The sequence below is a fragment of the Oryctolagus cuniculus genome, chromosome 2, assembly GCF_964237555.1.
Source record: "Oryctolagus cuniculus chromosome 2, mOryCun1.1, whole genome shotgun sequence".
Taxonomy (NCBI): domain Eukaryota; kingdom Metazoa; phylum Chordata; class Mammalia; order Lagomorpha; family Leporidae; genus Oryctolagus; species Oryctolagus cuniculus.
The window spans coordinates 197,136,372-197,208,460 of NC_091433.1; the positions used below are offsets into that span (position 1 = coordinate 197,136,372).

The 72,089-nt window shown below is 41.9% G+C and overlaps 2 pseudogenes; one reads left to right on the plus strand and one right to left on the minus strand.

Moving 5' to 3' along the window:
* Positions 1 to 41,195: 41,195 nt before the first annotated feature.
* On the minus strand, positions 41,196 to 52,862 carry LOC138848745 (dynactin subunit 5-like; annotated as a pseudogene).
* A 249-nt stretch (positions 52,863 to 53,111) lies between these two features.
* On the plus strand, positions 53,112 to 56,600 carry LOC100347781 (protein lin-28 homolog A pseudogene; annotated as a pseudogene).
* Positions 56,601 to 72,089: the final 15,489 nt, after the last annotated feature.

Consider the following 72,089-nt stretch of genomic DNA (forward strand, 5'->3'; position numbering starts at 1 on the left):
TCAAGTAAAAGCAAAATCATTTAAAATAGTTATTTTATTGAAAAAGGGTATAACACTAAAAATCCTCTGAAGATTATTGTCTTTAAAATTTTTTATTTTAAAAGAATGTAACATATATATAAAAATTCTATGTATTTATTGGGTTCTTTATGATGTCTTGTTACATGCATACATTGTGTAATATTCAGTTAGGGTAAATATATTTATGTTTTCAATCATTTAAAATTTTTATAGTGAACACGTAGAAAAATCCTATCTTGTAGGTTTTTATAGAATACTAATACATAAATTAATCTTATCAATGTTTACCCTACCATGTGATGGAATGCCAAAACTTCTTGCTACTATCTAGCTATAATCTAGTGCCCTTCAATCCATCTTTCCCAATCTCTCTCTCTGCACATTCTTCTTCAACCTCTGGTAAGCACACTTGTATTCTTAACTTCTGTGAGTTCACCTATATTTTTTACTCCATATATGCATGAGGGTAAGTGATATTTGCCTCTCCTTGTTTGGCTTATTTTACTTAGCATAGTGACATCCAGTTCCCATCTGTGTTGTTCCAATGACAAGTGTTTATCCTTTTTAAGGGCTGAGTTATATTCCATTGTCTATCAGAGGCAGCCAATGTTCTGCCCACAGACCATATGAGGCTCATGAAATTATTTGTTCTGGCCCCACCAAGGCAACCTCAGATAGGGCTCTAAATTCAGTAAATCTATAGCAGGCTAATTTTAAGTCGATAATTTCATATGGCCTGTGAGTGATGTGAGAAATACCCGGATGGCCTTCAACAGAAGGGGTTTCCCACCCGGAATGTCTCTCTTTCTATGCACTCATCAGGTGATAGACACTTGGGTTATTTACGTTTCTTGACAACTGAGACTGACAGATTTCATTTCTCTTGGATAAATATCCAGAAGTAAGCTCTCTGGGTCCTAGGGTGGTTCTATTTTTAGTTCTTGAGGAACTTCCATCCTGTTTTTCACAATGCCTCCTAATTTACATTCCCACCAGCAGTGTGTCGGGGCTCCCTTCTCTCCACATCTGCCATCTTTGTTATCTTTCATGTTCTTGAGGACAGCCAATCTTACTGGGTGACATGATGCCTCATGGTGGTTCTGATGTGGATTTCTCTGATAAATATTGACATAGAGCGTTTTTTCAACTACCTGTTGGCCATTTGTGTCTTCACCTGAGAAATATCTGTTTGGCCATACTGCACATTTTTTCCAGGGCTGAAGATTTTATTTTATTTTATTTTTAATTTAATTTAAGGTATACAAACTTTCTGCATTTCATATATGCAAAGTTGGAACAAAGTGATTCTTCCCCCCCTGTCCTCCCTCCCACTCTCACTCGCCCTTCTCCTTCCTCCTCCCTCTCCTATTCCCAGTCTTGTTTTTACAAAGATCTGTTTCATTTAACTTTCTTTTATTTATTTATGTATTATTTATTTGTTTGGTGTGCCCATGTCTGTTACATTATCAAGGTAACTTTGGCTTAATAGAATGAATTTGTGTAAATTCACTCCTCTTCTATTGATTAAAATAATTTAGAAAGATTGGTGTTGCTAATTTAAACGTTTAGTAGAATTCAACACTGAAGGCATCTGATCCTGGGCTTTTATAGGACATTTTAAACTAAGGACTCAATTCTGCTACTCCTCATCAATCTGTTTAGATAATTTATTTACTCGTGATTCTATCTGGATGAAATGTGTTTATTGAATAACTTTCCATTTCTTATAGATCATTGAACTACTGCCACATAATTGTTCATAGTAATCTATAATGATCTTTTGTATTTCTTTTTAAATACATTTTATTGAAATAATATGCATACCAAGAAATACACATGAGTATACAAGTTAATGTGTTTTTGTCCTGGTCACACTCATAACCAACACTCAAATTAAGAACAGAACATTGCTAATATCGTAGGAGACTTCGCTACTCCCCTCCCACCATCATTTTTAACATGAAGAAGAGTTCATTGTGTTTTACATGGTATGTGTCACTGAAACAATATTTGTAAGTACACAAGAAATGATATATCCATACAATTCTTATACCTGACATATTAACTAACACAAATCAGAGAAAACATATTTGTTTTTATGGGTCTGATTTATTTCACTTAGCGTAGTGATATCCAGTTGCTTCCATTTGTTTCAAATGTCAGGATTTCATTCTTTTTCATGATGAAGTAATATTCCATCATGCATATATACATTTTCTTTGCCCAGTCGTCAGTTGATGGACATGAACGTTGATTCCATGTCTTAGCTATTGTGGATTGAGTGCTATAAATACAGGAGTGCAGATAACCATTTCATAAGCTGAATTTCTCATCCATGTCATACACTGATTTCCTTCTGTCATTCACTTATTTCTGTGTATTTTTCAGTAACCATACAACTATTCTTTAGAATTCCTTTTCTTTTTTTCAACTTTTATTTAATAAATATAAATTTCGAAAGTACAACTTTTGAATTATAGCGGCTTTTCCCCCATAACCTCTCTCCCACCCGCAACCATCCCATCTCCCACTCCCTCTCCCATCCCATTCTTCATCAGGATTAATTTTCAATTATCTTTATATACAGAAGATCAACTTAGCATATACTAAGTAACACCCACAAAGACACACAAAGTATAGAGTACTGTTTGAGTAGTAGCTTTACCGTTAATTAGCATAGCACAACACATTAAGGACAGAGATCATCAATCTCTCCTTTTTCAGTCTGATATTAATGTATTATTGCGTTCCTTTTGGAGGGTCAAGTTCCCTTCCATGTTCATGTTTTTTATGTATCTATGTTGAATTTTGTATATCTGAGGAATTTCTTGTTAGTGTCTCCTCTGAGGGTTGGGCTTTTTAAATTCAAGGCTTTATTCCTGGAAATGTGTTTCTGTGGCTCTGTAGAGTGCCTAATGCTGACATTTGAGTTCCAGTGATGTGCTCTGGGTAGGGCCAGGGAGCTCTGGCCAGCACTGGTGGGTGGGAAAAGGGCCCAGAGTGCTGTGGGGTTGTGGTGGAGCACCTCTGACACAGTCAATAGTGGGAAGGAATGTGTTATGGCCAGACAGTGCGTTCTCAGTCCCTGCACTTTCTGTGCCAGGGTGAACCAGCCAACACGGCACACCTGAGCCACCCATGCAACTGCACCACACAGAGCACCAACCCGCTCTGCAGTGTGTCCCATGACCTTCCATGACGTTGACCTCCAACATACAGTGAGTTCCAAATTTCTGACAGCAACCAAGGCAGGTGTGTAGGAACCCAGCTGCAAGGCAGCCACAGCCCATCACCCTCCCAGCTCTGTGGCCTAATCCCAAGTTCCCACCATCACCAGGCACAAGGAGTTCGCTCTCCTCCTTGCAAGCTGCCCACCACGCACAGCCTCTGACAGCATGATTGCTCACCATTCCCTGAGAAGGAGCAGACTTCCTTTGTCGCCACTGCAGCAAATTGAGTCTGGCACTTTGGTGGGAGGGATGAGAGGCGGGCAACGTGGCCTCCCTTCATGGAGCAATGTAGTTACCTGACCCTGTCAGCTTTCCAGGCTGTACCTGGAGTCAGTGTGGATAGTGAAACGCTCCCTCAGTCAAAACTGCCAGTGGCAAGGGCTGCATCAGCCTCCTTCCCACTTACTCTGGTAAGATGGCACTTCCTGGCTGATTGCAGCAATGTCTGGCAGTGTGCACCAGCGATGGGTGTCTGTCCTCTCTCCTTACTGATGCACCGAATCTTTGCTCTTTCCGTTCCATTCTCTACTGAAAATTTTTCTCAGTCAGTCTCCTGGGGAAATGGTTCTTCCTTTGTTTTTCTGGTATCTCTCTGTGGCTGAAGTCAGAATGGCTTCTCACTATTCAGCCATATTGAATCCACCTGAGATCTTTTGTATTTCAGTGATATTATTGGTATGTCCATGTTCATCTCCAAATCTATGTAGCTGAAACTTTTCTGTCAAGCTAAGGGTTTGTCTATTTTGTTGTCATCTCAAAGAACCAGTTCTTCATTTCATTAATTTTAAGTTGATTTTCAGTCCGTGTCATCAATTGTGCTCTCAGTTTTGTTATTTATTTCATCCTATCACTTCTGGATTTGATTTGTTCTTGTCCTTCTAGTTCTTTGAAGCACATTGGTAAGTTGCTTTTTTTTAATTTGGGGGGCTATTTTTAAATTTAGGGATTGATTGCTATAAATTTCCTTCTTAATAGTGCTTTTGTTTATCCTATAGGTTTCATTATGTTGGATTTCCATTTTCATTTATTTCAAGAGATTTTTTAACTTTTTTCTTCACTTTTTCCTTGATCCACTGGTTTTTCTGAAGTAACTTAAAATTTTCATACATTTGTGTAGGTCACAAAATTTTTCTAGTTGTTAATTTCTACTTTTACATTACAGTCATAAAAGATTCTTGATGCGATTTTTATTCTTCCAAATGTGTTGACACTTGTTTTGTGAAATGCTATATGATCTATCCTGGAAAATGTTTCCTGTGTTGTTCAGAAAAAATGTGCATTCTGCATCTGTTGGATGGAAAGCTCTGGAGATGTCTGTTTGCTCCAATTGATCTGGATTACAATTAAACTCTGGTTTCTTTGTTGACTTTCTGTCTAGAAGATCCTTCTATTTCTGAAAGTGAGGTGTTAAATACTAATACTGCTGCTAATACTGTACTGGTTTTTATCTCTGCCTTTAGATCTATTAATATTTGTATGAATTTGGTTACTCCAATATTGGTTTCACATATTTTTACTAGTGTTATTTCCTGTTGCTGGATTCAAAATTTTATCATTATGTAATAAATTTCCTGGTCTCTCTTTATTGCCTTTGATATAAGATGTATTATAGCTCATCCAAGTATGGATACTCCTGCTTTCTTTATGATTTCTTTTGAATGCCATAACTTGTTTCATACTTTCACTTTCAATTTATTTGTGTCCTTTTTAAGTGAAGCAAATTTCCAATAGGCAGGAGAACATTGAGTCCTGTCTTTTCATCCGTTTGCTCATTTTATCTCTTTTAATTGGTGCACTTAGTGTATTGACATATGGACAAACTATAGATAGGTAAGTTCTTACTACTGCCATTTGATTCTTTTTTTTGTATTTTTATTTTAATTTCTTTCTTTGTACTCAAACCTCCATTTGCAGTTATGTGATATTCTCTAGTACTTGGATTTGATCTATAATAGATTCTTTTTTGGGCTCAACTTGAGGCTTACAAAAGCTTCCTTTGGTCCTTACAAGCCATCTTCAAATGATAACTCTTAAAATTGATTATAAAAATAGGAAAAGAGACAAACAAAAACAAAGTGAAAAGGAATCCCAATAAAGCAGTCTGTATTTGTGCTCCATTCCTCCCCACATTCTGACTTTTTGATGTCACAGTTCACCTTTTTCTATACTGCATGTCTGTTAGCATTTTAGTGTAGTTATGATAACTGCTTCTTAGGTTTCACACTAGAGACAAGAATGATTTACATTCCATGTATAATATGCAGTATTAGAACATTCAGAAGCTCTTGATAGAGCTACCCTTACCAGTGAGTTTTCTATCTACTGATATTTTCTTTCTTTCTTTCTTTCTTTCTTTTTTTTTTTTTTTGACAGGCAGAGTGGACAGTGAGAGAGAGACAGAGAGAAAGGTCGTCCTTTTCCATTGGTTCACCCCGCAATGGCCTCTACGGTAAGGCACTGCGGCCGGCGCACCACACTGATCCGATGGCAGGAACCAGTTGCTTATCCTGGTCTCCCATGCGGGTGCAGGGCCCAAGCACTTGGGCCATCCTCCACTGCACTCCCTGGCCACAGCAGAGAGCTGGCCTGGAAGAGGGGGCAACCGGGACAGAATCCAGCACCCCGACCGGGAATAGAACCTGGTGTGCCAGTGCCGCAGGTGGAGGATTAGCCTATTGAGCCACGTCGCCAGCCTGATATTTTCTTTTTACTTGTTAGTGTCTCTTTTTTGTGTGTGCAGAGCTAACATCTCTTGCAACACCTGTCCAGCGGTAGTAAATTCTCTGCTTAGTTTGTCCGGGAATGTCTTTCTCCTCCCTCGTATCTGCAGCACAGCTTCACTAGATACAGAGCTCCTGGTCACAACTTCCTTCTCAGGGCTGTAAACTCTCATTCCACGCTCCACTGCTCTGCGGTTCTGTGTTGAGAAGTCTTCCATCAAGCAAACAGAACACTCTTTGTGTTGTGTGTGTCTTTTCTCTTTCAGCTGTGAGGACTGCCTCTTTATCTTCAGCCCTGGAGAGCTTGATGATAATGTCTTGGGGTAGACGTGGTTCAGTTGAATATGACCGTTGACCTTCCTTGGATGGTTGTATCTTTCTCTAGATTTGGGAAGTTTTCTGCCATTGTCTCTTTGAAAATACTTTCGACCACTTGGGCATTCTCTGTTCCCTCTTAAATCTCAATAACCAAAATGTTTGCTTTTGCCTTTTTCGTGCCGTGCAGCACTGGGTTTTAGTAATCTGACTTCTGTGGCCATCCTTCTGGAAATTCTAAGCAGTTAGTTCGCTTGGAAGGGGGCTACGTTCTGTCTGCTGCTGAGGTGGCTCACAGCCCACTGCTGCACCTATCAGCAAATCGTGATTCTGGCTCGTCTGTAAGACTGTTCATGGACGACAACAGAACCCACTGGTCACCGGAGCAGGTCCAGAGGCTCTGCAGGCTTTGGCTGGGGGACGGAGACTACAAGTGTCTGCTGGGAGTTATCAGCCTGTCGCTGATTTCCAAACAGCCCTATGGCTCCTTGCTGGAGGTGAAAGGAGAGCTGCTCAGCCCTCAGGGTGGCCCCAGACTGAGGTCACAGGAACTTTGGAAATAATTCCAGTAGCATAAGGAAATATTCCCCATAGAAAAATAGGTTTTAAGGTTGTGTTCAGACATTTTTAAACCTGAATTTATGTCATGTTAAATATATGTTCTCTCAGTCTAGGGAAATTCAACAATATTATTAATGCTGAAGAGTTTCCAGTCATTTTTATTCTCTTCCCTATGATTTTTTGTATTTTCCATGAGTATTGTTTGATAATTAAAAATACTACAAAACAAAGAAACATGGTTCCATTTGTTTTACCCAATTTTGATTAAAAGGAGTTTATAAAATATTTTGTATACATACATGTTTTTCCAAATATTTTTGTGGTCTCTAAGGATACAGTAATATAAACTACTACTAATTGGTAGGAAATCAATAAACTCTGAGCAGCATATCCCTAGAAAGCAGAATCTCAACTATTTTTTAGTTTTTCACACCATACCATAATAATTACTTTACATTTTTCACACACTAATTAAGGCCCAGGGGCAGGGCATTGCTCACCAGCTGATAATTATCAGGGTTAACTGCTGAACACAGGCTTTCCTTTTATGTTTCATTATATGAAATCAATTTATTTTTCATTTTTGCAAGGCGGAGTGTCTTTTGGTAAGGCCAATTTAGCACATTTCTAAAAATTTTCTTACAAAATAAATGGATGTATACTTCATTGTTTCATATTAGCATCTATAAAATCAGAGATGCATATATATCAAAAGATTGGATTGTAAAAAAAGCAGCAAATATTTCAAGAATTTAAAAATAATTCATATTTACTGGTATATTAGTTAATAGGATAAAATGTCACCACATACTATTCACTGATTTAATATTCGTTGATGGGAGAAAAATGCTACCATTTGAAACAACTAAAAGGGAAAAAATATCCACCATGAAGCTGCCTGAAGCGGACAGTGGAAAAGGAGCGCAGAGGACTTGGCTGCAGGGCACAGGTATCCTGGTCTGGCACAGGAGCTTCAGGGTAGGAGGGGAGGGAAGAGGACACTGTCGTTTCTCTTTGTCTTACTCCGTTTTCAACTAAATAGCCAACGATAAGAAAGTCTACTATGGGATTCTGTTTCATCCTGTCTTTCCTACTCACCTGCAGTGGGCCCACACAAAAGCTGTGAGGAACTTAATCCAGGACACCAGAAAAATCTTATCTTAGGTGCCAACCTTTGCCCACCCTGAGGGCACAGGATTGAAAAGGACCCGAAGGCTGGATCTTGGCTTCCATGGGGCAGACCTAGTGCTCCCTGGTGCAGAGGCAGGGTGGCAACATTCCAGTGCCACGAGGCCCTTTCTAAGCCTTATAAGGCATTATAACCTTTCAATTATTTCTGTAACAAAATATGCAATGAAGTCCAAAAACCTTAAAAATCAAATTTGATGATATTTTAACAATTTTTACAGCTGGCAACCATTCAGGTTAAAACACAGCTATTATTGATCAAATCTCTCAAACAGAACTCCTCTTGTAAGTTGGGGCTCTTCTGAATTTTATCACCACCAATACATTTTCCTTGTTTCTGAAGTTCATGTGAATCTGGGTTCTCATCATTAACTCATTAACATGAATTTTATGCACAGCGTCACATATGGTAGACGTTTGTTCTTTTTCATTTCATGAATATACACCATTATTTATTCATGCACTCTATAGATAGTGGATGCTTTGGTTGCCCTCAGTTCGGTTTCTTGTGCATAAAGCTGCTGTGAACAATCCTACACACTGCTTCTCTGCATGTATAAAGGCACTGTGCTTCCCTAACAATCTAACCAAGTTGGCATCACTACATTGAAGAAGCACAGATTCACCTTAATAAATACAGGGCCGGCGCTGTGGCATAGCAGGTAAAGCTGCCACCTGCAGTGCCAGCATCCCATCTGGGCACCGGTTCGAATTCCGGCTGCTCCACTTCCATTCCAGCTCTCTGCTAAGGCCTGGGAAAGCAGTGGAAGATGGCCCAAGTCCTCGGGCCCCTGTACCCACGTGGAAGACCCAGAAGAAGCTCCTGGCTCCTGGCTCCTGGCTCCTGGCTTCAGATCAGTGCAGCTCTGACTATTGCATCCAGAGGGGAGTGAACCAGTCAATGGAAGACCTCTCTCTCTCTCTCTCTCTCTGCCTCTCCTTCTATGTAACTCTGACTTTCAAATAAATAATAAATATCTTAAAAACTAAATAAATACCAACGTTTTCCGAAGCAGTCACAGCAATATACTTTACCAAAAACCATGTATAAATTTTTAAATTATTAGTTCCAGATCCTCACCAGTGATGGAATTTGACACATTTCATTTTTCTTTGTGTTTTCTTAGCTTACTTATTTTATATGCCTACTTTATTAATCTAGCAAGTGAGTACCTTAATATCGCAAGGTACTATTTTGTTTGCCCCTGATTTTTAATGATATGAAACTAATGTCCATAGGTACTTTTTCCATTCAAATACAATTTCACATGTTCACGTCTTTTGATTGGCTCTCATTTCCTGATTTATATTAGATGTCATTACAAAAGTTGGATAAATATTTTTGAGTAATTAAACTTCATATAACTTCTCTTATTTTTGGCTTGTAATTTTTTTCTTCTCATTTAGTCTTCTGATACAAAGCTTTAACTATAGTGGTCTTTCTACTTTTAATTTGTCGATCTATTTAGTGGGACATTAAGCCTATGATTATAAAGTAAATTAAAAATATGTTATTGCAAAAGTTATAAAAAGAAATGAGGAAGAACAGAGAGATAGACGCATCATTATATTTTTATAATTGTTTCTGTGAATGAGATGTAAACTTTTTATAGTAATAACAAATTTTAAAGATTTTTTATTTATTTATTTATTTATTTGAAAGAGTTACACAGAGAGAGAAGGAGAGGCAGAGAGAGAGAGGTCTTCCATCCGCTGGTTCACTCCCCAATTGTCTGCAATGGCCAGAGCTACACCAATCCCAAGCCAGGAGCTGGGAGCCTCTTCCAGGTCTCCCACGCTGGTGCAAGGGCCCAAGGACCTGGGCCATCTTCTCCTGCTTTCCCAGGCCATAGCAGAGAGCTGGATTCGAAGAGGAGCTGCTGGGACTAGAACCAGTGCCCATATGGGATGCCAGCACTGCAGGTGGCAGCTTTGCCCCCTGTGCCACAGTGCCAGCCCCAAAAAATTTTAAAAAGAGAAACTGTAAATGTTAATGAAATCCAGAATGTCAAAAAATATTTTGGGGCTAGCACTGTGGCATACCGGGTAAAGTTGCTGCCTGCAGTGCCGCATCCCATATGGGTACCCGTTTGAGCCCCAGCTGCTCCACTTCCAATCCTGCTCCCTGCTTTAGCTTGGGAAAGCAGCACAAGATGGCCCAAGTCCTTGGGACCCTGCACCCATGTGGCAAACCCGAAGAAGCTCCTTGCTTCTGGCTTTGGATAGGCACAGCTCCAGCTGTTGCAGCCATCAGGGAATTGAACCAGCAGATAGAAGACCGCTCTCACTCTCTCTGCAAATCTGCCTTTCAGATAAATTAATAAATCTTTAAAAAAATATTTTGATGTTTAGGACTTTTGTGATCTGTTTAGGAAATAGTTGCCTACCCCAATGCCATGAAAAGGTTTTTGAGTTCTAAAATCTTATTTTTATATTTTAAATGAAATTTATTCTGATTTTGCTTCATATCTTCTCAGATAAATTTTTTTTTAATTTCAGCCTAGGAAAATTGTCATCAATATTTCTTCAATGTCATTTATTCCTCATTAATCTCTCTTATTACTCGTCAAACCTGAATTATGTATGTTATGTTTCCAGTTTCCACTGTGCCTCATCAGTCTACTATGTTTTTTTTTTCCCATTTCACATCTTTTATTCCCTTTGTATGCTTCATTGTGGCCATTTTTTTTCTGGTTTCTGCTTATGTTCCTGAGGATCTTTTATGACATGCCTAAAATGTTCTTAAAACTATAATGAATTCTTAATCTTGGTTGTGCAATTTTCAGTTCTAGGATTTCCATTGGACCCTGCCAGATGCTAGCCCCTAGTGATATATATTACTTGTTTTCTGTTCTGAGTACGTCAGTCTTACCCCTTTTGAATCTCTTTCCAGAGCAGTCTTGGATTTGTTCCTGTGGTTCTGTTTGTTTCGTTTTTCTTTCCCCTTGTTGACAGGAATGTGGCCTTGTTTTTGGAGGTCTGCTACTCAATATTCTGAGTTTCAGATATTGCATATCAGAGAATGTGTAGGCACTGGATGATGCTATTTTTTTTTTTTTGACAGGCAGAGTGGACAGTGAGAGAGAGAGACAGAGAGAAAGGTCTTCCTTTGCCGTTGGCTCACCCTCCAATGGCCGCCGCGGACGACACAGTGCAGCCGGCGCACCGCGCTGATCTGAAGCCAGGAGCCAGGTGCTTCCTCCTGGTCTCCCATGGGGTGCAGGGCCCAAGCACTTGGGCCATCCTCCACTGCACTCCCGGGCCACAGCAGAGAGCTGGCCTGGAAGAGGAGCAACCAGGACAGAATCCGGCACCCCGACCGGGACTAGAACCCGGTGTGCCGGCGCCGCAAAGCAGAGGATTAGCCTAGTGAGCCGCGGCGCCGGCGATGATGCTATTTTTAATAGCATCATTTTTTTCCTTTACCAGCAGCGATTCCTTTGATCTAGTTGAGGTAGAGTTTTAGGCTTTGCCATCACTGGTTTGGTTTTTCTGCAAAGTACTTTCTCCTGTTCTCCAGCCTCAACCCCTCCACGTGGTCCCTCTAGACTGCAGGAGTTATCTTGGTCCCTTCAGTATGATGCCTCTTGGTCTTCAAATTATATCTCTTTGCACTAAATGTCCATAAAATGTTGTTCAATTCTTTGGGCCCCAGATACATCTTTTGTTGTTGTTCTTATTTCTTAAGGGAGTTTTACTCTGTGAGCACCGATGTTGATGCAGTCCACCACTTCAAGATCAAACTGGGCTTCACACAACTGTGTTTATTTTTCACTTAACTCCATCTCTTAGACCCAAAATAGAAGATTTTAACCCCAAGCTGGATGAGACTGCCGTCAGTTCCTGGATGACCGTTTTAGTTTGGCTCCTTCCATTCCATGAGAGGCAAGTTGTCAAAGGCCTGGGGCGGGGAGCAATAAAAAGAGTGGGAGCATTTGACAAGATTTTTTTCCCTCCTGGTCCCTTACTTCCAGTCTTGCTTCTTTGCCCTCCATTGTGTGGAAGCAGCCGTGTGTTTTATCTAACCTGAGTAGGCTGGTTCTATGGACATATGCTACCATGTCATGTTCAGAAGAAAAAGCCTACTTCTTCAATAATTTTATTTAGCGCTAAGGGAAAAGCAAGATGTCTTCTTATAAATTGCTTCTTAATTTTCAAGAAAATATGAAGATTAATGAAATTTCCACATTAAAATTTCTCTAAAATAATGTATTTATACGTTATATCTTGTATGAATTAATGTATAAAATGTTATACTTACTAAACAGGTTTTTATGAGTGTCTTTTTTTGAAGATTTATTTATGTTTGAAAATCAGAGTTACACAGAGAGAAGGAGAGGCAGAGAGAGAGATAGAGAGAGAGAGAGGTCTTCCATCCACTGGTTCACTGCCCAGTTGGCTACAATGGCTGGAGCTACATTGATCTGAAGCCAGGAGCCAGGAGCTTTTACTGGGTCCCCCACGTGTGTGTAGGGCCCAAGGACTTGATTTGTCTTCCATTTCTTTCCCAGATATATTAGCAGGGAGCTGAATCAGAAGTGGAGCAGCTGGGACTTGAACTGGTGCCCATATGGGATGCTGGCACTGCAGGAGGTGGCTTTACCACTACGCCACAGCACCGGCCCCATGAGTGTCTATTATGCTCAAACTTCTGCCTTCTCCAGATATTAAAGGATACTTAGGAAATCAATCAGGCATTAAGGATGTTACAATTTATTGAAAGGAGGACATTGATGTAAATGGGTGAATAACTTGCTGTAAAAATCAAGAGAAGTGAGATCCACTCACCAAGGAAGTTTTCTTAGAAGTATGAAGTGAATCCTGAGTCTGAGTTAGTATTTAGTCAAGTAAGATGTAGGGATTTCAGCCTAGAGGGCTGAAGAACAGGAAATTCCTGGAATGAGAATAGCATTTGAAAAACACTGAACATGAGAGAAGGAGCAACATATCAGGGCATGTGCAGGTTGTACGAAACCCCAAAAAACAAGAAAGGAGTGTCAAAGAATTAACCATGGTAGAAGATACAAGTCAATGTGTGCACAACTGTTTATGCCAAGGAAATTATTTGAATGCTATGACTCAAAGATTTTAGACAGGGAATAATTTGTGATATTGGCCTGGAGGTATTGAGGAATGAATGGCTTGTGAAAAGCCAGTTCAGAGCCAGTTGTTTTAATCTAAGCATTGACTAATTGGGTCCTGAACCAAGGTAGTGAATGTACAATTGGAAATAAATGATAAGTCAGTCTATAAATATTTCTCAGCTCTCTATCATCACGTTTGACAAGATAGAATTAATTATGTATCCATAGAGTTCAGTCAGTGCACATCCCCTGGATCACAGAAACCAGGTTAATTAAAGTGTGGAGAGCACATGGAAAGCCTTATGCTCTTCTCAAACTCCTTGTCACTTCAACAACGGCACCCTTGAGCAGTGTCCAGAATAGTGGTTCAGTCACTCTAAGGAATGGTATTCTGTTACTCCTGTAAGCCAGTCTAAATAGATAGATTGATGTGATGTTAGAAAAAACTATCTAAACATGTCAGTAAGCAAAGGGAAAATAATGCTCTTAAAGTAACTGAAATCAACACCAGTTTCTGTGAGAAAAATCTCCACATGCAAAAAAAGCAAAGTCCAGTTTCCAACAGGCTAAGTGTCGTACAATTCCCTGTATGTCACAGGGTCACGTGGTGAAGGGAAGGGAGCCTTTTCAAACTCCCTAGAGCTTTCAGTGAGGCTCTGCTCTGCACTCAGCACCCACCGCGTGGACAGCAGGGCAGACTTCCTGTGCCTGGAAACCTTTGTCTAGTCACTTTCCACTGCTATGGCAGAACCCTGCAGACTGAGGAATCCATAAACAAGAGTGTATGTGGCTCACTGTTCTAGAGGCTTGGAAGGCCACTACTAAGGTGCTGTATCTGCAACATCCCATGGCAGAATGGCTCTAATAATTTTGTTTAGGATTTGCACATTGAAATATCAGTGCTCTTGGAATCCAGTGGGGACTGTAATGCCACAAGTTTAGTTATAATGAGCCTGCCTGATTTTATTCTACAATATCAGCCTGGACTGTATTTTGTGAGTGATGCTTTAGTGCAATGAGAATAGCACTCAGTGCATTTCCTTCATCTAATGTCATAATCTCGGAGCTGCATCAAACCCAGCATGTAATGAAGCTGACATTCACCTTTAGAAAGCAAGTCTCCATGTATGATAGGGGAAGTCCAGACATGTTTGAGGCATCTGTCTCCTATTGATGCATCAGGAAAGAATCTTGTTGGCGAACTCTCAGTGACATGCTGAGCAAGAAGCGACATGCCAAGCAATCCACACTGTCCAATGGACAATTTGCTTTAGGGAACACATAAACACTTGTATTATTATTGCACCATTCGCTCTAGACTGATGTCATATAATAAAGGCAGCTTACATGTGCACTTCTTGAAGAACTTAAATTTGAATGAAATAAGTAAAAGATTGATGTCAGAAATGATAATATCTGGTAATATAAGTGGTAAACCCCTGGGGTTGAGATCTGATTTTGAGATGAACCTCTAGTATTTCATTTTATTTGGATTAATCTATGAAAACTATAACCTATAACCCAAGATTATTCTCACAAAAGCAATCTCTGTAAATCCCTCGCCAAAGCTTCTAAGTTCCTTTTTCCCCTAGAAAAGCGAAGTATTGAATCTATTACATTTATCACCTGGCACATTCTAAGATGCCGGGTGCACCGCGCTGATCCGAAGGCAGGAGCCAGGTGCTTCTCCTGGTCTCCCATGGGGTGCAGGGCCCAAGCACTTGGGCCATCCTCCACTGCACTCCCGGGCCACAGCAGAGAGCTGGCCTGGAAGAGGGGCAACCGGGATAGAATCCGGTGCCCCAATCAGGACTAGAACCCGGTGTGCCGGCGCCACAGGTGGAGGATTAGACTATTGAGCCGTGGCGCCTGCCTTACAGTTCATTTTTAAGTAATAAATATTTTCCTGAGAGAATCTCCAGAAAAGGAAGGGCATTATTTGATCACAGCTTTGAAACTTTTAAAAACCTGTACAGGGAAATAACCTCCAAACAACAAACCTTAAATTTCCTACACTTCAGGGACTAGGTCAGTTCACACACCTGAATTTTCAAGCCCATAGGAAACTAATCAACCAATGTGGACCTCCTATGATGAGAGCAGACTGAAGATGCTGCTACCTGAGCCAGACACACTGGGGCTTCCCCTCCACCCCATCACTGTGGGGCCTGGAGCCATGAGCACTAGTGGAGTACTCAGAAGCCACTCTTCGTCAAGAGTCAGTAAGCTGAGGCTCCCCATAGAGAGGCTTCTGAGGCATAAATATAGATGACTGGGTTAGCCTCAGGCTGGTCTGAAGCTAAAAGGAGCTCCAAAAATGTTTTGTCTAAAAGAGGCATGAAGAAGTTCCAGAATGAGGGCTCCCCATCCTGGGTTTGGGTGTGATTGTGTGTCAAGAAAGCTGATGGGCTGCTGGAGATAGCCACTGGACAGGCAGCATCATGGAGCCATTGGAGAGAAGTGTTCTGTTCAGGGGAGTGGCCTGACCTTTAGACCAAATGAATGGTCAACCAGCCTATGGTGGGCACTTAAAGAAGGGAGCTGAGGTAAATCACTGATAAAATGAGAGCAGAAAAGAGGCTCAAACATTGAGCCCTAAGTCATTCGTGAGAAGAAACGAGAAAAAGACTGAGCTAGAGAAAGACGGTAAAACACACCATGTGAGCAACTGTGAGAAAATTGAGAGCTGAGTCCATGGAGCCCTGGAAGGAAATGAAACGCTACGGACCCCATGGTTGTCAACTGTGCCAAATGCTGCAGAGAGGCCAAGCTCAAGGACATTTAACCACTCCCAGTGGATTTCGCTGGAAAGGAGAACAGAGAAATGGTAATTACTGGAAAGGAATGTTTGGTTGTGGTTGTTTCAGTCTACTTTGGGAGTAATTACAGTTATGTTTATGATAATGGAGGCCACCCAGGAAATAAGGAAGGGACAAGAAGGAGGAGAGGTGAGAAGAATCAGGTGTGGCTGGAGGAATTTCCCGGACTAGAGCAAGTCAGGGTTGTGTTAGGAGGAAGGAGGGTTCAAGGACAGGAGGGAAGGCAGAAGCTAAGAAAACAGCTGTTGGGTGCCTGCATAGCAGGGAAAATGTGGACACATTCTCTCTTCAGGGCCTCTGTTTCTTCATGCCTTAGGGGACAAGTCATTTGCTGATGTTGACGTTGGAAAGGGAGGTGTAGGAGGATGGGAAGAAAGAAAAAGGTTTTAGTCATCTAAAAGGACTGATTGAGTAGACCAGGGATTCAGCAGTTACTGCGTGACATTAAAGACCAACTAGAAGATAGTGGTCATTAGTTTAAAAGAAAATCAGTCACCATTGCTTTAGACTGTCTTCAAGAGGGCATGAAAGTAACTCGGGTTTTTCCTTGCACCTCCATCTGCCTTTTTCCTGAAGGCAATGTCACTGTTGTCCTGCAGTAATAGCCTTCATGATTGTGAGAAGATTGTTTATTTTGCTCGTAGAGGTTGGATAGATTTCTAAGATACAGAGCCTAAGGTGCATTTCCGCCCTCGAGATAGGCTTGTAAAGAGTTAGAATGATATGTGGAAACTCTAGGATCCTTTTGACAACTTCATACAAGGCACAAAGACTATACCATGTTGCTCTTTGTTTCTTGAGAGTGCGTTGAGTTAACTGTGTCTTAAATATTACTCTGTGTGTGCTCATGCAAGCAAATTTAAATGGACTAAAAGCACTGGATTTGAGGACTAAAGCACCCCAAACATTTAATTCCTTTGTGTCTAGAACATAAATGGAGAATGGAAGCAATGGATATCATTACACCATTGCTTTCACATTGTTGTCTACACTAATGTGCTTACAGCTGAATCAGCTTCCCTTCCCAAATTCTCTTCACTTTTCTCAGATATTATGGTAGTAACTATCTTATAGAGTTGTTTTGATTATAAAATGTATGTAAGGAACCTGAATATGTACCTAAAACATGTAAGGTGCTCAAGTTATGTCCATGGTCATTGTTGTAATAGGTAGACTTAAAGTGGGTTAAAGAAAGCAAGCATATGTAGTGATTCTTCAAACCAAGGGCCCGTGTTTTATATGACCTCACAGTGTCAGGCCTAGACATGTCCAGAAAAGTTAGTAAAACAACCAGAGAGAAGATTCCTACATGATTCCCATAGTAGCTTTACAATTTCTGTCCTTTTTGGTTTAGTTTTTGAAGAATGAAGAATAAAACTTTTCCATTTGCAAAAAGGTGATAGGAAGTGTTAGGCTCGGCATGAGAGAGGAAAGTAGAGACAAGTGTATAAAGGAATCAATGAGGCACCAAGTTCCCCCCTTCCAAGAATACAGAAGCTGAAAGGAGGAAGCAGGCACATGAAAACACACATTTCAAGCAAATTAACAAATGCATAGTCTAGAAGCTACAATTCAGACAAATACAGACAAAATCTTCAACCAAATGAAGAAACAAATCAGATTGTTCAGCCGGTATGAGATACAGGATGTTCCCAACCACCAGAGACTAGGTACCATTTTGGTGCCAATTTAAGTCTGAATTTTCACACTGCCTTTTAGTCTGGAAAAAAAATGCATTATCTGCATGGTTTATGGTGCTTTTGTTCTTACCCCTTCCTTCAGTGAGATGAAGTGGACAGCAACTTTCAACAGAGACAAGTCAGAGACCCAAGAGACTTCTGGGGTTGGTGTCATCAACTCAAGGCTCAATTCCTCTTCTATTTTGCAGCACCTTTTAGTATTTTTTTTAACTTTTATTTAATGAATATAAATTTCCAAAGTACGGCTTATGGATTACAATGGCTTCCCCCCCATATCGTCTCTCCCACCCGCATCCCTCCCCTTTCCCACTCCCTCTCCCCTTCCATTCACATGAGGATTCATTTTCGATTCTCTTTATATACAGAAGATCAGTTTAGCATATATTAAGTAAAGATTTCAACAGTTTGCTCCCACACAAACATAAAGTGAAAAATAATAGATGATTTTTTTAAATGATGATGAAATCAGATCAGACCTATTGTCATGTTTAATCCCAGCGAGAGTCAAGTTGGGAATTGATAATTTCTTTTTTTTTTTTTTTTACAGAAGATCAGTTTAGTATACATTAAGTAAAGATTTCAACAGTTTGCACCCCCATAGAAACACAAAGTGAAATATACTGTTTGAGTACTCGTTATAGCATTAAGTCTCAATGTACAGCACATTAAGGACAGAGATCCTACATGAGGAGTAAGTGCACAGTGACTCCTGTTGTTGACTTTACCAATTGACACTCCTGTCTATGGCATCAGTAATCTCCCTATGCACCAGTCATGAGTTTCCAAGGCTATGGAAGCCTTTTGAGTTCACCGACTCTTATCTTGTTTAGACAAGGTCATATTCAAAGTGGAGGTTCTCTCCTCCCTTCAGAGAAAGGTACCTTCTTCTTTGATGACCTGTTCTTTCCACTGGGATCTCACTCACAGAGATCTTTCATTTAGGGTTTTTTTTTTTTTTTCCAGAGTGTCTTGGCTTTCCATGCCTGAAATACTCTCATGGGCTTTTCAGCCAGATCAGAATGCCTTTAGGGCTGATTCTGAGGCCAGAAGCACCTTTTAGTATTAAAGCCAATGAACTCTTGTACATGTACAGATAAAAATGTAAAATTTTATAAGTCCACTGGACTCAGATTTAAAAAAAGACATAAAATAATATGGTATTACTTCAATCTAATTTGTAAGTCCTAAAGCACTGTAAATATAAATTTAATGAGTATTTACAAAGCATAGTATGCAAATATTATAAAATGAATTGTTTTAAATGAAATAAAAATTTTATGCACAATTTCTAGCCCTGAATGAAATTATGGTAGCATGTACATCTTATTATTGTTATTATAGCTTATGTTAATGTACAATTTGAAGTTAACATTATATGCTCTTGTGCATTACCATCTATTGTAATCAGAAAATCTGATGATAAATAAGACCAAAGGAAGAATTTGGAGGCTAAAGAATTAGAAGGCAGAAAAATCAAGTCTTGAATTTCAGGTTTTTTTCTTAATTTGTACATTTGTTTTATAAGCCATAGAGACAGAGAGAGACAGAGACAGAGAGACAGAGAGAAGTATCTTCCATTCACTGGGTCATTACCCAAATGTCTACAACAGCCAGGGTGAACAAGTGTGAAGCCAGGAGCTGGGAAACCAACCTGGATCTCTCGTGGTGGCAGCAGAGACCCAAGAATTTGAACCATCATCATCTGCTGCCTCCCAGGGTGTGCATAAGCAGCAAGCTGCAATAGGGATGGAGAAAAGACTCAAACCCAGGCATTCCAATATGGGAGGCAGACATCCCAAGCAGTATCTTACCTGTTTTGCTAAACAAACAATTGTCCCAAATCTGTTTTTCTACTTGCCTTCTACCCCATGACCGCTCTCTCATTGAGTCCTAAATGTATGTCCAAATGTATGAAGTGTCATATGGAAGGCTGTCATAGTAAGTGTTTGCACATACAAAATTTACTTTACTTGTTGTGACTCCTCATTCTTGCACTCCCTGGGGTGTTATTCAGGAGAAATACAAACTAACACTTGTTCTTTTGGGTTCCCAAACTTAAAGTGGAGATTTACTTCTCATTGATTCATTCATTCAACAGGCATGTGTCAAACCAACTCAACACATTCTAGGTGGTGCTAGTTGATATGGAAGAAATGAAGAAAAATTCATAAAACTTTGTGCTCTCCAGGATCGTAAAAACAAAGCTACCAGAAGAAAGTGCACTGGGAAATAGTCATTTCAAAATTAGAAAACTTGGCCTGTACTTCGTTGTGTGATATCAGCAAAGTGTACCACTGTGCCTCAGTTTGCATATTTTAAAAAGACTAACTCTAATGTGGAGACTATTTTTTTAACAGTTTGAGGAGATGAGTAAAGACAACAACTTTTGGTGAAAGCAGTACTGCACCAATGAGGTCCTCTGTATTGGGGCTGATTTCGAAAGATAGGAGCACTCATTGCCCACTTCCAATTTATAATTTCAGTATCCATGCAACAGAAGGATCATTGCACTCTGGTTCCATATAAAAATCTTGGCTTTGATCTTCTTGATTTATTTTAGTGATAATTATATCTATTTTTCACTTAAAGTTTAACTACTGCCACCAGCCAAAAGTATTTTATCTTGTACTACTTGCATTAACAATGATCTTGGAAGGACAATTCTGTAAATCTGTGTAAGACTTTTTTTTTACAGGCAGAGTTACACAGTGAGAGAGAGAGACAGAGAGAAAGAGAGAGAGAGACAGAGAGAAAGTTCTTCCTTCCATTAGTTCACCCACAAAATGGCCGCTATGGCCGGCACTGTGCCAATCCGAAGCCAGAAGCCAGGTGCTTCCTCCCGGTCTCCCATGCAAGGGCAGGGGCCAAGCACTTGGGCCATCCCCCACTGCCTTTCCAGGCCACAGCAGAGAGCTGGACTGGAAGAGGAGCAACCGGGACAGCACCGGTGCCCCAACTGGGTCTAGAACCAAGAGTATTGGCACCGCAGGCAGAGGATTAGCCTAATGAGCCACAGCACCTGCCAGTAAGACTCTTTTATGTTGACAGAAGGAGTCTAAGCACCCTTCCTGGCCACCCCAGTTTCCTCCCCCTTCCTTCATGTGAGACAATATTTTCTCTTTGGAGCTGTCTAACCCCTTATGGTTCAATGGCCATTGTAGGCTCCAGAGGTAGCAGACCACAGAGTGCACCCTATGGTATCACTGTTTGGGGTCCGTAGGAAGCAATTGTGAGACAGAGATTAATTTGCAGAGATATTATTAGGAAGATTTTGAAGTCAAACTCCTTGGAAAAGAAGAAAAGGAAATATGGTTGGGTGCAGAAAGGAAGTTGAGGTATGATGTAGGCCCCAAAGACCCAGCAGACACCATGGAAATCTTAGAAGCTGCATGGCCCTTCAGATACTCCAAGCTGGGGTGAGTGAGTCAAGACCCTAGATCTCCAATTAGACCTGCAATTGCAAGCAGGTGGCCCTAGAAAGGGTGCCAAGAACGAGGCATCCCTCTCCAGTCAGGGAAATCCCCAGAGAATTCTGAGTGGTCTATCAGCAGCATTCCTGGGGGTGGGGCTGCACTTTTGAAAAGAGACCCAAGTGTCACAGTACAGAAGCCACCACTGCTTAGATCCACTGGAGCAGGGAGGAATCCCAGAGAGAAGGGACAGTGAGATGAGCGACAGCTCCTGGCACTGCAACTGGCTGGGGGGCTGTGCATGACATTTGTCACCCCCTACGTCCATGTCTCAGTCCAGGGTCCCAGCACCCTCCAGAAGCATCACCTGTAGCATGAGAGACAACTGCTCCGACCTCTGTGGTGCAGCTGTTATGATTGTCCACGCTCTGTCAACACTGAGCAACAAAGGAGGGTCCACGGCTGCCAAAGACTGTACTCTCTGGTTCCAGCCATGATCTTCCTTCCACCGCCTAAACCTGTTAGGATGGCAACTTCTCTTCCTCACATGTATTATCTGGGCAGCAGTAACCTAAAAGTGACACTTGGGTTATTCCTGCTGGAAGTTTTACCTTTTGAGGACCAAGCCATAAAAATGCAAAGACACCAGACTTGCAGGGACTGGAAGCACAAATTACCAAAGCAGGCTACAAGCAATGTTGGGAAGCAGGGATGTCCCTCTTGTTGGCTCTTGTTTCCCAGATCAAGCTATGTTACCCCTTGGAATTCCAATACTATACCAAGTTGGTGGATTTAGTGGGTGTGGCCCAGGTATATCAAAGTGAGGCTTCTGCAATGGTCCAGACTTAGAAAAGTCCTGTGTGTGGTTTAGTGCTAATCCATCTCCATCTTGAAATGCTTCATAGTCTTGAGCAATGGACCCCAGATTTTCCCTTTGCTCTGGGATCCACAAATAGCCAGTTCTGGGAACCTGTGTAATGCCACTGTGGAACTGATGCCCCTGCTGGGCCCTCACTCTTTCAGCGAAGTAGTGCCTGCTTATCTTCTAGGCTCTGCTTCGTTCTTGGAGAATTAAGGGCAGACCTGATGGAGTCTAAGACCCACGTCCTGCAGACCTTTAAGCCTAGGATTATTTTCTGCCATTTCCACCACAGTGGAGTGACTTTAACTTACTCTCTTGGCTGCTATGGAGCGTGAGTGCTGGGGCAGACTTCAGTACCTACCATTTCACGTTCTTTACTGTGGTAATGCACTGTGGCAAGGAACCTGTGGAGCGTGTTCCAGCTATCAGAATCCCCCTGGCATCTATACACCCAGCACAGGGGACAAGTTAAACTGCGAGCTGCACTGTGAGTTATACTGAGAAGGACTCCACTCATCCACTTAGACTCCCAGGTGCCCACTTCAAGTCTCTGAGTCCACTCAAAGTCCACTCTGGGCACCAGATTCCAAATATCAGGTAGTGTTGTCTCCACAGTGGATGGCACTCTAAGTCCATGGCTGTGGATCCTTTAGGGGAGTTCCAAGAAACCCTTCCATCTACTTGCCATTAAGATGAAACGGGGAGCAGGATCCTGTCTGCTGAAGACCTGGTCTCTCCTTCAGCCCAAAATAAGTCAGGCAAAGAGTTAGTAATTTTTCATGGATGCCTGTAAGTCCTTAATTTCCTATCCCTGATTTTTTTTCATTAGATAACTGAAGTGGGTCTCTTCAAGACTGGCCAATGGTTTTGTTCCTAGCCGTGTCATGCTCTGTTAACCCTTTTCATAGCTTGTTGCCGTTGCTAATCAGGGTTTCCAACCTTCCACTCTGGCCTTCACAATAATTATGGTAGCTACATTTAAGTTGTCTAATGATTAGAGGATACAAACTGACATCTACTGTTCCAAATTCCTGCTGACCCCCAGTGCTATCACTGAACCCAACCCACTGTTCAAAGGAGGACAGTGGGTGCCCCATTCACTAACACAAAGCTCATCACTGAGGTAAATGGTCTATCATCCATCATCCCCTGTGAAATACAGTCATTTGGTGAGCTTCCCAACCTTGCAAGGACGAGCATGAGTATATCCAAGATGTATCCATTTGTCACTTAAGAGAGAAAATCTGTTTGCTTAGCACAAAGAAACTGTGTAATTCAAATTTGAGTATTATTCTAAGTGCATTTTTAATATTATTATATACAGGATATAAAGATTAGGATATTTGCAACACTAAGAAAAGTCAGGGCAAGTATTTGATGGACGCTATTTTGGAAGCCCATGTGCCATATGGGAGTGCCTAGGTTTGAGCCCTGGCTTTACCTCCAATTCCAGTTTCCAGTCAGTGCACACACTTGGAGGCAGCAGGTGTTGGCTGAAGAAGCTGAGTCCCGCCACACACATGAGATACCTGTTGAATTCCTGGATCCTGGCTTCAGCCTGACCCCACCCCAGCTGCTGAGTACTGAACCAGAAGATACGAGATCTCTCCTTTCTTCTCTCTCTCTCTCCCGTTTCTCTCTCTCTCTATGTCAAAAAAATAAAATAACTACCTAAATAAAATATTAAAAATACATCAAGAAAATGTATCATTTCTTTCTAGCATAAATGCTTTTCCCATTGTCAGACAGCTATGAAGACAGGACATTTTATGTCCCCTGGCTCCCTGTCTGATTTTATTATATATTTTTTTGTTTAGTCACACTCTGCTAACGTCTTACAAATCTCAGCAAATTCATTTTAAAGAGACAGTGCCCCTTTCTATTGCAGAAATATTTTACAAAGTACACTTGATAACTGTGAAGCTGTTTACAAACTTTCTTTTCATATTACGTATCTATTACATCTTAATCACACAAAAACAAAAACAAAAACCATACCAAATAAAACACAAACATACCCACACAGATGTCATGGTTTTTTGAATGCACACATGTATTCCTGCAAATATGCATTTTATAATTAAAAACAGAATTCTACATATTATTTTAGACATAGTTTTAATTTCTGTGATGAATTCAATCTAGCAACAGCACCATAACCTACTGGCTGGAACAACTGTCATTCAGTGTCCAGGGAGGGTCCACTTCCTGGCTCACAGATGACAACTTCTCACTGTGTCCTCATGTGGTACCAGGGGCAAAATCGCTGCCTGGGGCTAAGGAAACAGCTCATTTAGGGTGCCTCTGCTGTCATGACTTACCTCCCAAAGCCTCACCTCCTTGGAGCACCACTTTGGAAGTCAGGGTTACAGCCCTGAGTCTGTGGGGACACACAGTCAGTCTAAAGGAGGGACGGATCCATGGCGGTTTTTAAGTTGTGAAGGTCATTCTTTCACAAAAAGCTAGTATGTTTTATAAGATGAATTCGATTCAGAGGTGAGTGTAAAATGTACAGAATTCAGAGGTGAGTGTAAAATGTTACAATACAAGCACTCTGCTCTTTGATGGATGCTGCACCATACTTTGCACCTCTGGGTCTTAACCTGGGAGTGTCCCAACAGGGATATTTCAGTCCAGGAGGAAATGTCACTCGTCTAGAGTGTGCATGCTTGTTCTCATAGGCATCTGCCAAGGCATTGCTGTGCAGAGGAGGTCTCAGCCTGTGGTGCTGTAACAAAATACCAAGACGGACAATTTGCAAGGAATAGAAATGTATTTCCTATCATTTTGGAGGCCAAGAAGTCCAAGAGAGCACATTGAAGGTGCCCAATGGCATCAGATGAGGGCTTTCTCACATGGCAGAGGACGGCATGTGACAAGACAGGGCAAGTGGGCTACCTGGGACCTCTCTTCCTCTTCTTAGAGCCACCAAAGCCATTGTAGGCACCCTGCCCTTCCTATAATCTCATCTCACCCCAGGCACCTCCCGAGGGGCTCACCTCCAAGTACCATCAACAAATGACTGGGGCCCATGTTTCCAACATGTGAACTTCTGAGGGTCACGTCAAAAAACAGCAAGTGAGATATTTAAAATTTAGGAATTTTACACAAAAATGTAACCGCATAATCTACCAAAGCACCAGTATTAAAAAAAAATCACTTAATTCTGTAATTATAATGAGTGTGTGGGTGGATATATGAGAATAAAAGGGACATTTTAAGCCATGGAATACTGCTCCAGGCAGAGGAATATGCAGGTGTAACTTCACAGGAAATACTGAAATATCCAAGGAGAAAGAGAGTGTGTGATCGGTGCAAAGAGAGTAGTCCATCTAGAAATAGATACTTATGTATGCAACTTTAATATTTCTCTCTTGCTATGACCACTTCAGCCAACTAGGTTTACCATACAATTAAGGTGGTCAACAAAATTCTGGTCCTAAGAGATATAGGAGAAAAAGTAAAAACATAAAAAATATAATAGATGATCAGGTTATTTAAAATATAAAAATAATGGCAAACTTTCAATTTCAAACAAGAATAGATTGTGGTTTCACATCATGTGCCAAGAAAAACTACATAATTAATGGTTTGGTGTAAATGTAAAAAAATAAAATTATGAAGGTTTTAGCTAAAATATGGCTGCATATTTAATAATATAGTTAAAAATTTTTTAAATTCATAACATCAAAGCCCAAAATCATGAAGGAAAAGAGCAGAAAATTCACAAAAACTTTAACAACTCATGAATTGAAAGACACTTAAAATGAAAGGGGGAAAATAATTTGAAACATGACAGATGAGTGTCATTAATACATAGTGGACTCTTACAGATTAGAAAAAAGATTCATATTTCAGTAGTGAAAGGGTCTTAGGACATGAGCAAGTAATTCACACACACAAAAAAAAACAAAGTTTAGTTCCTTTTATGAATGAAATGCAGATGAAATCAATGCTGTAGCTCTTATCTATCAAATTGATAACTGAATCAAGAACTATTCGTACGAGCCTTTTCTCTGGATCTTGGCCACAGTTCAAAGTGTTTCACGTTTAGCAGTTACCACCACTCACACAAATGTAAAAATCCATCAAGTTTAGCATTTGTGCACTCTACCTTCAGTGAAAATCCTCCTGGTTTGTAAGCAGGTGTCCCTACAGTTTGGGAAGTGAATCATGACTATGGCTTCCATGGTCTTCCCCTGGCTTCCATGGTCTTCCCTGGCTCACTCAGACTGATGCTTAGGGATGAGATGATGGCAGCATTCGGAACCCTGTTCCCGTTTGACACATGGGCACCATTTTCCTATGGCTACTGACTGCTACAGATAGGAAAATTGGTTGTCACAGTCTTCAAAGCAAAAATTTCCTTCTGAATTAATCTCCATCTACCTCCATAATATTTTCATTGCTGATCAAATATGGTACTTATTTAAAAACTGCCTTGCAGAATATTTGTGTTATTGTGCCTATATCTACTGCAGTGGTAGGGAAGGCAAGAGAAGAGGCTGAGTCTAACTGTCATTTGTATTTCCCTCAGTGCCTATTATAGCATCATTCATGAATGGTCATGAAATTGAATAAAATCACTTGATTCTTGAAGTGTGTACATAATTTGGGAAGATTACTAAGAGACAGTAATTGCCAATCTGCTCTGGAATCTTTTGTCTGTCTAGACACAACCTTTTCCAACAAAAATTATGGGCCAATAATGAGACTTGAGGTTATTCCCATATTAACTTTCTCCATGCCATTTATCCCTCAGGCTTCATACAAGGTAGGTTCAAGTCATCCTGACCCCCTCTGCTCGCCCTCCAGGGAGTGGAAGCTGCATTCTTGTGAGATCAGAGCCAAGCTCACAGACACAAAATTAAGGTCAGAGGATCAATAAACTGAAACCTTTATACAATCTGTGCCTCCTTTGTTTATCACAGATGGAGAGATGGAGATGCTGATAAAGCAATCAATACACAAGTTTTCAAGCATTGTTCTGTGTACTGAGTGTTACCTTGAGTGCGCAGATCATGCAGAACTCAGAAAAACAACCGAGAGGTCCTGGCAGCCTGGGATGTGTGCTCAGTGTGGAAGGTCGCGATGACATCATGAGGACAAGAGTGGCGAGCAGGTGCTCTCGAGTGGCTCTGCTGGGGAGTGGATTTGCATTAGAATTTCTCAAACCTTTTATGTCATCCATGGAGTAGAGCAGTCAAATATTTTATGGAATGCTTGATATCACCTGATATCCAGCTGATGGGTTATTTGACTGAAATGAGGCATAAAGGAGACTCTTTGTGGCACAGAGACAGACCCTACAATTACTCACTAGTTTCCAAATTAAAAAATGCACAAAGAGGCAAAAAGCTCATGTATTTGCTTCTGTCCCATTTGTGTAGGTCATGGAAAATTAATTCTACTTTGTAAATTGGAGTCCCATAGACAAATTCTTTGTCAGTTGTTAAAAAATTATAATGAGGATAGTCTTTAGAATCAATATTTTATTTCAAAAATATGTGTTTCCATTATTTATACACACCCTTTTCAAAATATGTCACATGCATTATTTCCTCTATTTAAATTTGTCCATGAAGTGACAGAACCACATTTTCACTTCTCTTTAAGGAATGGGAGATTGCAATATGGAGAAGTTGGTACCACCAGTAGGTTTGAGATTTTGTAGCCTGGTGTTTCACTGCACTGGTAATTTCACAGCTGCCTGACGAAGGGCTAGAGCTAAAAGTAAACACAAATCCTTCAAAGGAATGGTGTTCATTAAAATTTAAGTGTAAAAAGGTTGCCAAAAGAGGAATGCTACCGTTTTAACAAAAGAAATAATTTCATTAAAAGTGATGCGCCAGCCTTGATTCTTTAAGGGGGAAGCATGGCCTTAGCCTTGAGGAATGGGAATGAAAGCGAGGGTGGATATCAATGTGTTCCCACGAAGGCTAGGGGATAGAACCTGACGGTGCCTTAGAGGAGGCACCGGCTGTGCTACCAAATGGAGGACCAATGAGTTTTGTCCACAATAACCAGTTTTCTTATCCTCTATCAAAATTTAGCATAAAAAATCCTCCCACCTATAATAGACAGAACACTAGGGTCCTCAACGTTGGAAGTAAAAACTTTATGTATGTAATGAGTAAATTGGGGCCAGTGCTGTGGCATAGTGGGTAAAGCTGCCGCCTGCAGTGCCAGCATCCCAATCAGGGGCCAGTTCATGTCCCATATGCTCCACTTCCAATCCAGCTAAATTTATGGCCTGGGAAAGCAGTGGAACCTATACATTCTGACGAGGGACACTAATGCTTCTCTATCATAGCCTGGGGGAAAAATGGAAGTTCTCAGGCCTCTGCACCCCCATGGGAGACTTGGAGGAAGCCCTAGACTCCTGGCTTTGGATTGGCACAGCTCTGGACATTGTGGCCATTTAGAGAGTGAACCACCGATGAAAGACACTCTCTCTCCCTCTCTCCCTCTCCCTCTCTCCCTCTCTCCCTCTCCCTCTCTCCCTCTCCCTCTCTCCCTCCCCCTCTCTCCCTCTCCCTCTCTTCCTCTCCCTCTCCCTCTCCCTCTGCCTCTCTATAACTCTGCCTTTCAAATAAATAAATAAATATTTTATAAAATGAGTAAATTGCATGGTGGCATTCAATAAACCAAAGACTGTTGAAGAAATATTTTCCAGTAATAAATAGTGCTTGTTAAGAATAATAAAAATTAAGACTTAGTAAATACAGAGCAAATTTATAAGCAGAAAATGAGAAAAATTATTTTATTCAATGCATTACGACCTTAGACTAGAATTCTACAAAGCAAACAGGATATGAGACACATAAATAGTCACGAGGCAAGTGGGAAACACAGACGCTGAAGGAGACAGGGGCCTAATCAGAAGAGATGTCACCCCCCAACCACAGCAACCAAAGGTTGCATTCTTCATTGGCAGAGCAACAGGACACAGAATCAATGATGGCATCTCCCACGGAAGAACAGGTGCAGCTTTGCTGACGTGACAATGGTCGAGCGTGTGGGATAAATGAAGTCATAGAAACACAAAGATATTAATCTACAAAGGATTCTCAGCAGATCCCCACAACTGCCAGTGCAATGTGAGCTCTTGCTCCGAGTCAATCTCACTTTAGCACAACGTTGCACTAAATTCCATTTGATGGCATCATCGGTGTCTGAAACTGGTTTTATGGCAGTTTCTGTGATTTTTGTAAAGTGAGTACTGGCACAGACACTGAATGAGAAGGAAGAAAGTTAATGGGTAGCACCTGATTCAGGGATTGAGAAGGTGTGCTCACAAATCCACACGTGTGTGTGGTCATGTGTGAATGAAAGTATAATAATTGTCTTCCTTTCTATGTGAGTTTTTTGAAGTGCACATTAAGTTTTTAGAGTTTTTAGAATTAGCAATTGCCGCTGTGCCTAATAAGGCTTAGAGTATGCTATGGTTAGAGCAACTGAGACATTCAAGGGTCTTTGCACTGAGAAAGTTTGCATCTCTACCTGTATGATGCAGCTGTAACTCCTATTTTACAGATTAGATTCAATGTTTCCTAAACACATTGTGTGTCTTAATTCAACATCAAATAAGGCACTCTGAAACATCTTTTTACTGCACCTCACTGGAGGTGATAGTGAGGATTAGCCTCCTGAAGTTTGTTCTAGCCTATCCTGCTTCATTGATGCTTTGCACTGATGCTTTGCATACCTGAAAGACAAAGAGATGGAGATGGAGGAAGACTGATGAGAGAGAAAGAAGGAGGAGGTGGTCGTCCTCTGGTTCATTCCCCAAATGTCATCAATGGCCAGGACTAGGCCACATGGGAGGCAGAAACCCAGCTACAGGAGCCATCACCTGCCGCCTCCCAGAGGGCACAGTAGCAGACAGCTGGAGTCAGGAGGCAGGGCTAGGAATTGAACCTGTGCACTCCAAGGAGGGACACTAATGACTTAATTAAAATCTTAACCACCATGCCAAACACCTGTCCCAACATTCCTGGATTCTTAATTCTGGATTAGAATCAGAGGCAAATTTTAAAGGTAACATGATTTCTTTTGTTCGTCACCCGTTTTTTTCTCTTAAAAGCTGTTTTATTTTAGCACAAGAGTTTTATGTATACACATAATACTATCTAATAGAAAATACACACTGTAATCTAGGTTAGCATTAATAAACTTGAGTACTAAGTCTAAATTTTATTTACTCTTTTATTGACATAAGTTTTTTTTCTTTATTTCCATTTGCATAGAATATCTTTTCCTTTCATTTTCAGTCTCTGTCCTTGGTGGTGAAGTTAATTTCTTTTTTTTACCTTTAAAAAACATTTGTTTTATTTATTAGTTAATTTTTATTTAAGTAATGAGAACAACTCCATGCATTTTGTATACACAGTTTAAGAGCATAATGATGCCTCCCTCCCTCTCACTCCCATCCCTTTTCTTCTTTTCTTATTTTGCTTTTAATTTTTAGGATGACATACTTTCAACTTACTTTATAATCACAGGCTTAACCCTCGATTAAATAAAGAATTCAACAAGTTCTAGGTAGAAAAACTACTATTCCTCAGGAGTATATACAAGGTCCATAAATAATAATCAAATATCAAAATGTCAATTTCACTCATATATTTTTGTACTCTATAGTAGTTACCACCAATTAGGTAAATCCACCAATTAGGGAAAACATGATATTTGTCTTTGGGGGACTGGCTAATTTCACTAAGCATTATTGCCTCCAATTGCATCCATTTTGTGGAGAAATACAGGATCTCATTCTTTATGTCTAAGTAGTACTCCATAGTATATATATATACCATAATTTCTTTATCTAGTCGTAAGCTGATGGATATCTGGATTGATTCCATATCTTACTACTGTGAGATGACTTGCTTTTGCTTGTCACTCCATCTGATTACTTTAGGTTAGGATATCAACTTTGAGAAAGACTGGAGTGGGACAGAAGAGGCACCAGGAACACAGTTCTCAAAGTGAGTCCAAGCAGCACACAGGTGGACTTGAGAGCTGGAGACAAACGCTGCCTCCCCTCAACTGGAGCAAGAGGCTGCCCTCAGCATCAGCTCTGGCTGGCCTCAGCAGCCATCTGCAGCTCTCTGTCCAGCAGGCCCTGCGGCCACACAGGGCTCAGTCTGGGTGTCATTACAGACCAGTGATGCAAGTCACAGGGTTGAAGCCAGGGCGGCCTTCTCCACACACCGCACTCCTCCAGCTGCGGACAAGCACCTGTTCGAGGAAATGCAGAACATGATGTTGTAAAAGCATCTTCCCATTTCCACCTTTTGAAGGTGATGTAATAAGGCACACTGATTTTCAGAAGTGCAGTAGGTCCAGCAAAGGAAGAGGTAGATGAGATGCTAAGTGACGGGGCCACGCCAGTATACATTTATCCAAGCCTGTGAAACCACATCACTGCAGAAGCCCTGCAGCTCTGCCTGTTGAAGTCCATGGAGGTCCATCCATTGTAACAAATGCCAGTGCAAGGAGGGCTGTGGACCACATGGGAGGCTGCATGTGCCTGGGGGTTCCCGGAACTTGGAAATCTCTATATCACCCATTCAGCATTGATCCAAGCAAAGTATTTTGGAAAAACAAAAAAGGGAAGAAAGCCTGTGGACACCAAGGAGTGGGAAGAACGCGTACTTTGTAGTTTTGCGGCAATTATCCAAGCAACGAGTTGGGTGGAAACAGGTTCACACTAGGATTCCACTGCATGTCATGGCAGCCAGATCCAAACAGGGCCCAGGCGTCAGGGGATTTCTCTCCTTTACCCCTGCTTGTGGGAGTTGGAGTGGGAAGCAGCACAACCTCGGGCCTGGAGAAACACAAGGACATGGCAGTGTCTGAAGCTCTCTGGGAAATTTTAAATTCCAATCTTAGGAGTGCGTGTAAACACACGGGCTGAGTACGGGGCTGTGGCACAATGGCTGTCAGTGGCACAGGAAGCAGGTGCTGAGAGCCACTCCTCATAGCAGGGCCTCCACGGCTACAGCGGGGAAGAGCAGGTCCGAGAACTCCTGGGACGTGCCAGGGACTTCTGCGAGGAGCACGTCCTGAACACGGCTGGCCAAGCTGCTGTGCTCCCTGTGTGTTGAGCACAGTGAGACATTTTCCTCCCCTGAGGGGCTGTGAGTAGACAGGTGCCACAGCCAGCACTCTGGGGTGAGAGTCAGAACCCCTGGCTCAGGTCTTCAGCTTGCACAGGAATCGGCTCGAGGCCCTCATGGAATGCGGATAATTCAGGGCAACAGACCACATACTGGTGCTATGAACTGGAGAGGCAGAGGCAAGCATTTAACTGAAAATATGGGAACAGGGGCTGGCTCTTAGCCTAGCGGTTAAGACAGCTCCGTTCCTCATGGCAGTACTGAAGTTTGATTCTGCTTCCAACCTCTGACTCCAGCTTCCTTTGAATGCACACCCAGGGAGGTAGCAGTGACGGCTCAAGTACTTGGGTCCCTGCCACTCGTAAGTGAGACCTGAGTTGAATTCCCAGCTCCTGACTCCAGTCTGGTCCAATACTGGCCACTGTGGGCAGTGGATTGGACGTCTGTCTCTCACTCCCTCTCTCTCTAACAAATTAAAAATTAAACATATCCCAGAACTCATGTCTTGCATCTATTGTAGATTTAGGAAGACTCTGGGTAAGACAATACACTGTATATAGTTCTAAAAACAAAGAGACAAAAACAGAAGAAGAGATTTTGAATGCCATCATCATAAAGAACTAATAAATGTTTGAGGATAGGGGTACGCTTACGTGTTTATGTGAATCTGAGCATTGCCTAATGTGCATGTGTGCTAAACCTCACGTGGAACCAGCAAGTGGTCCCCATGGGCACCCAGGTGCCAGAGATTAGTGGGAACACGCATGAGAGATGATTTGTGGCTTGGTCACCAAAATGTTGCAGAGCTCTCCTCTGGGTAGTGTAATTTGGGGTGTGTTTTTCCTTTCTTCATGTTTTCCTGATCATGTTTACATTTCTCAAAGAACATGTATTAGTTTTGCAAAATATTCAAGTAGTCATACCCAATAACTTCTTCTCATTATAAATATGTATTCTTTTTAGAAATATGAGGAAATGAAGCAAGCTAAGGCAAAATAATAGCAATCACACCAATCCTAACATCCCAAGAGAGTCAACATTAACTTTTTGGTTGTTTATTCATTGCATACTTATTTACATGTTTTTAAATAGAAAGAAGAAAATTATAAGCGTATCTGATAATGACTTCAATGTTTCATCTTACAATTGATCATAAGCGATTTTTAATGTTGCCGAGTATTCTCCTGAAATGTACTTTTTAATGGCTACACATTGTAAAATGTACATAATTCATTTAACCAACCACCTATTACTGAACAATTAGGAGGAGAGCTGCGTTTTAAAACAGTCATTAGGAGTTAATGACCTAGGCTTGTGTTCTTTCCAAAACAATATAAGCTCGTAAACACACACAGCCTTTGTGTGCGCTGTATGTAAAATGCCTGACACCCAGAGCACTCAGACAACACAAGATGATTCCATCTCACCAGGATCAACACAATCACAGACACAGCTTAAACGAGGTCCGCTTACAGCTGGGCAACGTGTAGCATGCTTTCCTGGCTCAACACACGTCAAAGCACATTAGCTCACCAGAGGATTTCAGTCTCTCGCACTGCAGTGGGTATAAGGTGAAGATTCTGGAGTTGGGCAGTGCCTGGACTTCAGAAACAAGGAGGCAAGGCCATGCTCCTCTGGAGATGTTTGATAGCTGCAGAAGTTTGGACAGGCCAGTTAATCTTTTCTGAGCCTCAGTTGTCTCATTTCTGAAATGGGGGTGGTGCCATCCATTGAAGTCCAAGGTACACAAGTGACTCCCAAAATATGGCTGTTCTTCCTCCTACTGCTGTCCCTGCAGCTGGTGTCAATTATTGCTTACATGGCATGCGTAGAGATTTACTGTTGTTATAAATACTCCCTCCACATAAGTAGTCAAAGGTCCTGCTGCAAAACCAAAGTGAACCTGGCTGTGCGTTTGCTGGAACGTGCATCTGGAGCAGTGTTGCAACGTGTCTGGTGAGCTGTAAGTCATGTAAATGTTTTTGTTAGTGCACACATTACTCTGTGGAAGGCTAAGCTGAGTGGCAGCTCTCTTGCACCTGCCCCAGACATCTAATGTGCAATGAGGGGTAGAGTGAGAGTAATAGAACTTGGATTTGGGAGGGAGAAAATGGGCACAGCCAGCAGCAGTCCCTTGTCCACCTCTGTGAACAAATGCTGCCGGGGAGTAACATCGAGACAACCCCATGAGGTCCCCTGGCCGCCTTGGTTCTCTCCCACCTATGATGGCCGTCTGGGGGCCCTGGGCCTGTCTTCGGAAGGGCATGTCTAAGTTGGGGTTTGAGCAGGTGTCCTTCCGCAGAGCTGTGCAGCTTTGTAGTCCAGCCTCTGTTTCACAGGCAGTTAGAGGCCAGCAATGGTTTTATATAGCAGTAAGCTTTTCCTCCAAATGTGTGACTTTCTCACTTATTTGTTTTCAGTCAACTTCATAGAGAGGAACACAGCCTTCCCTCCTGCACCATGGGAACTGTCACTTTAGCTGTCACTTGCTTCCAAACTATCTACTCCTGATTAGGTGAAATGGACAGTGATGTCTCTCATGTGAGCTTAGCACAGGTGTGTGCAGCCCAGGGCTAGTGCCCGGCTCACATTCTGCTAGGCCTTAGGATCCTTTATTATTCTGCACTGGCCCTGCTGTAGTGCAGCTTGCTCCCCTGACTGGCAGAGGGAGAGGAGACCAAAGAGCAGAGAGATAAGATTACACCATGGACGTCATTCATTCCTGCATTTAGAATTATCGCCTTAGTGATTTTCCCATAACTGCTCTTTTCCCTTCAACTAACTAAAACGCGGTACCAGTGCAAATCTAGAATTGTTTCAGGAAAACCCATGAATGAAAAGTAAATGAATGACAGCTGACTTTTCCCCAAGAGATTTGATCCACCTAGATAGATGCTATTTCTGCTTTCAACTCTTGCAAAGTACCACATCACATGCTAAATAAGCTCTGTATTTTGCAGTACTATTTTAATTTCGTAACATATAATAAATCCTATTTTTTCTTCTAAGAAGATCATTTTGAAAGATTATTGGGGGCTGGCACTGTGGTGTAGCACATAAAGCCTCTGCCTGCAGTGCCAGCATCCCATATGGGTGCCAGTTTGAGTCCCAGTGTTCCACTTCCAATCCAGCTCTCTGATATGGCCTGGAAAGGCAATAGAAGATGGCCCAAGTCCTTGGGCCCCTGGACCTTCATGGGAGACCTGGAAGGAGCTCCTGGCTCCTGGCTTCAGATCAGCACAGCTCCAGCTGTTGCGGCCAACTGGGGAGTGAACCAGTGGATGGAAGACCTCTCTCTGTCTGACTCTTCTTCTCTCTCTGTGTAACTCTGATTTTCAAATAAATAAATAAATCTTTTTAAAAAACATAATTTGAAAACATCATAGTGATTTGAACCAAATATCTTCCTAGAGGAGTACTTCTTAGACTCTTCAGAAGATCACATGTAAACTTGGAGTTTTATAAACAGAAATCCGAGAAAATGATTCTATAACATGTCCACATAGTGTGACTTCAAAACCTATGTTGTGCATTTACTGTAAATTTAATGAGATCAACATTATAATGAAATGAAATCTACAGTATAAAGTTATCAGCCTTCTCAAGTTTTCACACAAACACCTTATGTCATAAATTAGGACCTATATGCCTACTACTATTCTTATATGTATATAATCAGAAATTTTATTCTGGTAAACACAATATTTATATATTTTATCAACACTCACAAAATTAGACCAAATGTTAAATTCATCTCTTAGTTAATGTAGTAAATTACCCTTGTCTCAGATGTTCACATTTACTAACAATGCTGTATTTTAATTATAGAGGCCATTTCTTTCATCCATTTGTCATATGTAGTATTTAATGAGCAAATAAGAAAAAGAAACAAATCGCTATTATTTCTTTTTGAATGTTTATTCTTCCATTATTTAAGCAATGGACACACATTTATTAACTTATACTTGGAAAGTATGAACATTAGGAAATACAATCCACACATATATTACAAAAGTTGCAATGACCCTCACCATTTCACTGTCACATTTCCTCCCAGCTTTCATAGTCACAAGCGTATGACTACTTAGTATATCATTTTATCAGCTGGCACTTTGTCTTAAACGTAATTTTAATGGCCTTCCTATTTCAAGAAGTAGATGCTCCATAGTTCACATCACATTTCCGATATTTGGATAAATTGGTGCTGCCCAGTGTCTCATAATAAGAATACTTTTTTATATTTTTAATTTTATTTAATCATCTATGTAGATAATTATCCTTACCTTTATTGTGTGGAGATGGAAATGTTCAAATGATCATACAGATGGAACGTCAAGTTGGCTTGAATAATGCAATAAGAGATTCTAATGCACACAGCTCCCTAAGCTTTGCTTCTAACTTGGATAATTTCTCTTGGGTAAGCTTCCTGCTGGAAACTTCATATCTGAATCAAAGAGTAAAGGCAATTTTTTTATTCCTTTTTTTAAGTTTTTATTTAATGAATGCATTTTTTCATAGATACAACTTTAGGAATACAGTGGTTCTTTCCCCCATACCCACCCCTACCCCACCCCCACCCCACAACTTCCATCCCACCTCCCTCTTCTTCTCCCATCTCCGTCTCCATTATCACTTCACTTTTAGTTTGACTTTATGTACAGAGGACCAGCTCCATGCCAAACACAGACCTCAACAATCCTCACCCATGCACGCACACAACATACAGTTCAGTTTGGGGACAAAATCTGTGCTCGATTGAGTAAAGGCAATTTCAAAGTTTAAAAAAACTGGACAGCGTTTCCAGATCAACATTAAATAACAATACTGATACTGTGCACACTGATTTTGAGAATATTCTTATATCACCTCTAGATGGAATAGAGTCTGGTACAATGTAAGCTGTTAGTTTGAAATTGGTATACATCTCATTGTACTACATGTGTATGCTCTATAGAATATTAATATAATAAGCAATGAGCCTTGAAATATGTGAAATTCATTCTCAATATCTTTTAAAGTATGCATTCAACTTTTTTTTTAAACTTTTATTTAACGAATATAAATTTCCAAAGTACAGCTTATGGATTACAATGGCTTCCCCCCCATAATGTCCCTCTCACCCACAACCCTCCCCTCTCCCGCTCCCTCTCCCCTTCCATTCACATCAAGAGGCGAGGATGTGGGGAAAAAGGGACACTAACCCACTGTTGGTGGGAATGCAAACTGGTCAAGCCACTATGGAAGTCAGTCTGGAGATTCCTCAGAAACCTGAAGATAACCCTACCGTTCAACCCAGCCATCCCACTCCTTGGAATTTACCCAAAGGAATTTAAATTGGCAAACAAAAAAGAGGTTTGCACCCTAATGTTTATTGCAGCTCAATTCACAATAGCTAAGACCTGGAACCAACCTAAATGCCCATCAATGATAGACTGGATAAAGAAATTATGGGATATGTACTCTTTAGAATACTATACCACAGTAAGAAACAACGAAATCCAGTCATTTGCAACAAAATGGAGGAATCTGGAACACATCATGCTGAGTGAAATAAGCCAGTCCCAAAGGGACAAATACCATATGTTCTCCCTGATCAGTGACGACTGACTGAACACCAAGAGGGAAACCTGTTGGAGTGAGGTGGACACTATGGGAAACGGTGGCTTGATCAGCATAGCCCTGACTGTTAATGAACAACTTAATACATTATCCCTCTTGGTAGTTTTTTTATCTGTTCTACTTAATATGACTGGTTTAGATCTGTAATTGATGCACAGTTATTCTTAAGTGTTGAAAATTCACTGAAATGTGATCCCTGTTGAACATGGTGGTGGGAATGGGAGAGGGAAGAGATGTATAATTTGGGACATGCTCAGGCTGACTTGCCCCAAGTGGTGGAGTTGGAAGCATACCAGGGGATTCCAATTCAATCTCATCGAGGTGGCATGTACCAATGCCATCTCACTGTTCCAGGTGATCAGTTTCAGTTCACAGTTGGTCATGGTGGAGGGACTGGGAGCCAAAGGGAGCACATAGACAAGTCTAGTACCTGCTAACGCTAACCGATGGAGTAAATAAAGGGGAGAGTGATCCAACATGGGAAGTGAGATACTCAGCAGACTCATAGAATGGCAGATGTCCTAAACAGCACTCTGGCCTCAGAATCAGCCCTAAAGGCATTCGGAGCTGGCTGAAAAGCTCATGAGAGTATTTCAGGCATGGAAAGCCAAGACACTCTGGCAAAAGATCTCTGCGAGTGAGATCCCAGTGGAAAGAACAGGTCATCGAAGAAGGAGGTACCATTCTCTGAAGGGAGGAGAGAACCTCCACTTTGACTATGACCTTGTCTAAACAAGATAAGAGTCGGAGAACTCAGAGGGCTTCCATAGCCTTGGAAACTCATGACTGGAGCATAGGGAGATTACTGATGCCATAGACAGGAGTGTCAATTGGTAAAGTCAACAACAGGAGTCACTGTGCACTTACTCCTCATGTAGGATCTCTATCCTTAATGTGCTGTACATTGAGATTTAATGCTATAACGAGTACTCAAACAATATATTTCACTTTGTGTTTCTATGGGGGTGCAAACTGTTGAAATCCTTACTTAATGCATACTAAACTGATCCTCTGTAAAAAAAAAAAAAAAAAAGAAAAGAAATTATCAATTCCCAACTTGACTCTCACTGGGATTAAACATGACAATAGGTCTGCTCTGATTTCATCATCATTTAAAAAAAAATCATCTATTATTTTTCACTTTATGTTTCTGTGTGGGAGCAAACTGTTAAAATCCATACTTGATGTATACTAAGCTAATCTTCTGTATATTAAGATAATCGAAAATGAATCTTGATGTGAAGGAAGGGGAGAGGGAGTGGGAAAGGGGAGGGTTGTGGGTTGGAGGGACGGTATGGGGGGGGGAAGCCATTGTAATCCATAAGTCGTACTTTGGAAATTTATATGCATTAAATAAAAGTTAAAAAAAAACATAAAAAAAAGATTCATTTTCAATTCTCTTTATATACAGAAGATCAGTTTAGCATATACTAAGTAAAGATTTCAACAGTTTGCACCCACATAGAAACACAAAGTGAAAAATACTGTTTGAGTACTAGTTGTAGCATTAAATCACAGTGTACAGCACACTAAGGACAGAGATCCTACATGAGGAGTAAGTGCACAGTGACTCCTGTTGTTGACTTAACAATTTGACACTCTTGTTTATGGCATCAGTAATCACCCTAGGCTCTTGTCATGAGTTGCCAAGGCTATGGAAGCCTTCTGAGTTCACCGACTCTGATCATATTTAGACAAGGTCATAGTCAAAGTGGAAGTTCTCTCCTCCCTTCAGAGAAAGATACCTTCTTCTTTGATGGCCCATTCTTTCCACTGGGATCTCACTCACGGAGATCTTTCATTTAGGTGTTTGTTTTTTTTTTTTTTTTTTTTTTTTTTTTTTTTTTTTTTTTTTTTTTTTTCCCAGAGTGTCTTGCCTTTCCATGCCTGAAATACTCTCATGGGCTTTTCAGCCGGATCCACATGCCTTAACCTACTGATGTATGTAAATACATATTTTAAAGAAGTGTTTCATGCTTTGTTAAAAGTTATGGCAGGATTTACCATTGAAAATGACAGGCACTGAGCACTGGAGAGGGTTTCCTGAATAGTGTAATTTCAACTTTGTAAGCATATTTCTAAATATGTAGATATTTCTTGCATTCTTTCTGTATATATAAGTTGGTCCCAGTTATTGTGTCTGTCAGTGTCCTCTTGAATAATATCTGGTGATGTTTGAAGACTATTGATTAATACCCATAAATGGAATTTGTCTCACATTTCCCTCCCCCCTTTTTTGCTGTCATAGCTGTTTTCTTTCTAAAATAAGTAGGTTATTTTTCCAGTTGTTTTCTCTTCTATTTATTTATTAGATGTGTAAGCTAGTTATGTTCCCTTCACCTGAAAGTTATTCATGGCTACTACATGCTTGCCTAATATTCTTGAAAGGATTACATTTAAAGCACAATTTAATGTCTGGAAAACATAGCATTAGACTTTTTAATGCTCCCAGATGTGTTAATTATTATTCTGGAACATCATCATTTTTGAAAGAATTTTAACATAAAGGTGAATAAACTCACAGATTTTTTTCAATTTTTATTTATATAAGGTGAACAATTTTTTCTACTCTTCATTTATTTCTGTAAGATGACTTCACCAGCCCTTTGAGTATATATGTGATGAGGCTTACATCCAGGTATTTAGGGTTCAACTGTGGGGTTTGTGGCAAGTACAGGCAGACCGACCTGTTCTGAGTCACGGAGCTAATGCCCATCAAGACTGCATCTCCAATGAAACAAGGCAAATACATTGAGTCAAGGAGGGACCATCTGGCTAATTCACCCACACGGGAGACTCGGATCTGGAACTTGTCAAATGCAAACCCTGGAGTGCTGAGGTTCCCCCTTTTGTTGGAAACCAAAGGTCCTAGAATAGAATTCTAGGAAGTCTTTTTTTTTTTTAACTTTTAAAAATTTATTTAAGATATGCAAGTTTCATGTAATTTGTATATACAGTTTTATAAACATTGTGATACTTCCCACCCTACTCTCCCTCCCACTCATGCTCCAACCATTCTTCCTTCTCCCTCTTCTATTCCCACTCTTAATTCTTACAAAGATCTATTTAGAAAGCCTTTTATTAACTACTCTGAGTCATCTAAGGTCATTTGGGGAAGGGAAATGCTAACCACCTCTCTCTTCAAGTTTTAATAGCCAACAGGAATCTGGGCACAATTTGCCCCCAGAGTAGTGAGCACTCATGGAACTTGCACATTTGAGCAGCAGGACAGCTGAGTGGGAGTGGGAGTGGTGTGGCCACGAGAAGCATGCTGGTGACATGATCCCCACGGCACTGAGAGGGCTCAGAGCATGGAGATGAGGGGATTCTGTGCTCCAAAGACAAGGGCATGAAGAGTCTGTTGCTAGAGGAGGTGGAAGCACAGCACTTGAAGACCACTCTCCAGATGTTCTGCTATTAAACTCTTAAAAGTTTAGAGCTTTGATGGACTGAAAAATTCCAAAGAATTAAAAAAAAAAAAAAAAAAAAAAAACAAGAAAGGTGGATGGTGTCAAAGAGCTCTTTCTAGATGACAACCAGCTGACTTTCCCCCCAGGCTCAAGAGAATTCAAGACACAAGACAGAGACACTAGGCTTGTGTCAGGGGAAAAACTTCTGGTAGTAGCTCTTGGCGACGTCAATCACGAGCTCCTGAGTACACCCGGAAGCTCCCCTGAGCAGAGTCCTGGGCAGCTGAGAAGACGGTGAATGGCGGGGACCACAGTGTCAGGCAGTGATACTGTGTTGGCAAGAATTTTGCAGCAGACTTCCAACACACACTGGTGCCCAATCATACCGTTCTTGCCAACGTGAATGTAAGAACCAATCTAAGCTGTGCTGACCAATGAAGACTTCCTCAATGAAGACATGGTCCCTGTTATGTAAAGGAAAGAATGTAACACCTGTGCTGAATTTCTTGAATGGTGGCCTTATGCCACTATGACTTTTCACAACAGAGTTGCCCGATCTCCTTGGATAATACAGTCATTCATCACAACAGTCTTGCCATTAAAGATGATATTCTGGCTTCCACACAATGTTTGGCAGCTGACTGTGTTCCCAGAGGCTGTCACAATGTCCTTGGACTTGGACAGCAGCTCACCCAGCTCTGCGGCCACCAACTCCTTTCCACACCTCTGGATCCTGTCAAAGCACACCCAAATGTCCAGGATTCAGAGGAATGAATTTCATGTATTTCATATACACAGATGTAGGAGCATAGTGATCCTCCCTCCCACCCATGCTTCTGTCCTCTCTCTTCCTTCCTTTCTTAGTCTTTGTTTTTATTTTTACCATGGCATAATTTCAGTTTATTTCATAATAATAAGCTTAACCCTCCACTAAATGAAAAATTCAACAAATAGTTGAAAGAGACATTATTCCTCAACAGTAGAGACAAGGGCTGTAAACAATAATCATCTCAAAATGTCAATTTCTCTCTTATACATTACATTTTCACAGATACTTTTAAATTTGGGAGCAAGAGGTAGAGTGTTTGAGGTTTCATGATCATCTGTACCTCCAAATGTCACAGTTTCTTTGTCCACTTACTAATTTATTGGCTTCTAAAACAAGTTTGTTGACTTTTTAAATTTGCTTTGTGTAGAATTTCTATTTTGCTCCATTTGCTTTTCTGTTTTGTATTTGTTGTAATGCTACTTTTTTGCATTTTGAAAATTGTGGTATCATAGTGTATTGCTCTGTGGGTTTTAGCAAATAAACACAGTGATGTAACTCCCATAATTAAGGTATAAATAAACTCTAGTGCTCCAAGAGCTCACCAGTGCCCCTCCAACCCCAAGCAGCCACAGATATGCTTTCAGCCCAGAGTGGTGTGTTTTCTTTTAAATTTTCCCAGGATTGATTGTAAATGAAATATTTTAGTACGTAACCCTTTGAGTTCTTCTGAAAAAAAAACTTTATTTTTTACTTAGTGTAATGCATGTGGAATTTATCTATGTTTTTCCATTTTATGGCTGAATAGCATTTGCTTTCTTGATGCACCATAGTTTATTTGTGCCCTCCTTAGTTGAAATGCAGGTCATTTCCAAATTTGGATGCCTATGAATAAAAGTGGTGAATGTTTGCTTACAGTTCCATGAACACAGGCTTTTATTTAATTTAGCTAAATACTCAGGAATGGGATTGATGAATCATTGATCATATCCAAATTCAACTTCTGTATGGAAAGTAAGAATAAAAAGGTAAGATACATTTATTTCTGAAGCAACTAAAAAACTAGACAACATGTATGGAATGTGTGCTTCAGGATATCAGATATCAAGCTATGAAGGCAGAGATCACCACAAGGGTCCACAAGCGAGGTGAACCTTGGGACTGCCTGGATTACTGTTTGAACAAAAGTTTCCAGACCACAGCACAGGCAGAGGGACCCCTTTTAAATAAAAGGTCACAATGGATTAGCATTTACAAAAGAAAAAAGGTATATCATTAAAATATAATTTAAAAGAGCCCTGGAGAGGCTATATTAATATCATACAAAGTCAATTTCAGAGCCAACAATTTTAATCAGAATAAAATGGGTTATTCCCTAATGATAAAGGAGCCACATCATCTGGAATATTGGAAAATGTAAAGACTTTTAAAAAAGTTGATACAACTAAAAGCAGAAACCAGAAAATCCACTCTGACTAGAGTCAGAGTACCCAACATTGTTTTCAAAAGGTGATAGACAAGTAGGTGGAAACTGGAATATTGTCTGTCTTACAAATATTGTCTGAGTACTTACAAAGAGCATGCTATATGGGTGGGGTCTTCCACGAACTCCAGTTAGATTGTGTTAGTTGATCTGCTTCTGCTGGTATAATTTCCTCAAAGATCCCATGTGTTCATGTGTGATGCCTCAGAGATTTGCTCCATTAGACAAGAGGTTTATCCACAGATATTTCTCTTTTCCAACACTATCTCTGTCCCCTGCTGAAATGGATGGGTGATAAGCCCTTAAGACTCCTAGATGACCTATGTTTTCATTAATAAATTGTTACTCACGAGCTTTAACTATTCAAAGACCTTTTGTATGACTCAATAGGATAAACTTTTGATCTGTCTGAAGTACTGGTAAAAGTTATTGCACAACCTCCCAGGCTTTTTCTTCAAAGCATCCTTTTCTGGAAGTTGGCCTCACTATTTCAGAAACATTTTGCAATCTGGGCAGGCTGGTAATTTCCCAAATCATCAAATCTAGGACCGATTTTGTTTGACTGTTATTCCTTTATCACTTTCCTCTCAAGGTCTATTGTAAGAAGCAAGCGAATTTTAAAAAGATTTAAAAATTAAAAAATACTACCTTTGAAAATATTCTCAATACTCTGACTTAGAGAAATCTGCTTGGAAATCATCTTATCTAGCAAACCAAATTTAAAATTTGTGCTTTCCAGAGGATGGTCCAATCCTTGGGCCCCTGACACCCACATGGGAGACCTAGAGGAGGCTCCTGGCTCCTGACTTCAGCCATGGCTCAGTCCTGGCCATTGAGGGCCACCTGGGAAGTAAACCAGAGGATGGTTCCTTCTGTATCAGCCTCTCTCTCTCTCTGTAACTCCACCTTTTAAATAAATAAATATTTAAAAAAAAACCAGGGCTTTCTCTGTAACTTCAAGACATGATCCCACTGAGCTTTCTGCTACCATCTATCACAATCACACGACCCCCTTTCTTCCAGTTCCTATGTTCATCTCTCGCTTTCCTTGGGAAGCTTCCCATACAGGGATCTCAGTGTGCGTATTTCTGCCAGTTGTCTGCTTGTGACGATGGAGGAATTCACCACTGACTATGTGTTCTCTTCCCTGGTCCTTAATAGTTGTTCATTTGTTCTATATCAAGAACATTGGTCAAAACTCTATCCAGTAGGGAAGACATTGTATGAAATTCATAAATTGTATCTTACCTTGAAGCACAAATCACAGATGCAATGATTTATTTACTTATGTAAAATTTTTGAGATAGAAATTAATTGAAGTACTCATTAGTTTGAATAGAAATGAATGCCAGACATATTTAGCAGTAAATTCTTTTTTGATTTACAAAAGTTCCAACGTAAAAAGGTAGAAGCTGTGGCTCTTTAAAAACATTTACTGCTGAAATGTAACCGGGTGTCCCATGGGTTGTTTTTTTCCCTTTTTATGCTTATTTTCATTTGAGAGAGAGAGAGAGAGAGAGAGAAGAGAGGTCTTCCATCTGCTAGCTCACTCCCCAAAGGCCCACATTATCCAGGGTGGGACAGGATGAAGCCAAGGCCTGGAACTCTGCCTGCGTCTCCCTCAGGGTGGCAGGTACTCAACTACCTGACCCATCATCCGTTTCTTCTCAGGATGCACTTATGTTGCTAAAACTGTATCGTAAATACATGAAATTTATTCCCCTTATATAAATAGTTAAAAAGTTTAAAAAAAGGAAGAAGTGGTGTGGTCAGGACTAGAATCAGGCCCTCTGACACACTGTGCAGGCATCCCAAATGATGGCTTAACCTGCTGTGCCACAACTCCTGCTCTGAGAATGTGTGTCTTTACAAAGAGACAGACAAAAAGCAAAGCATAGTTTTCTGTCTTGCATTTTGTTCACCCCTGTGGAAGAAAGTAGAAATCATATATTTAAAAAGTATTGTGCTTAATTATGACAAGCACAAAAATTGGGTTTTCAATTTATGAATTTAAGAAGAAAAGTTATTTGTCATTAAAAATAGAGTTAAGGAATTTTGATTTGAAGAGTAGTGAGTTTAAAAAAGAAGTAAACATGGGGCCGTCATTGTGGCATAATGGGTAAAGCTGCCACCTGCAGTGCCTGCATCCCATATGGGTGCCAATTTGAGTCCCAGCTGCTCCACTTCTGTTCCAGCTCTCTGCTATGGCCTGGGAAAGCGGTGGAGGATGGCCTAAGGCCTTGGGCCCCTGCACCCACATGGAAGATCTGGAGGAAGCTGCTGGCTCCTGGCTTTGGATCTGCACAGCTCCAGCCACTGTGGCCATCTGGGGAGTGAACCAGTGGATGAAAGACCTCTCTCTTTCATTGTCTCTGCCTCTCTGTAATTCTGCCTTTCAAATAAATAAATAAATCTTAAAAATAAAGTAAACTGGGGCCGACGCTGTGGCACAGTGGGTTAACACCCTGGCCTGAAGCGACTGAATCCCCTATGGACGCTGGTTTGAGATCGGACTGCTCCACTTCCGATCCAACTCTGCAATGGCCTGAGATAGCAGTAGAAGATGAGCCAAGTCCTTGGGCCTCTGCACCTGTGTGGGAGACCAGGAAGAAGCTCCTGGCCCTTGGCTTCAGATCAGCGCAGCTCTGGCCATTGTGGTCATCTGGGGAGTGAACCAGTGGAAGGAAGACCTCTCTCTCTCTCTCTCTGTAAATCTTTCAAGTAAATAAAATGAATCTTTAAAAAAATAAACTTATTTCCAATCCATTTTTTTTTAACTTTTGTTTAATGAATATAAATTTCCAAAGTACAGCTTATGGATTATAATGGCTCCCCCCCCCCATAACTTCCCTCCCTCCCGCAACCCTCCCCTTTCTCACTCCCTCTCCCCTTCCATTCACATCAAGATTCATTTTCGTTTCTCTTTATATACAGAAGATCAGTGTAGCATATATTAAGTAAAGATTTCAACAGTTTGCACTCACATAGAAACACAAAGTGAAAAATAGTGTTTGAGTACTAGTTATAGCATTAAATCACAATGTACAGCACATTAAGGACAGAGAGACTACATGAGGAGTAAGTGCACAGTGACTCCTGTTGTTTACTTAACAATTTGACACTCTTGTTTGTGACATCAGTAACCACCCCAGGCTCTTGTCATGAGTTGCCAAAGCTATGGAAGCCTTTTGAGTTCACCGATTCTGATCTTATTTAGACAAGGTCATAGTCAAAGTGAAAGTTCTCTCCTCCCTTCAGAGAAAGGTACCTCCTTCTTTAATGACCTGTTCTTTCCACTGGGATCTCACTCGTGGAGATCTTTCATTTAGGTCATTTGTTTTCCAGAGTGTCTTGGCTTTCCATGCCTAAAATACTCTCATGGGCTCTTCAGCCAGATCCAAATGTCTTAAGGGCTGATTCTGAGGCCAGAGTGCTGTTTAGGACATCTGCCATTCTATGAGTCTGCTGTGTATCCCGCTTCCCATGTTGGATTGTTCTCTCCCTTTTTTATTCTATCAGTTAGTATTAGCAGACACTAGTCTTGATTATGTGATCCCTTTGACTCTTAGTCCTATCATTATGATCAATTATGAACTGAAACCGTTTTCATTATTTGGGATTTTAGTATAGACATGTTCTACACCTGACACTGAGTTTCTATTTCCTCATCCTCCCTTAAGTTTTTTTCTCAAAGCTATTGTTTACTATTTATAAGGTTCTAGCAGAAAAGTCTCTCATCCTGTAGTTCTGAATAAATGTGACTATATTTGATTAATCATGGACAACCATGAAGCAATCCTTTTCTATCCCAGAACTGAATTTGGTGGATGCAGACCATGTAAATTGGTTTCTACTAAAAAATCTTGGGTTCCTGAAATTCATGGTTTGGAAAACTTGAAATAATATTCCTTTTGGCATTTTTCTTGGTGAAATATCAATCCCCAGTTATCTCTTTGAACAGCTAATTTCAGCTTAGGGAAGCTCTTTTCTTTATTGATGGCAATAAAACCACAGATTCATTTAAATATATAGATGAATGACTCCAAATTTCTTTACACATTTCTCTGCACACATTCATATAGTGCTATGTGGCAAATATTCAAGTGCTCTTTTCAGGAACAGATGGTTTAGACACAATTAATAAGGAGCCTTGAATTATTTGCATATTCATTAGATAATATCAGTTATCCCTCAGCCAGAACAAAGAATCACACAAATGGCATTCGTGTTTCCTCCCATTAACACATTATTAAAAGCAAACTGTCTATGTTACAAAAGAGACAGATAGTGATCCTTGACTGTATGGTATTACCCATTTGGGTTTTTCACATGATAATGAAAGTGTAATTTATTCTGGTTTTCAGTCCTGCTGCACCCTTCTCCACTGAGTTGTCCCCATCCTGCCTCTCCCCACATGACACCCACAGCAAAGTCACCTCAGGTAGGGTAGAACATTTGTTCTTTCACCTTATAAAGGTAGACTAGATAACTGGGGTGAGAACTTAAAAAACAAAACAAACAAAAAGACCACAACAACTTTGTGATACTGGAATCCACTTGAAAAATTTTGTGGTGACTATAAAACACAGAAAAATTTACAGATAAAGCATCAAATCAATTTTTATTTAAAGTTTTTAGTTGGCCGGCGCCACAGCTCAACAGGCTAATCCTCCGCCTTGCGGCACCAGCACACCGGGTTCTAGTGCCGGTCGGGGCGCCAGATTCTGTCCCGGTTGCCCCTCTTCCAGGCCAGCTCTCTGCTGTGGCCCGGGAGTGCAGTGGAGGATGGCCCAAGTCCTTGGGCCCTGCACCCGCATGGGAGACCAGGATAGGCACCTGGCTCCTGGCTTCGGATCAGCGGGATGCACCGTCCGCAGCGGCCATTGGAGGGTGAACCAACAGCAAAAAGGAAGACCTTTCTCTCTGTCTCTCTCTCTCTATCCACTCTGCCTGTCAAAAACAAAAAAAAAGTTTTTAGTCAACAGATAACATTATACTTTTTTTTATCATGTGTAACACGAGGATTAACCAAGTGAGCCATGGCGCCAGCCCCTCTATCTTATTTTTCATTTTTAAATATCCAAATTGAATCACCTTGCCTTTCTCCTGTGAATTTATGGTCACTTGTTGTAAATATAAAAGAATGCTGGGATAGTATCAGAAACCCAGGATAAATTGCTTCTCTATTACTTTAAAAATCCAAATGAAGCTATTTCTATGCAAAGCTCTCATTTCTCAGAGGATAAGTAAAGGCACATCTGCGGAAACCTCACAATGTCATGGCTGTACCTTAGGCTGCCACCAACACCTTGCTTTGGACATGAGTGACAGGGAGGTCACTGCCTTCTAGCACTTTGCAGTCAGACTTGGGCAACACTAGCCACGTTTGGCCCCGTCAATCCCAATCAGAGAAAATGAGGATGTGGCTCTGCAGCCACACAAGGCACATTTTGAATGCTCAAGAGCCACACATGACCAGGGGCTGCTGGGACACAGAGCATGCGGTGCAACGTTCCCCTCCACACACAGAGTCCTCTGAGACCACTTACCAGAAGGTTCCCCCTTGAGGCAAACGTCAGCGCTCTGGGGAGAACTGAGAATGACGCGCAGACATGGCAGACTGCAATAAGCAGTGAATTCCCACAGTGAGGGATGCTGAGTCATTTATATTAGAAGTAAGAAGTGAGGACAATTTCATGAAAGGAGAAGAGTATATCCGACAGGAGTTGAGAATTACTCATCACGGAATTTCACATCTAGACTGAATTGAAAACACAAGAAAAATCCCATTTCCTCTTCTATTCATTTTTTAATTATTTTATTTATTTATCTATTTATTTGAGAAGACAAATAGAGATTTCTCATCCACTTTTCACTCCCCAAAGCCATCAACTACTAGAACTGGGCCAGGCTGAAGTCAGAAGCTGGAAACTCAATTTCGGGTCTTCCACTTGGGTGACAGAGATTCAAGAACTTGAGTCAGCCCCTGTTACCCACTGCAGTGTACATTAGCAGGAAGTTGGAATCAGGGACAGAGCAGGAACTGGAACCCAAACATTCTGATATGGAATGTGGGCATTTCAGCCAGCAACTCAACTGTTAGGTTTAACACTCACACCTCAGGGTTTTCAAGTCAATTAGTACATGACGAAGAACAGTTTTTCAGATATTTTCAAAGAAAATATATTGTATTCAGCTGCCCTACTTAAAATTTGAAATAAGAAGAAATTAGGGCCAGTGCCGAGGCTCACTAGGCTAATCCTCCGCCTGTGGCGCCAGCACCTCGGGTTCTAGTCCTGGTCCTGGTGCCAGATTCGGTCCCGGTTGCTCCTCTTCTACTCCAGCTCTCTGCTGTGGCCCAGGAGTGCAGTGCAGGATGGCCCAAGTGCTTGGGCCCCTGCACCCGCCTGGGAGACCAAGAAGAAGCACCTGGCTCCTGGCTTTGGATCTGCACAGTGCGCTGGCTGCAACGCGCTGGCCATCATAGTGGCCACTTGGGGGGTGAACCAACAGAAAAAGGAAGACCTTTCTCTCTGTCTCTCTCTCTTACTGTCTAACTCTGCCTGGCCAAAAGAGAAAAAAAAAAAAGAGGAAGAAATTAGTATATACAATCTTGCATTCTCAACAAATATTTATTGAGTCCCTTAGATGATATCAAAATTCCATACTTTAAAGATAGCAAGGTCTTGGCTATTGTGAATTGTGCTGCAATAAACATTAGGGTGCAGACCGCTTTTTTGTTTATCAATTTAAACTCCTTTGGGTAAATTCCAAGGAGTGGGATGGCTGGGTCGAATGGTAGGGTTATATTCAGGTTTCTGAGGAATCTCCAGACTGATTTCCATAGTGGCTTGACCAGTTTGCATTCCCACCAACAGTGGGTTAGTGTCCCTTTTTCCCCACATCCTCGCCAGCATCTGTTGTTGGTAGATTTCTGTATGTGAGCCATTCTAACCGGGGTGAGGTGAAACCTCATTGTGGTTTTGATTTGCATTTCCCTGATTGCTAGTGACCTTGAACATTTTTTCATGTGCCTGTTGGCCATTTGGATTTCCTCTTTTGAAAAATGTCTATTGAAGTCCTTGGCCCATCTCTTAAGTGGGTTGTTGGTTTTGTTTTTGTGGAGTTTCTTGATCTCTTTGTAGATTCTGGTTATTAACCCTTTATCTGTTGCATAGTTTGCAAATATTTTTTCCCATTCTGTCGGTTGTCTCTTCACCAACCTAAATGCCCATCAACGGTAGACTGGATAAAGAAATTATGGGATATGTATTCTTTAGAGTACTATACCGCAGTAAGAAACAACGAAATCCAGTCATTTGCAACAAAATGGAGGAATCTGGAACACATCATGCTGAGTGAAGTAAGCCAGTCCCAAAGGGACAAATACCATATGTTCTCCCTGATCGGTGACAACTGACTGAACACCAAAAAGGAAACCTCCTGAAGTGAAATGGACACTATGAGAAATGGTGACTTGATCAGCATAGCCCTGACTGCTAATGGACAACTTAATACATTATCCCTCATAGTATTTTTTTTTGTCTGTTCTACTTAATATGACTGGTTTAATTCTGTAATTATCACACAGTTATTCTTAAGTGTTGAAAATTAACTGAAATGTGATCCCTGTTAAACATAAGAGTGGGAATAAGAGAGGGAAGAGATGTATAATTTGGGGCATGCTCGGGCTGACTTGCCCCAATTGGTAGAGTTGGAAACATACCAGGGGATTCCAATTCAATCCCATCAAGGTGGCATGTGCCAATGCCATCTCACTACTCCAAGTGATCAATTTCAGTTCACAATTGATCATAATGAAAGGACTAAGAGTCAAAGGGAGCACATAAACAAGTCTAGTATCTGCTAACACCAACCGATAGAATAAATAAAGGGGAGAGTGATCCAACATGGGAAGTGAGATACTCAGCAGACTCATAGAATGGCGGATGTCCTAAATAGCACTCTGGCCTCAGAATCAGCCCTAAAGGCACTCGGATCTGGCTGAAAAGCCCATGAGAGTATTTCAGGCATGGAAAGCCAAGACACTCTGGCAAAAAGATCTCTGTGAGTGAGATCCCAGTGGAAAGAACAGGTCTTCAAAGAGGGAGGTGCCTTTCTCTGAAAGGAGGAGAGAACCTCCACTTTGACTATGACTGTGTCTAAACAAGATAAGAGTCGGAGAACTCAAGGGGCTTCCATAGCCTTGGAAACTCATAACTGGTGCATAGGGAGATTACTGATGCCATAAACAGGAGTGTCAATTGGTAAAGTCAACAACAGGAGTCACTGTGCACTTACTCCTCATGTAGGATCTCTGTCCTTAACGTGCTGTACACTGAGGCTTAATGCTATAACGAGTACTCAAACAATATATTTCACTTTGTGTTTCTATGGGGGTGCAAACGACTGAAATCTTTACTTAATGTACACTAAACTGATCTTCTGTAAAAAAAAAAAAGAAAAAAAGAAAGAAATTATCAATTCCCAACTTGACTCTCACTGGGATTAAACATGACAATAGGTCTGATCTGATTTCATCATCATTTAAAAAAAAATCATCTATTATTTTTCACTTTATGTTTCTGCGTGGGAGCAAACTGTTGAAATACTTACTTAAGGTATATTAAGCTGATCTTCTGTATATTAAGATAATCGAAAATGAATCTTGATGTGAATGGAAGGGGAGAGGGAGTGGGAAAGGGGAGGGTTGTGGGTGGGAGGGACGGTATGGGGGGAAGCCATTGTAATCCATAAGTCGTACTTTGGAAATTTATATTCATTAAATAAAAGATAAAAAAAAAATAAAGATAGCAAGATGCAAGACCTGTTACTCTATTAAAAAGAAAAAAAAACTATTTATTTGAAAGTCAGAATTACAGAGAGGGAGAGACAGAGAGAGATCTTCCATCTGCTGGATCACTCCCCAAATGGCCACAATAGCTGGAGCTGTGTCAAGCTGAAGCCAGGAGACAGAAGCTTCATCCAGGTCTTCTATGTACACGGCAGGGGACCAAGCACTTGGGCCATCTTCTACTGATTTTCCCAGGCCATTAGCATGGAGCTTGATCAGAATTAGAGCACCTGGGACAGGAACCAGAATGGATGTGGGATGCCAGTGTCAAAGGCAATGGCTTTACCTGCTATGCCACAACACCATCCCCAATCTATTGTTCTTGAAGAGCTATACATTTACATATAAATAGGTCAATCACTATATACAATTGCGAGGTTTGTGACTTGTAATGGGAGCTGACACAGTTTGAAGAAAGAAGGAAAGGGAAGGTCATGGGACTAGAGGTGTTAAGAGAGAATCCCAAGAGATAAATTCAGGCTGGAAAACTTGCAGAGAGAGGTAAAGGCAGAAAAGAGAAGGAAAACAACAGACGAGAAGGAGTCAGCAGAGGACATTTGCTGAACATAAGCAGAGTCCGGCTGCTCTTGATGGGTGAGTCCTCTCTGCAATGGATACCTGCAACTTTCCAATGCCTCCGTAGTGAGTCCCCAGCAAGTGTGTGGATTGGCAATCACAAGCGATCACCACGGCCTCCATGGTGCTTCACGGGAGAGGCTCTGGATAGGGATGGAGGAAGAGTTTGTGCAACAGACCGAGTGTCCAGAGGGGGTCTCAGGCACTACTGGAGGGTGTGTGCATGCTGTGATGGCAGGCAGGGGAGTCAGCCTGGGTATCCCACCATGCCACTGCTTTTCCCTCCCTAGCCACCACTCTCCAGCTTGACAGTGTAGCAAGAAAACCCTGGGAGCCCAGCCCTGGAAAGTGTCCCCTGCTCCAGTGTTGGAGATGCCCAGGGTCCAGTGCCACACTCCGGGCCTGCTTCCTGCTGCCACGGAGGAGAGAAGGGGCTGGTGTGAGAACCTGAGCCCCTGTGAGAGCAGCCAGCTCTAGGAGAGCAGGAGGTCTCCTAAGGCAGAGAGGGAAGGGAGTATGCAAGAACATGGCAATTTTTCTAGTAGCTACGGAGACTGGACAGACAGCTGGCTGTGGAGCTACTGTCCACCTCTGGACTGGGGCCAGCTCCAGGCGTTCTTCAGGACTCCTGTGAGGCTGGAATGTGCAGGATTTCATTAGTTCATCCCTGGAGAATGTGTCAGAGCAGGACACAAGGGAGAGCAACCCACAGCAACCCATCTTGGAACACTTCCCACGAGAATACAGATGAGAATTATTTGATGGAGTCACACAGTCTCATGATTTCAATTAATAACTCCAAAATCTCTACCCCTAACTGCTTGTTCAAGCTAAAATTCATATTCCCAATTGCCCTGGAAGCAGTTCCCCGAATCATCTGAAAACCCAGGTCTTCTGGACCCCTCAGATGGTCTAAACCATAGACTTTACTGTCACTTTCCTCAAGTTTGCTTCTTCTTTTTTTTTTTTTTATCTTATATTTAATGAATATAAATTTCCAAAGTACGACTCATGGGTTACAATGGCTTTCCCCCCCATACCGTCCCTCCCACCCACAACCCTCCCCTTTCCCACTCCCTCTCCCCTTCCATTCACATCAAGATTCATTTTCGATTATCTTAATATACAGAAGACCAGCTTAGTATACCTTAAGTAAGTATTTCAACAGTTTGCTCCCACACAGAAACATAAAGTGAAAAATAATAGATGATTTTTTTTAAATGATGATGAAATCAGATCAGACCTATTGTCATGTTTAATCCCAGTGAGAGTCAAGTTGGGAATTGATAATTTCTTTTTTTTTTTTTTTTTTTTTTTACAGAAGATCAGTTTAGTGTACATTAAGTAAAGATTTCAATCGTTTGCACCCACATAGAAACACAAAGTGAAATATACTGTTTGAGTACTCGTTATAGCATTAAGCCTCAGTGTACAGCACATTAAGGACAGAGATCCTACATGAGGAGTAAGTGCACAGTGACTCCTGTTGTTGACTTTACAAATTGACACTCCTGTTTATGGCATCAATAATCTCCCTATGCACCAGTCATGAGTTTCCAAGGCTATGGAAGCCCCTTGAGTTCTCCAACTCTTATCTTGTTTAGACAAGGTCATAGTCAAAGTGGAGGTTCTCTCCTCCCTTCAGAGAAAGGCACCTCCCTCTTTGAAGACCTGTTCTTTCCACTGGGATCTCACTCACAGAGATCTTTTTGCCAGAGTGTCTTGGCTTTCCATGCCTGAAATACTCTCATGGGCTTTTCAGCCAGATCCGAGTGCCTTTAGGGCTGATTCTGAGGCCAGAGTGCTATTTAGGACATCCGCCATTCTATGAGTCTGCTGAGTATCTCACTTCCCATGTTGGATCACTCTCCCCTTTATTTATTCTATCGGTTAGTGTTAGCAGATACTAGACTTGTTTATGTGCTCCCTTTGACTCTTAGTCCTTTCATTATGATCAATTGTGAACTGAAATTGATCACTTGGAATAGTGAGATGGCATTGGCACATGCCACCTTGATGGGATTGAATTGGAATCCCCTGGTATGTTTCCAACTCTACCAATTGGGGCAAGTCAGCCCGAGCATGCCCCAAATTATTCTTAAGTGTTGAAAATTAACTGAAATGTGATCCCTGTTAAACATAAAAGTGGGAATAAGAGAGGGAAGAGATGTATAATCAAGTTTGCTTCTCCACCAGCAGTTCTACCCTCATTGTGAGTGCTAACAGCTCTACCCACCTTTGAAAGCATTCTGACCTCCCTCCTCCTCCTCAGTAGTCTGGGACCACACCCCTTGACTGAGTCTATGCCTGAGACCTCAGGTCCAGTGTCTCTCGAGCATTTTCTGTGACCCAGCAAGGGACGGGCGTTTTCACGTGGATCACTGATTTAGGCTAGAGGCTTTGCCCCAACTTGTAGGTGCTCTTTCGTCCCATCAATTTTTCCCATCAACTGAAGCAACAGCATGTTACAAAAAATTCAATGAAAATAGAATTAAAAGAGAGTGGATGATTCTCATGAGCTTTTTGATGTGAAAACATGCCTTTGTGCTGGAGTTTTGAGTCTTTCTTTCCTCCCCTTGCAGTTCATTAGGTCGAGAAAGGAAGCACATTGCTATGTTCGTTGAGCACAACACACAATTTCTGAAAAATTTTTATTGAGGATATTCGTATTCATTCATTTATAAATTACCAAAAGTTGTGAAGCACTATATTTGGAGGCACTACTTTTAAAAACATACAACAGAGTGAATGTTTAATGGTTAATCAGGTTAAAATGCCCACAGTCCCCTGTCACAGTGCCCAGGATTAAGCTCCTGCTGCACCTACCACCCCAGCTTCTTTCTCATGTGCATCCTGTGAGGCAGCAGCTGACAGCACAAGCAACTGAGTCCCTGCCACTCACTGGGAGACATGAATTGAGTTCTTGGCTCCTGACTTTGCCCTGGCCCCAGTCCTTGTGGACATGGGCATGTGGAGAATGCACCAGCCGATGGAAGTCAGCCTCTCTCTCTCTCTCTCTCTCTCTCTCTGTGTGTGTGTGTATCAGATAAAATGATAAATACCCAAATAAATTTTTAAGAAAAGATGAGAGGGGCCAGCAGCTGCCCGACTAGGGGCCCCGGGGCCGCGGGCTCTGCCGACGACCTTGGGCTCCGTGTCCAGTCAGCAGTTTGCAGGTGGCTGCACCAAGGCGGTGCCGGAGGATGTGGCCCAGGTGGCAGATGAGCCGCAGCTGCTGCACAGGGCCCGGCATCTATAAGTGGTTCAACGTGCGCACGGGGTTGGGCTTCCTGCCCATGACCGCCCGCGCCGGGGTTGCGCTCGACCCCCGGGTGGACGTCTTCGTGCACCAGAGTAAGCTGCACATGGAGGGCTTCCGGAGCCTGAAGGAGGGTGAAGCAGCGGAATTCACCTTCAAGAAGTCCGCCAAGGGCCTGGAATCCATCCGTGTCGCCGGACCTACTGGGGTGTTCTGTATAGGCAGCGAGAGGTGGCCAAAGGGGAAGAGCGTGCAAAGCGCAGATCTAAACGAGACGGGTGCTACAACTGTGGCGGTCTAGACCATCATGCCAAGGAGTGCAAGCTGCCACCCCAACCGAAGAAGTGCCACTTCTGCCAGAGCATCACCATATGGTGGCCTCGCGCCCCTGAAGGCCCAGCAGGCCCCCAGCTCCCAGGGAAAGCCAGCCTACTTCCGGGAGGATGAGGGGGAGATCCACAGCCCTGCCATGCTCCCCGAGGCCCAGAATTGAGCCACAGTGGGTGGGGGCTGGTTTTTTGGCTATCAGGAAGTTTCAAGGAGCAGGCATCAACTGCAGAGTGGAGAAAGTGGGGACAGGGTGGGTTGGGGGGAGCTGGCATTGCCACGTGTCCCAGGCTGGGGCTCACAGCATCACCGCTTTTTCCCTCTTGCCGGGAGGAAGGAGTGAGGCAGGGAATTCCAACCATGCTGTATCCAAATGCAATTAAGGGGTTTGGGGGATATCACGCTGTAGCCTGCATGCTTTATCTGAGGCCCCGCGTGCCAAATCTCTAGCTTTGGAAAGTCACCTGGATGGGGGAAGTTTTCCTTTAGTTACCATGACACAGTAATCACTACAGTCACAGGGCAGGACACTGGCTCCAGATACCACCACTGAGGCCCTCACTTTTGGGTCTCCCTGGAAGCCAAGAATTTGGGAAGGTTAAGGATGTTTTAGTCCTTGCTTCATGTTCACCCCTGGACAGCACAGGATGGGTACAGGGGTATTGGTCTTCAACTCATCCTTACCAGCTCCCATTTTTCACACACGTGCGTGTGCACACAAACACACACACCCTGTTGTGTATAGTGGGCTTCGCCTAAATCTGGTTGCTGAAGGATGGCTCTGTTAAGTGAAGCAAAAGGCCTGTGTCCTAGGATCAGGCAACCCTGACCACGGCTTCCTCCCTGGGCCTTTCAGCTGGCGGGGCCTATCTGACTTCTCTGCACCGTCTTTTCCTGTCCAGACTAATTTTCAATCTTCCGGGAGGAGGAGCTCAATCATGGGACAACCCCATTAACACTTCATCTCCCTGAAACATTTTCAAGGTGGAGGGGGTTTCAAGAGGACACTGTGGCAAAAAAGCCAGCTCCAGGTGGCAAAATGAGGTAGTTCAATAGGCTGTGCACTCCAAATAGTTGCTCTCCATGGTGATAAAAACAACAAAAAGCCTTCCTGCTGTGCAGACCTGGAGCTGCTGAGGACTTATCCCTGAGATTGCTCATGTACCTGAGAACAAAGTGCAGAAATGAGGGCCTTTGATTAAAATATACAAAATGCAAACCCAGACTATTTATAATTATAAAAAAACAAGTTCAAATGCACAAGATACGTCGTTCGCACATAGTTAGTGCAGTTGGCATCCTGGAGAAAGTGGGACCCAAGGTGCAGTTATCCAAGGGAGCAAATAAATAAATCGCATTGGCCCAGAATGGGGTCAGGAGTGAGCTCAGGAGCAGCGGGTCTGGGACTGTTCCCCTAGCCACCCTTTTTATGGATCCTCACAACCCATTGCTTGGGACAGTCCCCAGCACCCTGTCCCGGGATCGAGTTATGAGGAAACAAGATGTGGAAAACCCTGCCTTACTCCCGAGAGAGTCCCTCCCACAGGACGTAGTGGTTTGGGGGTTGGGTCCAGGAATCTGGTCCCACAACCAATCTTCTCACCCTGGCTAGGGTGGCAGGGCACGCTGCCGCTCACAATGCGGAAGTGCTGTGAAACAACCTGGGAAGGGACCCAGAGGAAACCCATCTCCTCACTCAGTGTGGCTGCTCAGCTGTGCTGCAGCAGGAGGCCAGAGAGGGGCAGAGCGGAGGCCAGGGCCCTGCCTCCCCCTTAGTGCTGAGCTTTGGATCCTCCCACCACCTGCAGCCACAGAAGAGGGGCCTCAGCCAGCACCATGGGGACTTCTTTTTTTTTAAGATTATTTATTTATTTATTTGACAGTTAGACAGTGAGAGAGAGACAGAGAAAGGTCTTCCATCCAATGGTTCACTCCCCAAATGGCCACAACGGCCGGAGTTATGCCGATCCAAGGTCAGGAGCCAGGTGCCTCTTCCCAGTCTCTGCAGGTCAGAGACCCAAGCACTTGGGCCATCCCCACTGCCTTCCTGGGCCACAGCAGAGAGCTGAACTGGAGGAGGAGCAACCAGGACTAGAAACTGGTGCCCATATGGGATGCCGGCGCCGTAGGCGGAGGATTAACCTAGTGAGTCATGGCACTGGCCAAGGGGACTTCTGTAGGACATGCATGTCCTGTGAACACAGGCACATGATCTTCAGCAGTGTTTTGAAATACGTGGCATTTAAAAATTTGATTAGAATTAAAATTTGTCTGCAGGATCCCTGAGGAAATCCAATTATGTTTGCCCATAAATAATCAATTATGTTAAATGTAATTTGTTGCATTGTTTGGGCGATAGCTTTACCACCCTAGATGAAACCTGCATGTGGATGTAATCTTCGGAATTTGAAAAGATGGTTAGAAGTCATGGGGAGGAACCTGGTACAACCTCTTCAAACAAAACCCGATAGGAAATATTGTGCTTGCAGAAACAAGGTCAAGCTCTCACCAAATGTTCAGAGATTTTATTTGAAAGTTTTAGACAAACTCAACATGTAATGACTTTTCTCTGTACTTAAATGTAAGATCTTTGTGCAGATATTCTCATACTCAACCCTAAAAGAAAATGACCTTCAAACAACTAATCAATACAGGCTAGCAATACTTCTTTTTTCAAAAAATACAGCTGAGAAAGAATCCCATGGATAAAAATTAATTATTTCTTTCGAATAAATAGGCTTTTCCTCAAAAAACTTATTAAGACCTATTTTAGCAAATCATATCATGAAACATTCATTCCAATTATAATTAATCTTCATTTTATTTCATCTCATAAAATGTTTAATATTTTCTACCTCCTATTAAAAAATAAAATCACATGCTAGGTCATGGACCAATTAAGCTTTTAGTAGTTTTATCTTTCTTTTACATCACATGCATATGAAAAATTTCATCATTATGTCTCACGAAATATGTGGACTAATTTATGAACTTCATAAACTTAATCTCATGTAACAGTTTCTAAAACCTGAATGCCATTATTCCATACAAACACATACACAATATCTGCATATAAACACGTTTACATGTGCTTATACCATCCTTCTCACCTAACAGTTTTAACTTGCCGTTTCATATTGTAATGCATTATTAAAAATTAAAGAATAGCTAATATAAATTTATTCTTGCTTCTGGAAGTTATTTTAAGTATAAATCAATGATCTTAAATCTGTAAAATTTAAATAGTGATGTTTTTGTAATTTATCTAACAAATTGCAATTAGTAATATGTTCTCAGATATATATTTTAATTTTTAAATGTGAATTGGAGACCTTTATTCACAGAAAACTCATTTTGTTGATTGAAAGGTAAATAAAAATGAACTTTACTAAGTTATAAGGAAGACAGGGTCTTATTGAAGTAATTAAGATGAACAGCACATGATAATTTTTTTAAATATTTCATTTATTATTTGAAAGTCAGAGCTTACAAAGAGAGGGAGACAGAGAGAGATCGTCTATCGGCTGATTCACTCCCCAGATAGCCACATGGTCAGGGCCGTGCCGAGATGAAGCCAGGAGCCAGGATTTTCCACCAGGTAAGTAGCAGGGGCCCAAACACTTAGGCCATCCTCTGCTGCTTTTTCCCAGACCCTTAGCAGGGAGCTAAATCCAAAGTGGAGCAGCCAGACACAAATCCGCACCCATATTGGATTCTGGCATTGCAGGCACTGACTTTACCTACTATACCACTACACAGGCCCCACATGATAATATTTTATGAAAAAATAGTGCATTGATGAATTAGCATTTTATCAGTTACCACTTCCTGTTGAACAAAACCACCTCAATTTCAGCGACTAAAAACTAGAATTAACCATGGCTCACAAATGGGTAGATCAACTGAATTGGTCTGGCTGAACAAAGTGGGGGCAGGCTTATGTTGTCTGTGTTAACACACCTGCTCCCAGCTGCCTGTTCCCCCACCTACATGGTAGATGACCAGCAGGCTGCCACCTCATTAGCTGTCATGGGCCACGTTGCATGTCATCCAGGAGTCACGAGGAAGCTCACACAGTCTCCCTCATGTGAAGCACATGGACCTTGTTACACACCAGCCTCAGAGGTGGAGTACAGTGGGTGATCATCCCGGGACTCAGGGTGGAAGCTGTGATTCACTGCAACAATCCAAGAGGAGATGTTTCCACATTTGCAACTCCTTCATAAAACTGTGGAGAAGGCAATACACTTTTAACTAAAAAATAGTGATTGACGCTTAATTGATGTTGAGGAAAACTCTTTATGGTGTATTGAACAGATTTTTTTTTTTTTTTTAGATTTTTTATTTGAAAGTCAGAGTTACACAGAGAGGAGTTTCAGAGAGGAGAGGCAGAGAGAAAGAGAGGTCTTCCATCAGCTGTTTTACTCCCCTGTTGGCTGCACCTGCCAGAGCTGCACTGATCTGAAGCCAGGAGCCAGGAGCTTCTTCCATGTCTCCCATGTGGCTGCAGGGGCCCAAGCACTTGGGCCATCTTCTACTGTTTTCCCAGGCCATAGCAGAGAGCTGGATTGGAAGCGGAGCAGCCGGGACTCGAACTGGCGCCCATATGGGATGTCAGCATTGCAGGCAGTAGCTTTACCCACTATGCCACAGTGCCGGGCCCTGTTTATATTAAATTATTCATATGGGTATTACTTATCAAAATGCTTTGATTTAATATGCACATTTATGGAGAAAAATATTGTTGATTGATCAAAGGTTCTCATTTTAATGTGAAATCTTCTGTAAAAATGAATCTGGTAACTCGTGTATCAAATGCAATTTTAAAATGATACCAACCCACAAAATACACAGTGAGTTATCAAGGCTGTTACTAAATAAACAGAACTTTCTTAAATGAAAGCTACCTTTGAGTCAGCATTTCAGAGAAAACAGAACATAAATTAAGGTTTAATGTATAATTTGGGACATGCTCAGGCTGACTTGCCCCAAGTGGTGGAGTTGGAAGCATACCAGGGGATTCCAATTCAATCCCATCGAGGTGGCATGTACCAATGCCATCTCACTGTTCCAGGTGATCAGTTTCAGTTCACAGTTGGTCATGGTGAAGGGACTGGGAGTCAAAGGGAGCACATAGACAAGTCTAGTACCTGCTAACGCTAACTGATGGAGTAAATAAAGGGGAGAGTGATCCAACATGGGAAGTGAGATACTCAGCAGACTCATAGAATGGCAGATGTCCTAAACAGCACTCTGGCCTCAGAATCAGCCCTAAAGGCATTCGGAGCTGGCTGAAAAGCTCATGAGAGTATTTCAGGCATGGAAAGCCAAGACACTCTGGCAAAAGATCTCTGCGAGTGAGATCCCAGTGGAAAGAACAGGCCATCAAAGAAGGAGGTACCTTTCTCTGAAGGGAGGAGAGAACCTCCACTTTGACTATGACCTTGTCTAAACAAGATAAGAGTCGGAGAACTCAGAGGGCTTCCATAGCCTTGGAAACTCATGACTGGAGCATAGGGGGATTGCTGATGCCATAGACAGGAGTGTCAATTGGTAAAGTCAGCAACAGGAGTCACTGTGCACTTACTCCTCATGTAGGATCTCTATCCTTAATGTGCTGTGCATTGGGATTTAATGCTATAACGAGTACTCAAACAATATATTTCACTTTGTGTTTCTATGAGGGTGCAAACTGTTGAAATCCTTACTTAATGCATACTAAACTGATCCTCTGTAAAAAAAAAAAAAAAAAGAAAGAAATTATCAATTCCCAACTTGACTCTCACTGGGATTAAACATGACAATAGGTCTAATCTGATTTCATCATCATTTTAAAAAATCATCTATTATTTTTCACTTTATGTTTCTGTGTGGGAGCAAACTGTTGAAATCCATACTTAATGTATACTAAGCTGATCTTCTGTATATTAAGATAATCGAAAATGAATCTTGATGTGAATGGAAGGGGAGAGGGAGTGGGAAAGGGGAGGGTTGTGGGTGGGAGGGACGGTATGGGGGGAAAGCCATTGTAATCCATAAGTCGTACTTTGGAAATTTATATGCATTAAATAAAAGTTAAAAAAAAAATAAAAAAAAAAAAAGGTTTAATGACAACAGAGGATGTAGGATTCCATTCATTTCAAGTAAGAGTTACCAGCTATAAAAATGCATGAAACTACAAAATCTAGTTGTCCTCCAGACTGTGAAAAGAGTGCCCAAGATTTTGAGAAATTACATTAATATGACCTCAACGTTGTAAAGATACGACATCTACAGATGTTGTCTCATCTGCCAGGGGTGGTCACTCCTGTTTTTCTGTAGGATGTCAGGGTGCGTAGGTTCCAGGAAGCCGCCCACACCTGCAGACTAAGGTGGCAGAGGCTCCACCCGGAGAGGATCCCCAACTGGGGGTTTCCTTGTGACCCATTCTGATGACAAAAACATGAGAAAGAACTTGTCTGAGAATAAATGTTCAAGTTTTGCTTTCAGATGTCAAATGCTCATAATATATTAGTTGAGAACAGAGACAAGAAATAAAAAAATACAAAGAAATCAATACTAAGAAACTGCCTCAATGTTTCCAAATAATTTAAGAAAAAGGAACCTTCCCTTTTTTCCATTTAGTGGCTGTTTTCTGTAACAAAAAACTTGTTTATCTGGCAACAAATTGTGTTTACAGTGGCGTGAAGTGCTGTAAAGGCAAGGTGATGGCAGCCATGGCCTGTCTTTAGGGTAAAACCCAAGGACACTGCCTTCAGCTTGTAGGTTCTACTAAAAGCTCCATAAAACCCATTCTGTGATCCATCTTCAATGATGAATTCCTAAAGGGATTTATGACATTTGTAAAAGGTTTTAGCAAATTTTGTCAAGTTAATATCTAGTCTTGCAATGGTAAAAGTATCAGAAGGAAATTAGGTTAAAGAAATAATACAAATAAGAAGTATAGAGAGTCACATTTAATCATTTCAGTGAAAATTACAGTTTTTATAGTTTTAGGAAGTGACAAATATTTCCGGTAATTTAGCAGAAAAATGTAGCAAATCAAGAAAAAGCTATGGAAACAGATACCACTTTAAGAGGTTTAAAACATTATATAAATGATAAATTTTTTATTATGAAGCATTACAATGGCAAAAGCAAACAATTATTGCTTATTTATTTATACCTGTGTCAGAGACTGATGTTTGTCTACTCACTATCCATTTCCACCTCTTTCCATACCAACAGAGATTAGTTGAGTTTGGGTGACTGTGTGCCCTTGTGAAAGGAATAGACAGCTGTGATCTGGAGCCGCTCACCCCACACGGTGTCTGCCAGTCATACGGGGGCAGAAGGCCCCGGTGGGAGCCACTGGAATCTTGCAATCAGACCAAATTGACAGGTACATTCTGACTCATCCCTTCCCCTTCTCCCAGGAGTAGATCCAATGCTGCATATGGCTACAATCCTAGCACAGGTAGAGAAACTTTTTTCTACCAAGGGCCATTTGGGTATTTATAATATTATTCAGAGGCCATACAAAAGTATCAATTAAAAAATTCGCCTGCTACAGATTTATTGAATTTCAAGTCCTGAAGAAAATAAGCTTCAACGACAAAGGCCTCCAGTGGACACCAGCATGTGTTTTATTCAAAGAGCTCTCCTCTGACACTGGATTCCATTCTCATTTCCTGAGGCTCAGTTGTGAAACAAGAGAAGATGCAGGGAGCTTACTAACCTTCCAGGTCTGAAGCCTGTTGTTCTGTGGTCTGAGACAGAAGCATGGATGTGATGAAATGCACGCTTTCCTATGCTTTGGCAGGTCCCAGGCTGGGCTGTGACAAAGGATATCACTTCTGAGCAGTTCCAGTGGGGCACACTGTCTGGGAGGGCAGGGAAGGGACACTTGCAATGGAGAGTGGTGTCAAGCCCTAAGGTCAAAGCTGCACAAAAGGCTGGAAGGAAGAGGACTCTGCGCAGACCCCAGCAGGTGAGCAGCTGAGATCCAGGTGAGGGTTGTCACCGAGGCAGAAGTTAGTTACCAGGAGCAGGTGTGGAAAGAACTGAGGTTTGCTGCACATACACGAGGTGCCAACGAGCTTTGCCCTTGAGTCTCCAGGTGATTTGAACAAATCAGCTCTCTTTCTCTCTCCCACAAACTCCCAATGACAGCAGTTTTTCCCACTCTGTCTTAGCCCAAGATACCCAGTCCCATGGGATGAGGACCACATCTCCTTTTACTCAGGAGCTTTCTGATGTTTTCCTGGAGAAGTAACTACCTCCTCTACATTAGGTAAGTAAAGTACTTGATCAGATTTGCATTTTTGAAGCTCAGTCTGCCAGCTGCATGCAAAATGGATTCACCTGGTAACAGGTAGAGGGAGAAGAGATGAAAGCTGCTGTAACATCACCTGAGAAGGAGTTTCCCTTCTGTAGTGGGGACTTGTTTCTTCCAGACCACAAAAGAAAGTCACCAGAGATGGAGAATGCTAGACCTATGAGCCTCTCCTCTCAAAGCAATGACCAATCTCGAGCAGCATCTGAGACACCAAAGTGCTGAACAGAGCTTCTCACAGAACAGGAGGGCAAGCAAAGAGAAGGACCCGTGAGACTCACCAGGACCTGGGCTGAAGCCCTCTAGAAGTTCAAGTGACCAGAGCAGATAAACTCTAAGGGGCACTGGCACCCAGCTTCAAATGACATCAATGGCCAAATAGGTTACAAAACCCAAGACTGCTGATGCCTCTGGCTTGGTTTCCTGGTAAATGTAAAAGAAAATTCTCTGAAGGAAATCATACTGTCACCCAGTCTCAAATTCTGTCTTCAGTATCTCACACACAATATATTGGCCTGACAAGACACAGGAAAAGACAAGATGTGAGCTAAACTAAGATGAAAACAGCAGGAGATAGAATCCAGGAGAGAGAGAGAGAGATAATATAGTTATCAGACAAACTGAAAAAAATAGTTTGTTTGGGGATTTTTTTATTTGGTTGATTGTGGGGCATTTTAGGGGCAACTGGGTGTTTGAATTAACATTTCTATACACACAGAGGATTTAACATACATGGACAAGACCACAGACAAGGAAAGCTGGCATTAAGTGCTTGACTTTAATTAGAATGTCTGTTATCCAATAGGTGAATGAAGTAATTGTGGAGTAATTGACCAACTGCATTGATTCAGAAAACTGCTCTGTAATCACAATAAAAGGAAAAGTGGTTGATAGATCTGACAGAATGGGTCGGAACCTGCAATGAGAAACCTCAGGGTGTTCTACTCAGAAACTGGTTCATTTTGCCCCCTTTTCTCCTCCCCTCCCACCCTCTTGGTCAGTCTCCTGCTTCTTTCTCCTCCAATAGGCAACTACCACTATTTCTATTCTTGAATTCCCTGCAGTCATTCCACTCTTTGTAGAAATGCTTAAGAATGGTTATAAGGCTCTCAATCCTTGTGCATTTCAAGGATATCGGCTATATGCAAGTTAGATTTTGGTATTTTAGTCATCATCAAGAGAGTTTTTTTTTTTTTTAATGAATTGGGAGATTTTAGAACTTCACCTTTGCTTTCACTTCTCAAATAATGTTTGCCTGAGGTGATGATAGAGGCTGCTTAATCTTTTTTATTATTATTATTCGAAAGGCAGAGTTACAGAGAGAGGGGGAGAAGAGAGAAAGGTCTTCCATCTGCTGGTCCATTCCCCAAATGGCTGCAATGGTTGGAACTGTGCCAATCCGAAGTCAAGAGCCAGGAGCTTTTTTCAGATCTCCCACGCAGGGGCCCAAGCACTTGGGCCATCTTCAACTGCTTCTTCTTTCCCAGGCCACAGCAGAGAGCTGGATTGGAAGTGGAGCAGCTGAGATTAGAACCAGCACCCATATGGGATGCCAGCACTGCATGTGGAGGCTTAGCTCACCATGCCACAGCACCGGCCCCAGAAGCTGCTTAATCCTATGTAGACTAATTCTCCCACTGTCCAACTCTGTCTTCCATTTGGTCCACTGTGGCTCACCCATGTTCTTGTTCAAAGATGCTGTCTCAATCCCTGGCACAGTGCTAGATGCATCACACCTATTCTTTTGGAGCTCACTGTAATATCCTTGCTTGACAGATGTGGAAATTAAGCCTGATTTCGGCTATAACACAATTATGTATATTGATATAATTGTATTTTCTCTCTACTGAGCACTTGCACATTTCTGTTTGGCTAAAAAAATAAATACATAACTACCAAGCCTAGTTTGGTAGCCAACTAGAGCAGCCGTCCTAGCTAGTTGGGGAAAAAAAAAATGATAATGGAGGACACAGACAGCTCAGAGACATTGTGGCTGTTGGGAAGGCAGAATCGAGGTCAGACTTCAGGGAGGAACCCCCATAACCTTACTGGAGTGTTGGCTGATCACAGCACTGCAGCCACCAGGATCAGGACCTCAGAGCTGAGACAGCTCTGACCAGAAGTATTGCAGAATCAAACCAAGTTTTCTGTCACCTCAGTCAACACTGTTGTGTCTGGATTCTCTCCCTGGATGAATAATTTGAAATCACTCAGGTACATTTTATTGGTGAGCCCTTAATTATGTTGCCTGTGTGTTAAGAGAAATGAGTTTTTCAGGATTTTTATATGTTTTTTTTTTCTTTTTAAAATAATTGTTTTATTTACTTGAAAGAGAGGGAGGGAAAGGAAAGAAAGACAGGGAGAGACCCCATCAGCTGGTTCACTCCCCAAATGAGTAGAACAGCCAAGACAGAAAACAAGTACTCAACCAGATCTCCTATGAGGGTGGCAGAGACACAAGTACTTGAACCATCACTGCTGTCTCCCAGGAAACGTCCCTGCATTGCCAGGGAACTGAAGTCCAAAGCTGGTAGCAGGATGCAAACCCAGGCACTCTAATGTGGAACATGGGTACTCTAACTAGTGTATTTTTTTAAGATTTATTTTATTTATTGGAAAGGCAGAGTTATAGAGAGAAGAGCATAGATAGAGATCTTCATCCACTGGTTTGCTCCCCAGATGGCTGCAACAACCAGGGCTACATCAGGCTGATCCAAAGCCAGGAGCCTCCTCCAGGTCCCCCACGTGGGTGCAGTGGCCCAAACACGTGGGCCATCCTCCACCGCTTTCCCAGGCCATTAGCAGGGGACTGGATCAGAAGTGGAGCAGGCAGGACTTGGCTTGGTGCCCATATGGGATGCCAGTGCTGCAGGCAACCAGTTAACCTGTTGTGCCACAATGCTGGTCCCCTAACCAGTGTCTTAACAGAAAGGCCAAACACACTCCCTGTTGTTCTTGTTTGATGTTTGATTTTCCATTGGGCAGGTGAGATTGTCACTTCCAGCTGCTGTTAAGATGCTATAACAAGATTGTGGAGAGCCACAAATGGAAATTATCCAATGTCCACGAAACAGCAGGAGCATTCTCATCTTTCTTCAGAGAAACCACTGTTCCAGTCCAGGTTTAGATGCCTCTGGTTTTCTCCCTAGTAAAACTAACAGGCCTTTACCTAGGATAAGCAGGGTTCTATCAAGCTTCCAAGAAAGGGAAAATGCTCTGAGGGTGTTGGAAGTCATGGCAGAAATAAATGGGATGGAAGCCAAAGCTTCCTGTGCAGGACTGAATGTCAGAAACACGAGAAGTGGCTGGAGGCTGCTCTGTCACCCTGAGCTCCCAAGTTCCTTGGTCGTATTTTTCTCTGTAGGAGGGCTTATTTTACTCTCACTCCCTTATTTTGAGTCTCAGCTTTAAGATCATTAGTAGATGTTTAATTCAACCCAGTCTGCACCCAGAGCAAACACCTTGCAGAATGGACAACTAAGGAGGATGCAAGAATCACTACCTGAAGACTGAAGTACAGGTGCTATAGGTGGACTCTGATGCCTGGGAGGAACACTCACACAAATGCCTTTTTAAAAACAGAAATTATTTTTTTTTTATATTCCACAAGGGTTTTACACATTTTTTTGACAGGCAGAGTGGACAGTGAGAGAGAGAGGAGAGACAGAGAGAAAGGTCTTCCTTTACCGTTGGTTCACCCTCCAATGGCCACTGTGGCCGGTGCGCTGTGGCCAGCACACTGTGCTGACCCGAAGCCAGGAGCCAGGTGCTTCTCCTGGTCTCCCATGCGGGTACAGGGCCCAAGCACTTGGGCCATCCTCCACTGCACTCCCGGGCCACAGCAGAGAGCTGGACTGGAAGACGGACAACCGGGACAGAATCCGGTGCCCCAACGGGGACTAGAACCCGGGGTGCCAGTGCCGCAGGCGGAGGATTAGCCTATTGAGCCACAGCACAGGCCTGATTTTACACATTTTTGATGAATGTAGAATAATTGTACATATTCTTGGGGTACAGTGTGTCATTTCAAGACATTTACAAGGTGTGTAATGACCAAATCACAGCAGTCAGTGTCTCCATCCCATAATATTTCTTTATATTTGTAGCATTTGCCCTCCTCTCTTCTAGTTCTCCACAAATGGTGCCACAGAACATTGTGAACCTTAGGCATCCATTGTGTTGCAGCCACCATAGTCCATTCCTTCCATCTGACTGTGCTTTGAACCCGTTACTCAGCCTCCCTCTATCCCTCAGCCCTCACCTTCCCAATCTCTATTCTACAAATGCCCCATAAACTATGAATGCTTCTGAGATAAAGGTTAACTCTATTAAGAGCATGAGACTTCATTTGTATCTCACCCCCCTTTCTTCACCCCACCCATTCTTCCCCTAGACATTTCCCCCACTTACCAAACTTCCCAAGGGGGTGGATGTAGGGGAAACACAGGAAGAGAGCCACAGGCAGTCTGGGACTTCTGATGGCCCCGTCATCCGGATGTGCTAAAAAATACTGCCATATCAGGGAAAAATACAGTTTCCAAAGGCCCCCTACCAGCATCTTCTAGCTTTACAATTTCCAAGAGCTCAATTACCTTTTCATAGTATGACAGCTCCAATTGTGCTGATTGTAAAGAACTTGTATTAAATAAAATATAGCTTTTTACAAATTTTGCTTTTTTCAAAAAGGAAATAAAATTTTAAGCCAATGATCTGTTTTAGAATAATAAAACAAATGCAGTGTTTTGCTCATGGCAAACCCCACAGGCAGCATTTTTCTTTAGCAAAAAGTCATTTCCAGTCACCTTCCTTGCATTGGCAAATGTGAAGGCAAGAGTGTGAAGTGGGAAAGTAAAGTTGGCAATTAAAAATCGTGAAATGTTCAGGAATTGGTCACTATCCACGCAGCCAGAAATAAATCCAAAAACATGCATATTAGAGCCTGTGTCAAAGTCCTGAAGATCAGAAGTTATTGAAATTTACTGTTCTTCTCAACAAAATACATACAAGGAAAAAACTGATATTATCATATCACAGAGCATCAGACCTTAGAGATATTAGCTCTGGGGCCGGTGCTGTGCTACAGCGGGTTCAAGCCCCAGTGTGCAGTGCTGGCATCCAATATGGGCGCCAGTTCAAGTCCTGACTGCTTCTCTTCTGATCCAGCTCCCTAGTAATGCACCTGGGAAAGCAGCGTTGGATGGTCCATGTCCTTGAGCCCCTGCACCCACATGGGAGACTGCAAAAAAGCTCCTGGCTCATGGCTTTGGATCAGCTCAGGCTTTCATTGGGGAGTGAACCAGAGGATGGAAGATCTCTCTCTCTCTCTCTGTCTCTACCTCTCTCTGTAACCCTGTCTTTCAAATAAGTAAATTTTTTTTGTTTGACAGGTAGAGGTATAGACAGTGAAAGAAAGACAGAAAGAAAGGTCTTCCTTCCATTGGTTCACTCCCCAGATGGCCACTACAGCTGGTGCTGCACCGATCCAAAGCCAGGAGCCAGGTGCCTCCTCCTGGTCTCCCATGCAGGTGCAGGGGCCTAAGCACTTGGGCCATCCTCCACTGCCCTCCTGGGCCACAGCAGAGAGCTGGACTGGAAGAGGAGCAACTGGGACTAGAACCTGGCACCCATATGGGACGCCGGTGCTGCAGGCAGAGGATTAGCCTAGTGAGCCACAGCGCCCACCCCAAAATAAATATTTTTTAAAAACTGTTAGCTATAACTTAGTTACTGGGAAAAGGAACACTGCTGATAGTTTGAGTAAATATGGCTTTCAATGAAACTGTAGTATATGTTGTAGTATATGATGCCTGCTGTATTTTCTTAGTTAATTAATGTGAGACACATAAAGCAAAAGTTCCAATTCACTGGGTCACTCCCTAAATTTGTGCATGTGCATATACATATATATGTATGAATGTATATATAGGATATATATAGTCAAGACACACATGCACACAGTTATAATTTCTTTCTCACAGATAAATACACACACACACACACACACACACACACACAGGCTGCTGTTGACAACCTGCCCCTCCTCTTTTCCAGAGAGAGGTGTTTTCTTTGTGTCAGGACTTCTCTGGGGAGAGGAGGAAAATGTCTTTAGCTTTACTACCTTGAATGTCTCTGGAAAGACATCTCTGAATATGATGACACTGCTTTTGTTTTTCCAAGGCTGCCTGTTGTATAAGAACATTCTGGAAGAAAACTGTCCACACTTTTTGCTCTGAGGTTGTGAGGAAAGAGTGGATCCATGGAAAATTATCTCCCGATGGTACAGGGAAGCCCAGATTGTTGGGGAAAGGAGTGGGTTATATGGCAAAGTGACTTCTGACGTGTGAGTAACAGGCTGCCCAACAACAGAACATGAACATAGCAGCCTCGGTGTAGACATCATGCTGAACTCGCACACAGATGATTGAGTCAATTTCTCTCCATGCCCCAGAAAGAGAAGATAATGACTTTTGTAGAATTTGAATCAGTACACAAGTTGAAGACATAAAGAGTTGATGAACAAATATGATTTTTGATTTCAATTATGCATTTATCATAAAATTCCAGTAGGTCTGAGGAATATAAAGACAATGGGATGTGGGCATGAAAATTGGGAAAATATATTGCAAAGTTAAAAATGGAGGTTTAGGATGAGAAATGTCTCTAAGTGACTCAACATGTGCTATTTCCATGAAAGGTAGGAGAGAAATTCTGGAAACTGATGAGGTCTCGTAAGAACTACTTGAGTAAGAAGAAATTAAAGTTTATGGTCAAATTTGATTTATTTTCTAAAACTTGCCACTTTCAATAGTGACTAGGCCTGAAGTTCAACTCTACGTTTTGATATCTACTTTGTATATTTCTTTTTTTATATTTATTTTATTTATTTGAAAGGCATAGTTATCAAGAGAGGTAGAGACAAGGAGGTCTTCCATCCACTGGATCACTCCCCAAATAACCACAAGGACCAGGGTTAGGCCAGGCTGAAGACAGGAGCTAGGAGATTCTTTTGGTCTCCCACGTAGATGCAGGAGCCCAAGCACTTGGGCCATCTTTCACTGCTTTCCTAGGTGCATGAGCAGGGAGCTGGATCAGAAGTGGAACAGCCAAGACTCAAACAAGCAATCATATTGGATGCTGGCACTGTAGGCTGAGGCTTTAACCCACTGCAACAGTGCCGGCCCCCTCTTTGTATATTTCTTTCTTTCTTTCTCTTTTTTTTTTTTTTTTTGACAGGCAGAGTGGACAGTGTGAGAGAGAGAGAGAGACAGAGAGAAAGGTCTTCCTTTGCCATTGGTTCACTCTCCAATGGCCTCTGCTGCCGGCGCACTGCGACCGGCGGACCGCGCTGATCCAATGGCAGGAGCCAGGTACTTATCCTGGTCTCCCATGGGGTGCAGGGCCCAAGGACTTGGGCCATTCTCCACTGCACTCCCTGGCCAAGCAGAGAGCT